The 61,921-nt window shown below is 42.8% G+C and overlaps 2 protein-coding genes and 1 pseudogene across 4 annotated transcripts; all 3 read right to left on the bottom strand.

Moving 5' to 3' along the window:
* Positions 1 to 7,686: 7,686 nt before the first annotated feature.
* Positions 7,687 to 19,364, bottom strand: LOC105311195 (annotated as a pseudogene).
* Positions 19,365 to 30,268: 10,904 nt separating this feature from the next.
* Positions 30,269 to 36,287, bottom strand: LOC105311198 (putative G antigen family E member 3). 3 transcript variants are annotated; one of them, XM_023526976.1, is made up of 5 exons: positions 36,201 to 36,287; positions 35,595 to 35,697; positions 33,024 to 33,131; positions 31,750 to 31,875; positions 30,274 to 30,593 (listed from the first exon to the last, which is right to left on the bottom strand). In XM_023526976.1, exons 1-5 carry the CDS (start codon positions 36,282 to 36,284, stop codon positions 30,409 to 30,411), a joined length of 606 nt encoding a protein of 201 aa, XP_023382744.1. In that variant the 5' UTR covers positions 36,285 to 36,287; the 3' UTR covers positions 30,274 to 30,408. The 3 variants fall into 3 exon arrangements, with proteins under 3 accessions (XP_023382745.1, XP_023382744.1, XP_023382743.1); XM_023526975.1 differs by having other exon boundaries at positions 30,279 to 30,593; positions 35,595 to 35,703; XM_023526977.1 differs by lacking the exon at positions 33,024 to 33,131 and having other exon boundaries at positions 30,269 to 30,593; positions 35,595 to 35,703.
* A 3,742-nt stretch (positions 36,288 to 40,029) lies between these two features.
* LOC111735478 (putative G antigen family E member 3) lies at positions 40,030 to 48,806 on the bottom strand. The gene is made up of 4 exons (XM_023526980.1): positions 48,709 to 48,806; positions 48,112 to 48,220; positions 45,488 to 45,613; positions 40,030 to 40,077 (listed from the first exon to the last, which is right to left on the bottom strand). Exons 1-4 carry the CDS (start codon positions 48,790 to 48,792, stop codon positions 40,055 to 40,057), a joined length of 342 nt encoding a protein of 113 aa, XP_023382748.1. The 5' UTR covers positions 48,793 to 48,806; the 3' UTR covers positions 40,030 to 40,054.
* Positions 48,807 to 61,921: the final 13,115 nt, after the last annotated feature.

Raw genomic sequence — 61,921 nt, 5'->3', positions numbered from 1 at the left:
GTTTTAATTAATGGCCTTGCTGGGGTGGGGTGAAGTAGTCTAGGTCATAGGTTCTTGTTTTTGTCACTTTGCATATTTCTTGCCAGTCCCTTCTGGCCTGCAAAGTTTTTTCTTGAGAAATCAGCTGACAGTCTCATGGAAGTACCCTTGTAAGTAACTAGCTGCCATTTTCTTGCTGCTTTTAGGATTCTGTCTTTGTCTTTAACTTTTGCCATTTCATTATGCTGGGTCCCTTTGGGTTCATCTTGTGCGGGGCACTCCGCGCTTTCTGGACTTGTATGTCTATTTTCTTCACCAGGTTAGGGAAGTTTTCAGTCATGATTTCCTCAAATAGGTTATCAATCCCTTGCTTTCTCTCTTCTCCTTCTGCTACTCCTATGATGTGAAAATTGTTACACTTGATATTGTCCCAAAGGTCTCTTAAACTATCCTCACTTTTTAATTCTCTTTTCTTTTTCCAGTTTCTATTAGGTGTTTTATCTGCCTTGTCTTTCCAACCGCTGATTCGATCTTCTGCTTCATGCAATCTACAGTTGATTCCTTCTAGTGTATTCTTCATCTCAGTCATTGTATTCTTCTTTTCTGACTGATTTTTTTTAATGATTTCTCTGTTCTTTTATATGCTCATTCTGTTTTTGTTGACGTTCTCACCGAGCTCAACTCTTCTTCCCCTCCGTTCACCAAGTATCCTCATAACCAGCGTCTTTTTTGAAATTTGATTTTATTAGTTTTAAGTGTACAGTACGTCGCTTAGACATTTATATAGTTTATAGAACAATCCCGGTAATTGATATTTCTCTCCTCCGGCTCTCCACCAACCATCACACTGCTAACTGCATTCCCTATGCCACGCTCCCCATTCCCGTGACCATCTATCAACTACTAATTTGTACTTCTTCCACCCTTCACCCCATTCTGCCATCCACGCAACTGCCCTCCCACCTGACTTTCGCGTTCCTTGTTCTCCGGCTAGCAGACAGCAAATCGTGGGACTTCTCAGCCTCCATAATCACATGTGCAAATTCTTATACAGATATCCTATTATATGTACCTATGTGCATCCTATCCTGTCCGTTTCTCTGGAGAACCTTGGCTAATGCTCATCTTGGTACTGAGAGCGCTTGTAGGGGAAACACGTTTTAAGAATGAGTTTTCAGGATTTGGTCTTGTGTTTCTGGAATCGGCTATCTAATCTGATTAGATGTAAAGACAGTAATGAAGGCGGTTGCAGTAGAAAGGGAGGCCTGATAGTCCATATCCTCTTCATAGAGACATGGAAAGTGTCTGCATTGGATACTCCTACTCAACCACGTATAAGAAGCAAACACCTAAGTGACTCTGTATATAATAGTTTTGAACATTTTTGTTAAACTAAAGAAAAACCGACATTGGTTGCTTTCTTCTAATGTCCCCGGACAAAGTGGAAAAAGAAAAGAATGAGTTGTGGGATCTGAATTCCCAACTTGAGAGCAACAATATGACCTGAGATCTTCTACATGTGCCCCAAAGGAGAGCCCAAACTCATGTGTCCACAGGGCTGAAATTGCTGAAAACGAAATGCAGATCCTCATCTTGCAACTGGCTGAATTACAATGCATGTTGAAGTCCTAGCTTTGCAGGGTGTCTACTGTTAAAGTGAGGGTAATTGGTTAGGAAAGGATGGGATCCTCTAAGTTGGGATGGGAATCTGTGGGAAAGTCCCAGATGAAGCTGAGGACACTGAGCCCCTAAAATCTGACAAGACTTCTTTGCCTGTGGAAGATTTTCCCCGCCCCCCCCAGTGGAATTGGCCTTCTCACGTCCAGTGGGAGCTTCCCCAACCACAGTAGGACAGGCCTTTCCAACTCTGTCTGTGGGGATTAACCCTGCATTGCCTTAGGAAAGGGTAATGACCTCTCCTGATGCAGTGGACATGCAACGCAATGCTAACTCTTCTCAGAACTCACCCCTGTCGTTCTTCTTTGCTTCTAGACCTAACAATAGACTCTAGTCCCAGCAGGTCTCTAAAGGTGAGTTACAAAGAGTGACCCATGAGGAGGCATGCTACACTCCTGTGAACGGAAAAGGGGCTACAGGGCAGACATGATAAGCGTAAGAGGCTATGTGGCAAGCCTGACAAGCTCAGTGACCAAAAGTAACCACACAGGATGGTCTGATCATAAATTCTTAACTGGGAAGATCGTGGGAGGTCGTCAAGTCCAAGACCTGAAACTTCTTCAGCCCAAGGATAATCTTTACCTTAAGCGGGTGCCATCCATTGGTCTTGTGTACATAGGATAACGTATCTGTGAAATGTCAGAGAAATTTTCTTTTACAGACCCCTCCCAGGAACAAGGACAGGCACCAGATCCCAAGATCACGAAACTCCTCAGTTATCTTTTTGTCCACATACCATCTCTATTTACTCTTAATGGTAAATGTTAATCGTCCTGTACCAACCGTTGGAAAAGAAGAATTTCTCCAGTTGACTTTCTGTCCGGTCCCAGAGATTTCCCAGCATTGCTTTCTCCCGCCTCCTTCTTTGACCACCGATGAACTTCATGTACGATTCCTTGTGTTTTCACCTTTGCTTCTAAATGAAAGAGAGAGGCGGTGGAGAAAAATCTTGCAAGTGCTGGTGTTTTTTTCTTAAAAGGGCATGAATCGCATCATGAGAAACACACTCAATCTCATGGACTGAGCTAAACTCTATTATCTCCCAAAGGCCTCGTCTCTACATCCCATCACTTTGGGGGTTAAGGTTAGGTCTTCAACACAGAATTTTTTTTTGCAGGGGCACACAATTCAGTTCATAGCAGAGACATAGATGTCAACAGCTTTACATCGACACAATCAAGTATATAAACCCAGTGATCAGTGGATGTGAAAAGCCCATTTGCCCTCCTTCACTCTCACAATGCGTCCCCTTCCCTTGCTTTCCTCTTGCTTCTTGGTCATGTCACCCACTGTTTTGTTTGTTTTTGTTTTCCTGCAATGACGCAGGCACTGGCCTATGTTTCTGTTTAAAGGAATTTGGCAATATGTGTCAGCCTGTAGGAATCCCTGCAAGGCAAATTATCTAAAATGTGGGCACAGATTTATTCACTCACATTTTTAACAAATAACTAATTTTAATAAAATTAACAATGGTTCTAGGACAGATGTAGAGCCAATAACCAAAGAAAAAATTCAAGTGCTTTTCTATTCTAAATAGAGCCTATTTATTACGTCACAAAATTCAGGTGGGTTTCAGGTATGCTATCATATGGTATGGAATGTATGTATATATTTCCTGTGCTTTTGTTCATGTGTCTATTCCTGCAACTCGTCTTAACCTATTAATTGTCAGTTAATTTCTCACTTTTTCCATTAAGGAGGAAGAATACCTTTTGAGACCCTCTCCTCTTTACAAAATGAATAATTGTGACTGCTACTGATATACTTTTCAGGACATTATTGAACCTACTTCTTACCTAATAACAAATTGAAAAAAAACTATTTTCATCCTGGAAACATTTCAGGGAATCAGATAACAACAACAACAAAGAATGTAATGAAGGCGATTTTCCTATTTCTTAAAAAAAAAAGTTTGTCCTAGCTCTACTTTTCATAATCGCAAAACAACGTAGGAGCGGTAGAAGGTATATGAGCTGGAGTATAGGGAAAGTTGAATTTCAAGGAAATAGATGAATTACCCACTGTCAACCCTTAAAACTTCAAAATTCCCTCTAGATACTGTACTGTCACAAGGATGTAAAAATGAAGGGGATTGCAAAACATGTTGAAAGTGGCTGGGTCAAGGATGATTACTCTTTCTTTCTGTTGTCTTTTCTCTGTCTTCCCAAATGACAAAAATCAGAAGAATTTCCTTTCATAGCCTGAGGGAAAAATAATGGAGTGACTCTATGACAGATCTCAGGGGGTTTTGTAAACTCCCAGCCCCACAGGACAGGAGCCAGTAAGCAGCTGGCCCTCACCATGGGGACAACAAGGTAAGGATGCTGGAGGACAAAAGGAGTGGATTTCAAACACTGAAAATACAATGTTAAGCAAAATGAATGAGTAAAATAAAATAGAAAATTTAAAAAAACCGAGCAAAAATTATAGCTCCTGTCCTAAGGAAGGTTACAGCCTGCTGTGTGCCTTTGAGATAGGAGTCAGGGGTTATTCCTGCCTGCTAGCTCAGTTATGAAATATAGCATTTTCACTCTTTGACACTACTCATACTTTTAGGGGGAAAAGTGCGTAAAAACCTCAAGAGTTTCGAAATGATTTTTAGAAAGGCTATCTCATGCAAACGTTTTGAGTTTAATAACACTTTTTGAATTCACAATGCGATATGAATCTCCTACTGTTTACAACGCACCTGTATGGATGAGAAAATCACTGAAATAATTGATCACAAATCATAAGTAATGGTCATCCCTGGGTGAGGCGAATATGGTTTCGAGTACTGTATTATATTTTCTCGGTCCTCCAAATTTTCTCTGGGAAGTTTTGAGTGACTGAAGAATATACTGATAAAAGCCTAAAACTACTAGTTGAAAACCCATGACAAGAACATTCGAAAAAGCAGAAATAGAAGATGCGAAGGACCCAAGGCACAATGTTTTCAGCAGGGACTTTACGTTGGAGTCAGTCACCCCATGGTTACACTAACTCAGGGAGCTACACAAGAAATAAGCTGAGGGTCCCTTTAGAAAGGACTCCTCCAGTGTTTTTCAAACACGAAGGGCGGGGCAAGAGGCTCTTTCATGACTCAACACTGCTGTCTAGAGTCCAAAGAAACTGAGCTCCACCGTTTCGGGAAGTAACTCCCTCTCATTCCCTAGTTTTCCTAAACTACACAGCAGATGGTGTCTCAGGCACCAAAAGTGGTGGCTCAGGAAAAACAAGGACCAGCCAAGACCCCTGCGAACTGGCCGAAGCACGCTGCTGCCTTAGACATGCCCTCTTGCAGGAGCAAAGGCACGGAAATCCCAGTGACAGGACTCGGGGGCCTGTTCAACCAGATCTATGCTCCCACTGGCGGGTTCTGGGTCTCTGTTCCGGAGCCCAGTGAGGTCAGTGCCGGTCTTGGAGCCCGCGTCTGCTAGAAGTTTCTATCCTCACCCTCCTGTAAACGGTCAGTCGAGGGACTAAACAAGTGATGACCAGGTCCTGTTGCCCAATTGCCCCAGCCGCACCTCTGTTTCAAGTATGCGACCTGTATCAATCCTCACGACATCTTCCAATGGCTCACTGCCCCCACCTGTGGATACTCGGGACCAGTGACATAATCATCTTCCTCCTCTCAGCCCTCACTCCTCGGAACATTTCCGGCCAGATCAAGGCCCAAGAGCATGACTTGGTCAACCCTGGAGCTTCTCTGTCTTTAGAGATAGTCTCCTTCTACTCGAGCGAACATCTCCATACCCAAGGACATGGGACTTGGCATCAGAGAACCCCGAGCTCCTGTTCGAAGTCCCTTTCTGGCATTCCTCCATGTCATCACTGTAATCTCCGGCCCGGGTCGACCAGCCTCCTCCCTCTAAGGCCTCTGAGAAGATGGACATCAACCGACTAGCGCCTATGGTGGGAGCATGTAGGACACAGGCAGGAGGTAGGTGATGAAGGGTCAAGTAGGCACGTCTCAGAACAAAGATGGAGAAGGGGAGGAGTCCTTGTTGTAAAAACAATTGCATGACTAACCCTTCCCTCCATGAATACCTGTAACCTTTGCATTATGTTTTCTAAACAGCTTGGTGAGGGAGCACCGATCAGGCCCAACAAGTAAAGGGCAAGGCACAGGTCCGTACTACTTGGCACCTTGGGGGGCCCTGGCCCCTTGAGTCTGTTTCCATCGAGGAGAGCCCAAGGTATAGGACCAAAAACAACAACTGGACGGTTGTAACAGGCGTACCTATTGTGGAGCTATGTGACTTAGAAACCATGTACATACTCATTGTCTCACTTGGTGCTTGCAAATCACCAAGGAGAGACAGCAGTGATCTGAGGTCCATGAGTATGTCAAATGGAAACCAGGGCCTCGTCTCAGGAAGCCACCTGGGCTCCTATATCTCAACCGAGGGATCGAAAGGGGTCAATGTGCAGGAAGGTCTTGGCTCGCCTCTTGTCACAGTCATGCTCTGCCTGATCCCCTCTACCCGTCTTTGGCTGTCTCACACCTAGTCCTCCCCTCACTTACCACCAAACAGGGGTTAAGGAGCTTTGGAAAGACACGGATTCCCTGACAAAACCCTTGAGTTCTGATGGTGCGGGGTGGTGAACACGTAACAACGGTAGAATTCTCTTGTGGGTTGGAGCCCGATCCTTCGCCCGGCAGAAATCTCTTGTGAGCTGGGAACTGCTCCTTCACCCGAGAGCATACCCCGTCGTCAAATCATGTTGGCCTGGTACCTGTGGTCCTCCTGTAAGATCTCTGCAGACTCGGACTTATGTCTCTCCCTGAACATCCAACAAGCCATCTGGACCCGGGGCCCTGCATCCCTTGTGTTGTCATCTGAACACCAGATGGATATACCCTCTCTGCCGGGGCAGAACCAGAAGCCCCTTTCCACTGCTCTGTGCCCCAGGCCCTCATTCCTCATGTGACGGAACCGCAAGGACAGCCTCATCATCATCAGATATGTGTCCTCAAGGCCTCATCGGGGCTTAGGCTCACAGATGCTTCCAGTCTATCCACGCTCGGCACTTAGACAACGCAAAGCTCTTTTACCTTCTCACAGCTTCCTGGACGTCTAAAGTCCTAAACCAAGAAATGCCTTTGAAAGAGCCATTTTGTCTAAGTCTCGAGGTCCTTCCAATGCCCATGTCTCCAGCACCTGCCATCACTCCAAACCGAGTACCTGGTATATACTGTCCTCATCACAGGACTGCTGTCCGCTCCCCTCGCAGAACTCCTTTTCATTCTGATGCCCCCTTTACTAAAACTCCCTAAACCCTCTGCCAGGACATTCCTGTCTTCTGACTCAAGTCAACTGGACTTGCCTCTGATACCACCTATTGAGGACTTTTACATGGAAGATATCGTGTGGCCCAACCCAGAACTCCGTGGGTCACAGAGGTAAGAATGGGCATGGGGTGAGACGGTGGATGGGGGTCTTCCTGCAAGCCCACTGCTGTTGGATACCCTCAGTCTTCCTTCCTCAACTTAAAGCTTCTCCTGCGAGCCTCATCCTAAGTCTCCATGATGCTGTCATCCATTCAGCAGTCCTCGGGATCCCTAGGGATTTCTGGTACCTGCTTCCTGTGGTTTTCTCTCTCGTTAGGGGGGACAGTCAAGTAACCTACCCTGGAAGCACACAGCCCTCTGCTTCTCCTACCCTGTCTCTTGATTATTTTCAATCTCAGCTTCTTGAAAGTATAGGCTCCACTAGCATTCTCTTTTGGCTAAAAATATGTAGAATATTGCCTGACACCTAGTAAATGATCCATGAAAGCGAAATGCCGTTTGTCCTGCTCAACACACGCCAAATGACTGGACTGAAGTAAGGCCTTTGTGTTTCAAAATGGAGAAGCCCTGCTTTACTGACCTTCTCCCCTGGGATTGGGTGACGAGACTGGCAAGATGTGGACCCCTCCCACACTCTGATGGGATCATGAGTTCAGAATCGAAAAAAACAAACATACCTGTTTCAAGTTACTTCTGTCTGCAGGACACTCGAAGATTTTTGTTGTAATACCGCTCTGAGGACCACCAGAAAGCACACTGACAGAATGTAGAATTTATTTTCCTTTCAGAAGAACTGCATGGTCACATTCTGGGTATAATTCATGGGATTCTGTGGGGGAGGGGAGAAGGGGGATAGGGAGAGGAAGATTCAATCATTCTTCTCTCCTGAAATGAAAAGGCATTATGTCCAAATCACGACTCTTAATAACTCAATGATGTTCTGGTTCTCATGCAGGAGGCACGAAACTGCTGAGCACGTTCACCAAACCGGGGATACCGCGCAACAAGGACTGGCCCCTGGAGCCCAACACCAGGGTACACAGCACCATACCGCATGGGGCCCCATCCTTCAGGACCTCCTACTGTGGACACGGACTCTGCTTCCAACTGTCCCTGGATAGCAGGACTCGCTTCCATTTCCCCCACCTGGATCATCTGCATGCCAGGCCTATGGCAGGGCCACCCAAAGTGACTTGACATGTTCTCTGGAGCCCTCCCCCACGCCCCGTTCTAAATATGCTCCTCTTGATAAACTCGGATCTGCTGCTCAGATCTGACAAAGAACAAACCAAAATGGTTGAACAAACCTGAATTCTAAGTTAGTTGCCTCTAACACGTATATTTATTTGGTATCCACGACGAGGTAACCCGTCAGAAACTCCTTTAAGGGAAACTACTACTCAATGTCATGGAGCAGGGAAACATTTATCGGCATTTAGCTCAAATTCATACCGGCTTACACGAAGAACACAACGGTGAACCACCACGTTCCAATTCCACATGCCTCAGCATACTTTCTTTAGCCTCAGATTCTTGAAACTAGATCTCAGATTAGCAGCCGTGCATTCCAGCAGAGCTAGCGCTGCTTCTTGGAGGCGGTGGGGAAAATGGCACAAAAGCACATGGACCTCCCCAAGGCATTCACATGGCAGACGCTTTATATCTTCCGACCACAGTGCTGGGAGGAAAGACAGAGATCCAGAGTGTGAAAGTGACAAAATGCAACATAGGAGACATAATATAGGAGCTAAGGACCCCTGGGGTGCAGTATCCCTGGCCTTAGAATGCCCCACAGCGATCCAATGCCAGGCAGGAAAGATTAGGAACTCCCTGGGATCAGATCTATGCTCATGCTGATAGGACTTTTGGTCATAAACTCGTCGAGTTACTCCTCCAACTACTGCTTACTGTTTGGTCCCCAAAAGGAATCCACACCCAGGATCTGGCAAGACCAGCGTCCATGTTGAAGCCGTGCGGATCTCAGTGACGTGGGGTGACAGTGTCAGTTTTCTTTTAACCACTGTTTGAGGAGCCTCTGAACCATTCTTTTGCTTTCCTGCTGCCTCTCTAGCTGGAACTTCTCCTCTGCATCAGGCTGCTAGAGCTCCCCTTCTTGTAGAAGGCTAGGCCCATTGGTGCCCAAGCTGAGGGTCAAGCCACTGAGGCCCTGTACAAGGTTTCCCAAGAGGAAGGATGTGGGGCCCCGTTCCTCTCCGCAGGCATCCCACAAACATTCGGCCTATGGCTCTGGCAGTAACGGCATTCCTATATGAATCTATTCTGATCTCCGTCAGCGAAGAAGTGATTCTGGCTTCCCTTTGAACCTGATAAGGTACCACGAGATCGAGGTGCCTACTTCTCATGTGTTCCAGAAAGGTTTTCTTCTTGTCTGGGAAAGGGATGCTGACCTTTCCCACTGCCTCTCTTGCAGGGTTTTCCCACCTATGTACCTCTGTCGGAGCAGCTCCTTTGGAGGGGCTGGGTAGCTGGTGCCAGGACTGGGGTTCATGTCGCTGAGGCCCAGCATCAGCAGTTCTGAGAAGGATGAGTGGTTGCTGCGACTTCCCGGGAAGTCTCTTCAGACGTCATCGGGGAAGATTCAGAAATCGACATTGAGCTATGTTTCTGGAGTGGATCCATGGAGACATAGTCCACGCTCCAAGCTCCAAGGCAGCCCTTGGGTCCAGACACAAGGTGAAGATGAAGATTCTCAAAGCTCCAGGCAGCAGCCAGGGACATGTGCAGCCGGAAGACCAAGACTGCAAAGAATGGTGATAAAGGAAGAAGGAAAATCCAGGATTATTCATCTTACTTAATTTTTCGGTCCCTGTTTCCTGTCTGTAAAATGGGGATAGTAATGAGCCCTATGTCCTAGGACTATTATTCCTCGTTACATGAGGAAATACGTCTCTAGAGCTCTGAATACTCATGGCGCCCAATGATGCTTTTAGGAATGAGGCCCATTATTGCATCCATATGTCATGGGCCACAGTCAACCATGTTTAATGCCCTGCTGACTTTTTACGAACCATTCTCAAGCCTAACTGTAAGAACAATCAATATGTGACGAACATGTGTTCTCCTCGTAAACATTCCTGTACTTTCAAAAAGGAGACCTTTATTAAATTCCAAGCATGTGCACCATGGTGACACACCCTTTTAAATTTCCACTTTCATCCTCACTGGCTTTGCAGATTGTCAAACGGTTGCTCAAGACTATGAAAATCAAAATTCCGAGGAAGTATAAAGAAAATTTTATTTTACTAAAAATCAGAACAGAAATTAATGAAATTTCTAAACAAAAAAAAAATAGAGAAACTCAATTAGACCAAAAGTGGTTCTTTGGAATGATCAATAGTATGGATAAACCTCAAGTAAATCGAGAGACAGAAAGAGAGAGGCAGAGAGCGGGAGGGAGGGCAGCTGGGAAGCGGACGGAGGAAGAGATGGAGGGAGCGAGGTGGGTGGAACAAGTTACCTGAAACAGGAATGGAAAGGGTGATTTTATTATAGACACAGCAGATATGAAAGGGGCAATATGGCAATACTACATTCAACTCTACATGTACAGATGGATCTTGAGATAATCATGCTAAGCAAAATAAGTCACACAGAAAACGCTGAACCATATGATTTCACTCATATGTGGGATATAAAACTGAAAGCAACAAAGATGACATGAAAGGGGTCAAATATTTTGTGACGGAAGGACGTCCCACTTTGGGTGGTGAACACACAGTGCAATATATATATGCATGACATACCGTTGAATGATACACTTGAAACTTATTTGATTTTATTAATGTCACCCCAGTAATTTTTAAGAAAAAGAGATTAATTAATCAATAAATAACTGAAACGACTTGGAAGAAATGGATTGGTTACTCAATAACCATAAACTACTAACACTCACGCATGTGAAATAGTGTGCATAGTCCAATATCTGTTATAGACATCAAATCAGTAGTTAAAAACCCAAACCTTTGGTGAAAAAAATCCCAGATGGAAAATACCAGAACAAACGATTCATAAGTTTTAAGTCGCGCGTCATTCTGAATAGTTTGATGAACTCTCTCGCCATCCCACAATGCCCCAGTACATGAATCATCCCTTTGTCCAGCGTATCCACTACCCACCTGTTAGTCACTTGGTAGCCGTGTACGTTATAAGATTGACTGTTGAGGTTCTGCGGTGCTTGTGTTCAAGGAAACATTATTTTACTTAATAACGGCCCCAAAGCGCAAGAGCAGTGATGCCGGCAATCCACATATGCCAAACAGAAGCCTTAAAGTGTGTGTATGTATAGGAATACACATAGGACATATACGGTTCGCTGCTATCCATGGTTATGGGTACCCCCTGGGAGTCTCGGAATGTATCCCCTGTGGATACGTGGGATACATTCCCACCGTAACTCAAAGAATATAGTGAAAAAATGGTTAAAGAAATTAAAATGCTACATTAGAAAATACCCATTAAATGCAAAAGAAAGCTGTAATGGGGGACCCAAAGAACAAAAAGACATGAGACACAGGAAAAAAAGAAGTACGATGGCAGATGTAAGTCTACCTTTATCGATAAGAACACTAAATATGAACAGATTAAACAATCCAAAGACAGACATTCACGGATGGTTTTAAAAAGTAAAAGAAGATGCAACTGTATGCCGTCTACGGGAAACACAGTCTAGGGTCAAAAGATACAGATGGACTCACAGTGAAAGTAGGGGAGAAGATACATCATCAAACCAGCAATCACAAGAAAGCTGGAGTGGGTATCCAATCATCAAGCACTCACTTTTAATGTTATACGTGCATTTACCACACGACCCAGCAATTCTACTCGTACAGAATTCTTTCCACGAGAAGTGAAAACATGTCTATACAAAGACCTGTACTCAAACATCCATGTCAACTTTATTCATAATCGCCAAACCTAGAAACAATCCAAGTGATCAACCCCTGGAATATGGATGAAAGGAAAACAAACAGGTACACCCACACAAAGGAGTACTGCACAGTACTAAAAACGAACTACCGATGCACATAACAGCATGGATGCATCTCAAGTATGCTAAATTAAAGAAGCCGGACCCAAAAGGCTACACGTTACATGCTTTCATGTAAAGGGCATTCTGGAAAAGCCACAACTATAGGCACAGAAGTACATCCGTGGTTGCCAGGCTATGGGAGAGGAAGAAGGATTCCGATGGCAAATGGCACAAGGGAACATGATCAATTGATGGAAATTTTCCATATTTTCATTGTGGTGGCGGTTACACGATTGTATACAGTTCTCAAAACTCTACAAACAGCACACTTGAAATGTAAATTTGATCTTAGTACCTCTGACTATTGTTTTCTTTAAAGGAAAAGGATCTGATAAGGCAAGTATTTAAATTTTGATGACTGTATGCCGTTTCGACCATGAGCTAATTAAAATAAAGGTCTTATTTCAGAACCCATCACAGACCTGGCCCTCTTCCGGTATTCCGCATGCCAACAGAAGGCACCACCGTGCTCATTACCAAACGCAGAAACGGTCTTAACCATTTACATCTTCCTTGCCTTCATCTTAAGTCCAAATCCTTGCTGAGTTCCGTCCATCTTCCTTCTCACATATCTGTCTAATGCTGCCACTTTTTCCCCGTGTCCGCAGCGTAGCTCAAAGCGTTACGGCCTTACAAGTTCCACACGCTGCCCCACCGTGCCATGGGAGCCAAGAGACAGGGAAGGCCTAAGAAGTCTTAATGTAGACACTCCTCTCCATAGAATGAGGTCTTTATTAGGGACCCGCAAGTTGCTGTTTGGTTTGTTTTGGGCCTGTGTCATCCATCTGTGGCATTTTCACAACACTCGCAGACACAGCTAACCTTCCATCCCGACCTCTCTGCTTCCCCCACAGCTCCTCTCTACTGTACCGCAGATCTGTCTTCTGCTTTAAATGCGCTGATCCGATTTTCACCTGGCAAGGATATCAAAACAGATTTTTATTCTGAGTCATCAAGATGCCACGACAATGAATCTTCCCAAAAATCTCTTTAAAAATTATAATAGGAGCACTGCGTAATAATGAAGATATGGCACATGAAACAGTGCATAAAATGTTATTTCAAAACCATCTAGAGGTCCGCACTTAGAGAAAATGACCTAACGTGGTGCCTGCCTTCTGGGCATCTTTTCTCTGCCTTTTTCTAAAATTATGAGATGGGAGGGGAGAGGTAATGCCTTTATACTAGTGTATCTGCTGCTTTGTGTGCTTAATTTATACCATCGGCTACTTTCCACAATGATAATCATGATGAGATTGTTGGTACTGACATCGAGAGCAGCAAACACATGTACAGACTTTGTAATGGACCAGAAACCGTTCTTTGTGATGCGTGTATGCTGACTCGTCACCTCCACCTTATTTCATGCACTTAGGACACCTCATGTTCCATCCGTACACATGTCCGATGTAATCTGATGAATACCGCTGCACGTGTTCGCCTGCCTTTTGATCCAGAGAACGCCTGACCCTGAGGTGCGTTCCAGAGTTTAGAGTCAGATCCCACGCCTCTTCCTGTTCCTCTCTGGTGTGGGTACAAATCTGACTCTGCCCTTGCTGGCTAGGTCACTTTGGACAAACGACTTCACCTCTTAAACTCCACCTCAGTTACCTCATCTGTAAAAAGGGATGATAACATTCCCTCACCGTGGTGCTGTGCAGACTCACTGACTTCTGAAATTATACATGAAGAGAGAGAGAGAGAGAGAGGGATAGAGCGCACAGTAGTAAGCCACCAGAAGTGTGGGCTTTTATTCTCATGTCTCTTCACTTCTGCTTTCTCCTTGTACCCATTATCTCTCTCTCCCGCTGGCTCCCCCACATCTCTCTCCCCGCCTCCCACACATTCACTGCCCCCACTTCCACTCCACTCGCTCTTCCCTTTGCCTCTTTTCTCAGACTCGCTATCCAAAACACTGTTTACCATCTCTTCATGATTAAGCTCAGAAAATATTAATACGGCAGCCTTTAAATAATGAACACAAAATTAAGAAAAAGCTACACAATAAAACAAGCAATGTGAGAACGACACAAGAATGAAAAGATCCAATCAAAATTTTACTATTAACAGTTTCATGTCTTTACCAGATTTACGTGTTACTTTGAGGTAGGTGAAATGGACACGATAGAAACGATGGCAGTAAGAGAAACATACGGTGAGGCCTTTGGCCTTTAAATTTCAGTTTTGAAAAGGTTTATTTTTATCATTTATATACTCATTTTCTAGCGTGATCCAGGGACCCCTTACGTTTCCAAGCATTATAGGAACCATATGAACAGGTCACTAGGGTTCTAATTTCCTAGAGAAGTTTCCACTCCGAGTCGCCATTGTGCGCATGAAGTTGAAACTCAGGCACCGCATTCAGGATTCCCAGTAACCCTATAAGTGCAGTGGAATCCTCATTATGCTAATACAAACACATCCTCCCCCACGCCCCCTGAGCTCAGGTCTTGAGTCCCTGAAGAGCTGAACTGATAGTGCAAAGTCCATCCAGTGAGTCGAAGGTCCCCTTGACACCGTCTCTCCGGAACATGGTCCGGGAAATGAGGAAACAGCAACAATATTAACAGCAGTAACCACGGCAGCTAGAATTGATGGGGAAGAATAGCAGGGTGAGAGAGGACAAGTACAGAACTGGCCACATGACAAGAGCAGGGTATACAGACATTCTTTCAAGTGCATACAAAAGATTCACCATGGTAGACCGAATCCGGGGCCATAAAACAAATCTGACCAAATGTAAAAGAGTTGAAATCATATGAAGAATGTTGTCCGACCAAAGAAGAAAAACCACCAACATATAAAAAAATGTTAAGAAGAAAATCTCTGACCACAAGGGAATGAAACCACACACTTCCAAATAATCCATGGGGCAAACGACAATACTCAGGGGAAATACGGAAATACTTTGAAGTGGATGAAACTGAAAATACGACATATCGAAATGTGCAGGATGTAGTGAAAGCAGTACTAGGCGGTAAATGTACAGTCACAAATGTTTGTATCGAAAGGAAATAAAGGACCTAGATCAATAACAAAAGCTTCCTCCTTAGGAACCTAGAAAAAGAATAGCAAAATAAACTCAAAGCAAGCAGCATAGGGGAAATCAAGTTGGCATCAGAAATGAGAAAACGGAATGCAGACGATCAATGAAACCAAAAGCCGGATCTTTGAAAAGGACAACAAAGTTCACAGTATTCTATCTGAAATGACCAATATATATATATGACCTATATATGTGTATGTGTGTGTGTGTGTGTGTGTGTGTGTGGAAAGACGACTTACCAATATCAGAAATAAAATATGTTACAGATTGCATGGAAATGAAAAGGAATCTATGAATAATTCTACACACTGCATTATGGCCACTGTGATAAAATAGAACAACTGCTCGAAAGACACAAACTACCTAAGCTAACCCCCAAATACACAGAGAATCTGAATGGTTGTATATCTAAAACATCGAATCTGTCATCGAAAACCTTTCAGAAAAGAAAGCTCCAGGTCCCAATGATTTCCCTGGAAAAACCCTCAAAGCTGTTACGAAGTTAACAGCAATTCTACACAGTCTCTTCAGAAAATAGAAGAGAGGCAGTACTTCCTGAATCCCTCTATCAGAAGCTTACACTCTGATAAAAAGTCAGACAACAAAAGTATTAGCACATCAAATTCAATAACATGTAAAAACTCACAGTCTGTGACCAAGTGGCATTTATCACAGAAATACAAACCTGGTGAAGCACTGAAAACTCAATCAATCAATCCACCATATCAGCGTACCAAAGAAACAGAACCACATGATCGGGTCAACTGACACAGAAAAGAATTTGACAAAATTCAACATCCATTCATGATAAAAAGATTCAGTTGTAGAAAGGCGTTTTCTTAATCTGATACAGAGCATCTATAAACATGCCCACGCCTTCCCTCCTATTTAGAGGAGAAAGACTAAATGCTTTCTGCTTAAGATCAGGAACGAGCCCAGGATATCAGCTCTTGGCCCTGTCGTGAGACATTGTACTGGAAGTCCTAGTCACTCCAATAAGGCGTGAAAAAGAAATAAATGGCTTACAGATTGAGAAAGAAGCACTAAAACGGCTCCGATTCACGGATGACGCAGTTATCTTCACAGAAAATTCTCATGAAATCTACCTTTAAAATTCCTAGGCCTATTAGGTGCATTCAGCAATGTTGCCACATGCAATTCCAACGCAACATATAGAGCACATTTCAATCCAAGTACCGGCAACGAACAATTACAAAACTAACAAACAAATAAAAAAAGCCACATGCACAAATCTTTTACAACAGAGTCCCAAGAAAACCTCTCAAAACATATGCGGGAACCGTATTCTGAAAACTCCAGAAAGCTGGGGAAAGAAATAAATGAAGACCTAAAGAAACAGAGACACATACTGTGTTCTCGGGCTGACAAATTCCATTAGATGAAGATGTTGATATTCCCCAAATGGATGAACCGATTTTACGCAATTCCAGTCAAAAATCTCAGTAGGAGTTTTTGTAGTAGAGTCTAACTGATTAGAAATTTATGTGGAAAGGCAAAGAAACTAAAAGAGCCAAATTATGTTGAGAAAGAAGAATAAAGTTAAAGGAGTAACACCGATTTTAAGATGTGCTATGCCGCTAGAGCCGAGACATGGAAACAACCTATGTGTGCGTCGAGGGATGGATGGATAGAGAAAATGCATTAGTGCACATACACGCGCACACTCACTCACATTTGTTATTCAGACATAAAAAGGAAATCTCGCCTTTTGAGACTCCATGCTTGGACCTCGAGGGCATTATGCTGACCGTAATATGTCAGACAGGGCAAGGTAAAAACTCTATGTTCTCCCATACCTGGAAACAAAAGAAGCCAGTCAGAGAAACAGAGATTCCAATGGTGGTTGCCAAGGGTTGGAGGAAATGTTGGCCGAAGCATACAAACTTCCAGCTATAAGAGGAAGAAGTTAAGGGGATCTAATGTACAGCATGGTAACTATAATGAGCAACACTGTACTGCGTACTGAGAGTTGTTAAGAGAGTATGTCTTGGACGTTATCCTCACACACGCAAAATGGTAATTATGTGAGGGGATGGAGATGTTCCCTAACATTATTGTGGTAGTCACTTCACAGTACATACATGTATCAAAACATCAGGCTGTATACCTTAAACATAACTATGTTACATGTTAGGAATATCTCAAAACTGAAAACAATAAAATGAAACCATCAAGTGGGAGCCCCTTCAAGCTATCTTCTGTGTCCTTCTGACAACTCCCCATCATTTTTGAACTGAGTCTTATTATTCACACCACAAATTGAGCCAGATTCTTGTATCCTTGCCCTCCCCGAGTCCTGGAATGAATCATTTAGTGGAGAGTGGTATTTAAAATACAGGATCCGGGGGCTAGGTGTGCTTATTGCTACTGGGATGTTGTTGTAACCAAAACTGCTCGAATACGACATGCACGCATTCCAACACACGCACGTGTAAACATGTACATCTACATCTTTACACATGTACGTAGACTGAAAACCATGAGTTCACACGGAGGCCTCCAGTTCCAGTATAACAGCTCAGAGTTTGTAACAGTTTTCCTCGTTTTTGATTTGAAACTCTCCTTTCTCAAAGTGACAGTCGTGTCTCCCATTATCCTTATGCATTACTGAACTGATGAGTCCCAATGCATGTAAGCCATTCCTTTCTCACACAGAGGCCCTCCTCCTGTGCTGTGCTGAAGCATCCCCCATGACCTCCACAACTTACTCAGCATTGAATCCCTGAGCCAGTTAGCCCTCCCCCTCCATCCACCCCCAGGCACATCCTCCTCAATGCTTTGGGCCCTGTCACCCACTGCAACCTGTCCCTATATAAGGATGTCCTCCTCACTGCTTCTGGGCTCTGACTCCCGAAGCTGGGATGCCCCTAGAAGCATAAGCTTGCCTTGCTCTGCCGCACCTGATACCATAGCTTTACGACAGAACTGCTCTGGGGCAAAAGAGAAAGGAAGTGAAATACAGGCCAGGAAGAAGTAAAGGTGAATATATCTAATACAATCACTTAATTAAGGCGAATCAGGACAAATCCAGGCAACATTATGAAGCCCGTGTGTTTTTTCTCACCGTTCTCCAGCTTCCCCCTCCTACCTCCCTCCTCAGCTCCAACTGCTCTCTCATTCCTAACATCCTGCCCTCCATCGAGAGTAGGAACGTTATCATGAAAAGGAATCCACAGACACTGCTGGTGGGACTGCAATTGATACAGGCACTATGGAAAACAGTATGGACGTTCCTCAAAAAACTAAGAATTGATCTACCATACGATCCAGCAATCCCTCTACTGGGTATTTACCCCCAAAGACTTGAAAGCTCATATCCGAAAAGATATTTGTACACTGATGATCACAGCAGCATTATTCACAGTAGCCAGGACATGGAAACAACTAAAGTGTCCTACGATAGATGATTCGATAAGGAATCTGTGGTACATATATACAATGGAATATTACTCAGCCATAGGAAGAGATGAAATACTGCCATTTGCAACATGGATGGACCTCGAGATAATCATGCTTAGCGAAATAAGCCAGACGCAAAAAGTTGATAATCACATGATATCACTTATATGTGGGATACAAACCTCAAAGCAACAAATGAGCAGGACAGACAAACAGAGACTCATGGACATGGACTATAGACTAGTGGGTAACAGAGGGGAGGGGGAGGGGGGAGGTAGACAGGGTCAAAAATTAGGTGACAGACAGAAACGTAACTATGGGAGGTGAACACAGTGTAAATATATATATATATATACATATATATATGTATATATATATATATAAACACATATATATATATATGTATGTATGTAGGTATATATGCCTTACTGTTAAAGTGTACAGATGAAACTTATTGGATTTTATTAACCGATGTCCCATAAAAAAATTTAAAAATGAAAGAAAAAGAAATGTTTACGTGGGCATGACTGCCGTATAATCATTTATATCGGCTTGTTAACTGACCTTCGGCGTGGATGGTGTCCTCTATGCAGCTCTGACACTGGAGCTCTCTGTTTCTCATGACAGAGTCCAAGATTGCACCCTCTTTTACCAATGTCAACTGTAAGTGGGAGAGCCGGCTCAGACCACTTCGCAGAACCTTAGGTCCTTCGTCTGGAAAATGAGGGTGACCTCCCCTCCCTCACAAGTGGGAGCAGAAATAGAGATGGCAACACCAGACACCTTTCATGAGCGCTATGTGCCAACCCCAGTGATGAGGGCTTTACCAGCATCCCAGGGCTCCTTGATATCCAGGAACACACCAGGTGGATGTTCCCCTCAGCACTCTCGCACTTGTCGTTCCTTCTGCCCGGCATGCTCTTCCCTCAGGTAATCTACCACTTGCTCCCTCATTTCCTCACTTGTCAGCTTTTCAGGAACACCTTCATTACCTTGAATATGTTAGTAACATCCTCCCCTCATACTCTTTCCCCTAGCCTGCCCTTATCTTTCTCCATAGCACTTGCCACTCACAGATACGTTCTATGTGTACTGACCAGCTCCATGGAATCAGAGACTCTGCCAGTGTTGTTCTCTGTTGTACTGCCCAACTCCTAGAAGAGTGCTCAGGGACACAGCAGGTGCTCAGAAATTTCTTGTGGAAGAGGACTGGGACCCAAGCCCTTTACACACATTTATAAGATATATGGTACCCTCCAATATGGGCACTGGCATCATTTTATTCATTCTGATGCATATCGAGGCTCCAAGAGACAACTGACTTGCCCAAGGACACACAACCAGGACCTGGGGCTCCACGTTTTAGAATCTTATCTGCCGGGATCGAAAACCCTCAGTTCCTGGACAGAGTCCTCACAACCAAAACGGTAAGAGATTTTGCCAGAGACACAGACCCCAAACAAATCAGATACCCAGGGACACCAAAAACAGCTCACTGAACACAACCTAAAACAGATTCCAAAAATCTCCGCAGAGAGAGCTCACAACTTGAGTCACAGACCCCGAATCAGAGCAGAGATCCTGCACACTGCGACAACCTCCCTCACACAAGTGGACCAAAGTCCTCTCTCGGGAGATAAATGAAAACTGCTGATACCTCACATCCTAGAGACAGACCCCGGAAGCATGCAGACACCTCCCAACGGAGTACCCAGAACCCCAAAACAGAAAGACAGAAGTTCAAATAACTCAGAAACCCCGCATTACCTTAAGATAAAGTCCCCATACAAATCAGAGGACCGACAACCTGGATACAAAACCCCAACCAGCTCGGATACTTTCTACATTAAGATTAAGCCTCCTTCCCCCCACCCCACCCCCAACCCCCACACCCAAGAAACTCGGAGACTATCCAACCCCCACACCCAAGAAACTCGGAGACTATCCAGGACCCGAAATCACAAACTGCTGGGATTTCATAGCCTGGGGTGCGGACCTGGACACGGAGATCTCACACACAGGGACACAATCCCCAAAGCTCACACAAACCGTAAGAGACCTTACACCAGGTGCACAAAATCCACTCAGACAAAATATCCCACTCACTCTCAAGTCCCCAAAAGACTCAGAGACATCAAAGGTACCCAAACAGCAGCTGTGATGCCAGCCCTCGCGATACACATCCCGAAGAGGCCGGACGCCTTACTTCTTAGGCAGGGACACCAAACCAGCTCAAACCCAACCCCCAGCCCCGCCGCCCTCTGCACCTTAACTGCGCGCATCGGTCGGATGGACGGTGCCCTGCCCAACGCGCCTCGCTAGGCTGGGGACTGAGTTCGGGCTGAAGCAGACAGCGCCCTCACCCGCGAATCCAGCGTCGGACTCTGGCTACCAGGCAGCGATTGCGCTGAACCTCGCCACCCACTGGGGCGGCATCCTCAGCCCTGACCCGACAGTCAGTCGGTGGGTAATCCAACCCGTAGAAAAATTTTACGCTCTCAAAACATGCGCGCGCGCACACGGACACGCACGGACGCACGAACACAGCCTCGCCCTCAGCTCCAGCTCACAATCGTCGCGCCGTCCCACACAGATGGCCAATGGGCCTGGGCCGGGGAAGAGCGAGGCCACCACTTGGGGTCCAGTCGGAGGCACTCTGCACCCAGGAAGCGCTTAATCCCTCATTCTCGCCGTGGCCGTCCCAACTGGGTGAGACCATGTAGATACGGAGGGGTGGAGTGATGTTCATCTCTCTAAGTAAGTGAACATCAGGGCCGCAGCCCCAGACCCGGTGTCCACTCGGGCTCCAATGCGACAGGAGAATTGAGAGCTCCGAGTACGGATGGATACGGGGGAATTGTATGCATACCCTCAGTGTCGTGACAAACGCAGTGGATTATTTTCAAATGGATTCCCCCCTCCAGTGGTACTTCCCGGAGCGGACGGTCCTACTCTGAGCGCCTCAGTGGTACTTCAGGTCCGCGTTGTTGCTTCTCGCGCGCCCCTTGGTGGTGCGAACCTGGAACAGCTTGTCCTCAGAGAGAGCGGTGGACCATTCTAGGCCGGTCCTCAAAAGATGGGAGGGCAAAGTCAGCATGAAAATCCCAAGTTCACTGCAGTCTTGGATTCTTAAAAATGTCTCCTAAACTGAAATTTACCTCCCTGCGGTGGCCACTATGATAACAGGGAGTGTTGCAAGCGTTTTCTATGGGCTGAGCGTTGTGCTGGCTTGTGTCTTCCTGGGTAATGCAGAATAGGTCTAGTGGGAACAAACAGCCACACTCTGCCAAAGGGCAGGAGGGCTAGAGCTTCGGACTGGGGTCAGAAGGACTGGTGTGGGGCAGGTCTCAGTCTTTGACCATCAGTAGTAGGTGAGAGAGACAGCAGGATCTTTGGTTATGTTAGGGAAGGGGCCATCCCCCAGGGGCCTCAAGGACACTGAGTAGGTGAGATGAAGACCATAGGCTTTGTCACAATCCTGTCACCCCTGAACATGTTCCCTAGCAGAATCCTCGACCTGACAAGCTGTGCCTTTCGCCACAACCTTGCATTCATTTATTCATTCTTTCATTCTTTTGTTTCCCAGAGAAGAGTTCCAGGCTTCATAAAGAGTAGAAACATTTATTTGAGCAAAAAGATCGGCCACCTGCGAGACTGCAGATCCAGGTAGCACCCACACTGTACTCCAGAGAGAACAAAGAAAGGCTGGGTATATAAGGGCAATAAGCACAAAGTGTAATTCTTTCATGGAAATGAAGAATTGCTGGCTAGGTGAGCAGGGATGCGTTAGTTCTAACGTGCAAACGAGGGAGGCAGAAACCACAGGAAGGAGGTAAATTTAATACGTGTCCATACAGCAGTTGTTGTTCCCGATTATCCATGACTCAGGCTTGAGCTGCGTTTAGCATCATTGTAACAACTCAATAGCAGCTCTGAGAACAGAGGCACAGGATGTGCAAAGGCCCCACTTACCTAACAGCCTCTGACTCCATTTTTAAGTAACTCACTCAAGCAGTGGTTGTTGCAAGTTATTTTCTTCCATTATTGCGTTCGGTTCGCCAGACTATGTGTCGGCCTCTATAAAGGGAGTTGGGAATACAACCGTGTGGGAAGATTAAAAAAAATTGCCCTCATGGAGCTTATATTCTATTGAGATCATACAGCACAAAAAATGTAAGTAATTTGTAAGTGTTAGAAATTGCTGTGATTAAATTAAATTGGAATAATGAAATAACGTGAGGAGCATTTCTAGAAACAGTGGTAGAAGAAAGTCTAAGATGGTGACATTTGAGCTGAAACCTAGAAGACATGAACATCTGGGAGAAAGTCACCCCAGACAGAGGAAGAGCCAGTGGAAAAGTGCCAGAGGAACTCAGGCTAGCACGTATGAGGAGCAGTGTGGCGGGTGGCGTGTCTGGCAACGCATGATCACGAGAGAGGTACGATGTGAGGTGGTCAGAGAAGAAGTGGGGAGCAAGACATGTAGGGCCTTCCGACCATTTGGGCTGGGGTGGGGGCTTTGACTTACTCCGAGTGAGCCATCAGAGGGCTTTTAGCAGAGAAGACCCTTTAGGAGGCCAGAGCCCAGGTCGCAAAATGTAAGCGGAGTTGTTCGCATTTTGCCCCAAGGAAGAACCCCTTGCCCAGACCATTTCAACAGAGCATGGCTTCCCTGGACAATCCTGTGCACTCAGGGGGAACTCCCACAACTGCTTCCCACACAGATACACATAAAAGGATGATACCCTCAGGAGAGGTGAGGCAAGGGCCCTCAAGGCAGGAGTGAGGTCATACCGAGGCCAGTGTGTGAGAGGGACCAAGTAACAGGCACAGAGAAGACAGAGAGAGAGGGCATTAGAGAGTCAGGCACAGAGCGACTATTTCTGGCAGGACAGTGTCCCCACTCGATTGGCTCCTAACTCTGGGACCCCAGCCCTGCTACTGGATGATGTGCCTGACGCTTCACGGGACAGGACGCCCCTCCCTGGGGAGGGCGTCTAGGAGATGACTAGGCTGCCCGGGGCCTGGACCTCAGCTACGCTGTCTTGACACTCAGCAGGCTCCTCTGCTCATTTGGACAAGGGCATGTTCCGGTTAAAAGGAAGATCGTGCTGTACACAGGGTCCCACATACTTCCTCAGGTCCTTGACTGCCCTCTTGCTGATCTCAGTGCCAAAACAATGCTTTAAAGGGGGAACAGGAGGCAGGGTTCTCTACATTTGCAGTGGCGCCTTGTGCAAACTCATGAATCTGAAGTATTTCCCCACCTGCATGAAGGTTCACTTCTCGATCTTTCACCACCTACTCCACAGGTGGTGTGAGGATTGCATCCTATACATCAAGTCCCAAGCATGTCCTGTGAGCGAGAGACATACATCTTGGCAGTGAGTCAGTTGCAGGGTCCTGGGGGCCTTAGGTAAAGCTCGCCCCTCCCCCTTCCTTGTGACGCCGCCCCCCCTCCACTACCTGCCCTGGGCTGTGCTAAGCCTTCCCCTGCCTCCTCAAAGGGGTCAAGATGTTTCCAGTACTTTCTTCCTCAGGACCTGAGGTCTTCCATTCTCACTGAGCCCCATGAGTTTCATCTGCAAATTGTGACCTCTTCTTAGGGATTTAGGAGGATTTTCTGAGTTAATATGTGGACATAAGATTGTTATCGTGCCGCATTCACAGGTGGGGTTGATTTCATCACATACTGTTCTTATCAGTATTCTTAGCATGGACTCCTTCAAGCTGCCCAGGACTGAGTACTTGTCCTCCCTGAGGACGGGGATCCTAAGATTTCATCTCTGAGGCTCAGGGCAGGGATGGGAGAAATCCCAGGAGAGGAGAAACCACACACATGGTGAGAGCACTGAGCGAGGAAGATCCAACCTGCCTGCCTCCCTCTCAGGAACGTCCTGGAATACGTGAACAGCTCAGAGACCCAAACCTCTGGACCAAAAGGGCTCCTCCATATAGTTGAGAGACCGCCTGCCCTGGGACAGAAATCCACAAAAGTTTCCGAGTCCTTTCCCGTAGACGTCAACCGCAAACACCAAACACAGCTGAGGACTAGGACCCAGACCAGCTCAGATAATTCCTACATATAGGTCACAGTTGCCCTTCACTCAGAGGCCTCACACACCTCCCTGACTAACGGCTATGAATCTTCAGCTCTCGGCTGATGGGTGGGCAGTGACAGAGTGTTTCTGTTGCGTCCACCCTGTGTGAGAAAGGCGTGGGGTATAGCAGTCTCCTCAGTCGGCAGTAAACGCCATGTCCGTGTGAGGAAGGAATGTTCAGTCCAAAGATGGAGGGACTTCTGAGTTCAAGGGTTCCTTACAGTGACCTCTCATGTTGGGGTCCTGGGAATGGCCATTTTATGAACGAGCATGCACATCTCTGTCGATTTTGGCATCCTGCCCCACAGGCACTTTGGTTAAACACCAGATCCACAGGATTTGGGCCGTGGAACCTGTCATCTCTGCCATCTCTCATCACACACTGTCTGGTCCTGGATTGTGAAGAGCCGAAACATCTGTGCCTATGGCAACACCCATTAAAACCCTCTGAACATCCCCATCCTTTCTGCAAACTCCCTCTCCTGCTGGAAGCTGCCAAACCTGTCTCTCTCCAAATATATCCACTTTCCTCTATGGGCACCAGGCCACCCCTTCCTCCCGAGGGCCCCATGAGACCCCTCCTCCAGCCCTATTCATGACACCGAAGTTACACCCATTTGCTTCCTCTCTCCCAGCACCCAGCCGGGCCTCAGAGGATCTCCTCAGATCCCTCCCTGCTCCCTGCAGGCTCAGAATATTGTGCAGGACAGACCTCGACCCTGCCACACCGCGGGGTTCTGTCATAATGTCCTTGCTCGGGAAGAACTGAAAATTTCCAGCATCTAGGTGTGACTCCAAACCCAAACTGTAGAGTCCAGGGTGGTTCCCCCAGCGCTGGGGGAAAGGTGGATCTGAGAGGTGGATCAGAGGTCGGACTACCGTCAGGAGAAGGAAAGACACAGTGCAGGGCTGTGTCTGTGAGCACAGGGAATGGACCCCTTGAGTAACAGGGGAGCTCAAACAGGAGGACTGCCCCAGCTGCCTCTTTCATGGGCTTTGTCATCTGGCCGGGTTGTGCCCTCCCCTAGCTGGACCCCCTGAGCCAGATACCTGCCTTTGCTGGGGCTAGGGGTCCTCTTCGATGACAGGATCTCCTTCCAGGAGCACCTTAAAGAATAAGTGAGATGGCATCTCAAAAGTGTCTAGGACACTGCTGATCGGATCAAGGAGTCCCTAAAACTCAGAGCCCCGTGCACCGAGCGCCAGATGGCTATGAGCTCGTGATAGCACTAAGCCCGCCTGTGACTGATAAGGGTCCTCAGCCGTGTAATGGGACAAGAGACCACATTGTGCAGACTGGAATCCCCGATCCCCCAGTTCTCAGTGATGAGCCCCACCCACCGAATATAGCACCTCCTGGTGTGTGCATAGGGTCCTGGGTCTGGGAATGCCTCCCTGGCTCCTTCAAGAGCGACAGATGTGTTCCAGTGGGGCCTGGACTCCTCCTCCTCCTCTTCCTCTTCCTCTTCCCACACGTAATCCATTATCCCTTCCTGAGCTCCGAGTTTGTTCAAAACTTAGGTGATGGGCATAGCCGAAATGGGACCAAAGCATTCCTGGGGAAGTCTGAGAAAGGGTGTCGCCCAGGCCCGGACTGGGGGCTGTGGCACTAGGACTGTGTCATCCCTACTTCTGTCAAAGGCTGGGGCTCATCGGATTTAATTCTGTATACACTCTGGTCCTCATTATATGTGACGATTACATCAGGTCATAAAGGTACGCAACCTACCTCAGGGAAGTGGTCAACAGATTGACATTATGCACCACATGATGTGAGTTTTTCTTCTTCCTGTTATTATTAAAGAACTCGAGAAAGGGAATTATTGTCATAAGTACACAACTCAGGGATTTGTCACCCCACACACGACCAGGTAGCACAGATCAAATCATCCAGGTATGTTAACGTAGCCATGACTTTTAACTACTCTGTCCTACTAAGAGATGAACTTCAGCAGAGAAATGGGAGTGGGTTGCTTTCAGATTGACAGCATCACGGCGAGTATCTTGCAGTGGAGATGGGCAGCTCACAAAGGCTTCAGCGGTGGTGTCCTGGAGCTTCCCCTTCTGTCGCTGTCCTGTAAGTAAGGTCCGATACTAAAAAGGGGGATACAATCCAGAAAGAGCTGAATGCGGGAAAGCCTAGTCTACAATCCTCCTGCCTTGCAAAGACTTCCGTTCCAGAAAGTAGAATAAGAAGTTTTTAAATACGCAACCTAGCTCAGGGAAGTGGTCAACAGATTGACAGTATGCACCCCATGACGTGAGTTTTTCTTCTTCCTGTTATTATTAAAGAACTCGAGAAAGGGAATTATTGTCATAAGTACACAACTCAGGGATTTGTCACCCCACACACGTGACCAAGTTTCTCCTCTGACCCCAGCCCCAGACGATGAGGTTTGTTTCAGTGTATGAACTTAACTATATCATTCATCATTTTAACAGATGAATGGAGGAACAACGCCGTGTGATCATCTGAATAAATGCACAAGGTTTTGAAGTAAAACATACATTCAAGACATATATTCTTCAGGAGCTATGATTGGAAAGGGACTTTCCATTACTTCACAGTAAACTTGGTGAAATGTTAACAATTTTCAATTTCCTATCAGAAGTAAGACAAGGATGGTCACCTCTTACCAGTTTTCTTAACACTGTACTGGAAGCTCTGTCCAGTGTTGAAAACTTGGAAAACGAAAGAGGGCATAAAGATTGCAAAAACAAAACAAAACAAAACTGCTAGTAGTAAAAAGTGATAGGATTGTCCATGTTGAAAATCAGAAAAGGATCTAGACACCAATCTCCTTCTGGAATTAATAAGCAGATTTAGCAAGACTCCTGGAGAGGATATCAATGTACAAACACATCTGGATATACCAGTTTGATCAGAAGAGACAATGTCAGAAAATGAGATGCTTTTCAATAGGATCGAACACTTGGGCATAAATTTAACAAGGAGTGGAATGACACTTTGAAGAAAGCCATAAAACTTCATTGAGAGAGTGTTAACAAACATCCCACAGAACAATTTGGCGGTTTCAACTCTTCTTCCTTTACTCTCCTGGAAGACAAAAATAGGTGGTAAAACGATTTTATGTCGATTCCATTAAACGTATACAAAAAACATGACCGTTTTCTTCCAGGGATGTATTTTGCCAGCATTTTTAAAAACACACCTCTCTTTCTGTTGATACAAGAAAACAAAAAGACTATTCCCATTCAGAACTCATGAGATGGAGTGAACCTGTTAAGTGGAAGCTTTAAATTGAAGCAAAATTCGTGAACGCTTTTACTAATTGCTAAGTAACATGCAAAACACCTAAAAAAAAAAAACAAATAGAATTGACTCTTCGATTTAATTTAAACTCTTTGACTTGAAATAATCTTCTGAATAGAAGATAGCTAAGAGAGAAAAGTGGCATTTGGTACTGCTTACGTGAAGTAAATATAAAGGTCAGTGATACATGTTTTTTCTCTATGGTGCAGAAATGCAAAAATGATCCTCTTGGCTAGTTTAGTACTTATGTGGTTGTCAAAGTAGGGTAACCATGTGTCCCTAACTTCACCTGTGGTCCCAGTGTAATTACAATTAATGCCTTTCACACATTCAAAAGTGTTTCAGTTTGTATAGAAAATGATACTGTCACAGTAGTTTTAAAACTTCAGCATCGTTTTTGACATCAAGATGTGAAGCACATATGTGATATGCCTTACAGTATGGAAAGAGAAAGAAGAAGAAATGAATGAAGAGAGGGAGGGAGAAGGGAAGAGAGAACAAGTGAAGAGAATGAAACTCAGAAAATTCAAACATCTGTTTTCTAAAATGCTTTTGAAAATTTTATTGAGCAATAACTAATAAATATAATTGTCTATACTTAAAGCATAAAATACGGTGATTTCGTGGCTGTAGAATGAGGAATGATTGCCAAGACAAAGATAAAGAATTAACAGTTCAATCAGAGTTCAATCAGCACAGAGTTATGATGGGAATGCTTAAGGTCTACTTTCATCAACTTTCAAGTACACATTACCAGGACATTAACTAACATAAGAGCTTTAGAGAGACAACTCTGAAAAATTATCGAACTTTTCCTATTTTATCTGTGATGTTTCCATATTCTGATCCTGCTAGGATTTATTAAATAATATATGCTTTCCTAGTATAGCAACCATTTCATCCATACTTTGAAACTACTACTTTCAAATTCAAGAATGTATTCACATTCAGTCATATAAATTATGAGGTTAGTGTCTTACTCCAATTCCGTACTGTGTATACTTCTTCTTCCACATTCTCCAGCATATGTAAGTAATGAATACACTCCCCCAAAAAAATTGTTTTCAGTGTCTTTGTGTCCGATACCTAATTTCTTTGCAAATACTTTTCAAAAGGGCCATCTTTCAGATTTCTTAGTTGAATTGTGTTTCCATTTCCTAAGGGTCTCTGCTTTTATTATGTACCACGTATCATATGCTCTTGGTATATTCTGTTGTTCTTTTTTCTTAACTTTAATATCTGATGCTCATGCATTTTATTACCTCTCTTATAAAATATCATTTAAAAGATTATCATATTCCTATGAAAACATTTTAGCCATGTTTAATAGGCTCCTGGAAGAAGTCAGAAAGTTCTCTTAATGTAAGTAGTCTAATGGTTTCAGCTTTGTAGATTACAAAGGTATAGAAGACTAATGCAAGGTCATTTCTCCCCTAAGCATAAAGTGCTGCTTTGAAATTCAGAAGCTCTTGTAATGACCGGTCAACCCTCACTCTCGGTCTTTGGCAGTGTCGGTTCCAGGATTTCAGATCTTGGATCAGGCCCTTAGAAAAACGTTATCAACTTGAGTGGCAAACCGACTTAAGGGGATTACTCAGGAATGAGTAAGGTTATAGTCTTTGACCTTCAAACCTTATCAATTGATGTTTCAACTAGTAACAGATACTAACTGCATTTGATATGACTGGAACTGATTCTGCCATAGTGTCCATATGAGTATTAGGAACAGTAACTCGCTAAGACTGCCCGGGGTGACAGGGAGCATGATTAGTGGAAGTATGTTACTCACAGCCACCTTGAGCATCTGTGACTGCCTGAACACTCTCTCTACTTGATCAGACACAGAAAAGAGAAAGTAGACTATTTTGGACATCTCACGATTCACTCGGTTCAGGTTTCAATGGGGAAAGGACCGAAATGTAGTTATTTTCTAAAGCCACAGGAAGTCAGATTTTGACAAAACCTAAGAACAGATATCCCATTCCGTATATAGTAAAGAAACACCAAGTGGACTGCTGACTCATTACTTTAGTAGCAATGAAAATCTCAATTCAGATGGTGAAATTTGACAGAAGAAAATATTTCATGATGAAAAAAAAGTCATGAAATACAGAATATCTTTGTGTGCACTGTATTCTATCCGAGAGAACCAAAGTAGAAAATCCAACATGGAAATATTTTTTAATATCTGTGATTTGATTTCAGTACTTATAACATTAAAGTTAAGTTTAAAAGTTAAAGGGTTCTCCCAGGAGATCACATAAAGAACATTAAAGCTGGAACTAGCATGTCCTTCACTGCCTCAGCATAGTCACACACATCAATAATTTTTTCAAGTGCATTTTTTGTTTAAGGTAGGAATTATTTAAAATTTGAAAATTACTTGCTCTTGGTTAAAGCACGTATACTCAAAAGAAAGGAAGCTTTTGCATACCTTATACTTCAATGAGATTTTGACCCAACCTGTTTCTCACACGCATAGACGAGTCAGCCAGCCAGTCAGACATTTCAGCTCCGAACTACCATTCCAAAATCTTTAAATGTGTGTTCTATTAAAGTTACAGTATGTTCTCTCTATATCGTTCAGGATAGTCTTGAGGGAAACAGAAACCCCGGAAATTGTATTCTTATGCGTGACATACCAGCTTCTGCCATATAAATGGATTCTGCCTTTGGTAAGATAGCCTCCTTGACATCCAGTCCATGTCTGCTCTCATCCCCAATATTCAGCTGAGCCAGGTCCTGGAGATCAGATTCCGTATCAGGCCCTGGTAATAAACATTATCAATTGGAACGGAAAACATCCTGAAGTTGATTACTCAGAAATTATTCATGTTGTTCTCTTTCAACCTCAAATGTTATCTATAGATTTTTGAAGGCAGAAACTTATACTATGCCACTTTTGATATGGTTAGAGGAGATAACCTCATAGTGTCCATATTTTCATTAGGTACTCTAACGCATTAACACTGACACTGGGGACCATGAGTGTGCTAAGCTGGGGTATCTAACTCACACCCGCCATGATATCAGTGACGGCCTGCTTCCTCTCAATTCCATCAGACCTAGAAACTGGGAACTAGACAATCCTTGCCATTTTATAATTCATGAATTTGTGCCTCTATTCGGAAAAAGATTTAAAAATCAGTTGTTTTCTCAGAGCCAGAAGAATCCAGAATTTGGCAGGATCTAAGAACAACTATCCAGGTCCCTATACAAGAAAAGGAACCTCTAGTGGAGAGTTTACTCATTTGCTTAAGTTGAAACCCAACCTTAAAATTTGACTCAAGGTGGTATCTTATAAGGGATAAGTCCTGGAAAACGAAATATCTATGTATTCTATGTATTACAGACAACTGAACATGAGAACACAAAAGTCAGCCTTGAAAATGATTTTTGTATATCTGATTTGATACACTATTCATATAAGAATAATCACCACTTTAGAATGTAAGGGGATCTCCCAGAATCACAGAAATTATGTTAAAGCCTACTCTTGATCCTACATCAGTGCCTCACCTTATTTTATACACTGATTATTATTTCAAATACTTGAAGTATTCTTGAAAGCAGGAATGATGAAAAAGGCCAAAAATTATTAGCTGCTGATTCAAGTAGAAATACTTCAATATAAGAAAATGTTCTCCTAAAAAGGCCAAAAATTATTAGCTGCTGATTCAAGTAGAAATACTTCAATATAAGAAAATGTTCTCCTACTTTATAATTCAGTAAGGCTTTAACATAATTTGTTTCTCTGATAAACTATAAGTTAGGCATTCAGTCTTTGGGTTTTGGACTACCTTTCAAAGAATCTTTATATGTGATCTCTTATTTAAAAAGAAGTAATGCTATCGCTACATTATTAATGATGTAATGGTAAAAGACGGAAAAAAATGTACGTTGCACTCTTATTAGACGACATACCTACTTCTGCCACTTCAATGGGCTTTCGAATTGGTAAAATCTCACCCTGGATATCAGGACCCTTTCTGCCTTCCCCTTCAGTCTTTGGTAGAGCCAGTTCCTGGAGATCAGCTTCCACGTCAGGCCCTTAATAAAAAGGTTATCAATGTGAGTGGCAAACCATCATAAGTGGGTTACTCAGTAATTAATAAGGTTTCAGTCTTTCACCTTCAAACATTGTCAGTTAATGTTTCAAGGCAGAAACGATTACTATGCCGCATTCTATATAGCTGGAGGTGATTCTGCCATAATGTCTACATGTGTATTAGCAACAGTAACTCCCTAAGAGTGCCACGGGTGACAGGGAGCACGCTTATTGTAGGTATGTTACTCACAGCCGCCTGAGCATCGGTGACTGCATGCACATTCTCAACTTAATTAGACACAGAAAAGAGAAACTAGACTATTTCTGGCCATTTCCTGACTCACTCAGTTCACGTTTCAATGGGGAAACGACCAAGTGTAATTATTTTCTAAAGCCAGAAGTCAGATTTTGACAAAAGTTAAGAACAGATATCCATGTATAAAAAGAAACACCAAGTGGAGTCCTGACTCGTTATTTTAGTAGCAATAAAATTTCAAATCAGATGGTGAAATCTGACGGAATATTTTACCTTAGTAGCAATGAAAATCTCAATTCAGATGGTGAAATTTGACAGAAGAAAACATTTCATGATGAAAAAAAGTCACGATAAACGTCATGAAAAACAGAATATCTTTGTACACTCTGTATTCTGTCCAAGAGAACCAGAAGTGGAAAATACCTGTACTGAAATATTTTTTTTAAATCTCTGATGTGATTTCACTATTTACAAGAGTAAAGATAAGTTTAGAAGTTAAGGGATTCTCCCAGCAGATCACTTAAAGAATATTCAAGCTGGTACTAACACCTACTTCAGTGCCTCAGCTAGTCACACACACCGATAATTATTTCAAGTGCTTACTGTATTGTTTATAGTAGGAATTATTTAAAATTTGAAAATTACTTCCTCTTGGTTAAAGTCCATATACTCATAAGTAAAGAAACTTTTGCATACTTTATAATTCAATGAGGCTTTGACCCAACCTGTTTCTCCACACATAGACTACAAGTCAGCCATTTAAGCTCTCAACTTCCATTCCAAAATCTTTAAATGTGTGTTCTATTAAAGTTACAGTATGTTATCTCTATATCGTTCAGGATAGACTTGGGGAAAACAGTAACGCCATAAATTGTATTCTTATGTGTGACATACCAGCTTCTGCTTTTGGTAAGTCAGCGTTCTTGACATCCGGTCTCTGTCTGCCCTTATCCACAATGTTTATCTGAGCCAGGTCCTGGAGATCTGCTTCTGTGCCAGGCCCTTAAAAAAATGGCGATCACGAACTGGACCCCTACATATGGTGTCTACAAAACACTCACTTCAGATGAAAAGACAGACACTGACTAAAAGGAAGGGGATGGAAAATGGTATTGCCTTGATAGACCTAGAAGTTACTGCGCTGAATGAAATAAGTCAGATAGAGAAAGAGAAATATCACATGATTTCATGTACATGTGGAATATAAAGAACAAAATAAACCACAATAACGACAATGGAAATAAACTCAAAGATACAGAGAATATTTTGAGGACTACTGGACGGAAGGGGAAGGCAAATAAGGGCAAAGGGATTAAGAAGAACAAGTAGATAGTTACAAAATTGACATGGAAATATAAAGTGTAGCATAAGGAAAATGGTTAACAGTGTTGTAATAAATATGTAAAGGGGAAGAGGGGTTCTACATTTAGTAGGGTGATCACTTTGTGAATTATATAGATCGCTAGTCACTATGCTGTACAACAGAAACCAATATATTATTGTATGCCAAATATAACTGAAATAAAAACTCATTGAATTGTACAACATAAATACGAGTAACTAATTGTCTATTATACTTCTATAAATCTGGAAAAAAATAATGTCATCATTTTTATTATTCTTGGACTAACTGCAGTGTTTGTGTTTCAGCTGGCTGGGACCGAAGATTAGAGAGGTGTGTCAGGTGGAAGCATGTCAGATCGTTTCCTTGAGAATGCACATGAGTAAAGTTTTTGACAGAGATAACTGAACCCAAATATGATATAATAAAATGATGCTTTTGGAAAAAAAACAAAAGTGGATTATTTTGAGCTGTAGAGAGGGGATATATATAAGAAAAACATAAACTTCATTCCGTTGTTATACAGTATAAAAGCCTGTAGTCTAGTGTGATAAAAAGTGTAACTCAAAGCCGAACTTCACATCTTTGTTTTCCTGTAGTGTGAAAACATATATCAAATGATGATGTTAATGTAAAGAACACTCCTACAGTTCCTGTATATCACTATAGTCTAAAGAGTAGAGCATCAGCTCTATCGAAGGAACCTGAGGTCTACACCATAGATAGTCTTGTAATTATAAATAAAATTTAATTTACTGAAGGATTTACTGAGAGCATCCGTTGCCCTATAACAAAGCTGACAGTGGTAGCATCAATCCCTTACTACAATAACACGAAAATTATTATATGCGAATTACTATTTCCACTTAGGTGTAAAGGCCCTACTTGTAACTTTCCATAAACGAGGCCAATTCAGAAGAAAGTGGTAAGAATAATAGCAAATTAGTAGTGATAAACAGCAAAATGTCTGTCTTTCAGTGAGAATAAAGGAAGGAGGGTGGAAAGAAATGAGTAAACTCTTGTTATTCACATTGGAGAAACTTCTCCCTGGCAAACTGCTAAAATGATCTCTGGCCTGAATTATGTAAAATTCACTACCAGCGATTGATGAAAATACTAGATGGTTAGAAAAATAAGTTCAGCTTTATAATCATTGAAAAATACTTTGGATTTTCCTAAACCTAAAATTATTTCTACTCTTATAAAGGTCACTTTAAAAATCACAATCCACTTGGAGGGTACTAGAAGAATTGGGGGGACCAAATCATGTCTGAATTTATATGTCTAATCACTATGCTGATATAAAATATTATTAAATGTCAACTGTAATTGAAAAATAAAAAAAATAACATACTTTCTAATTACCTATGAGGCAGTATTCTGAATTATCCAACTTTTACCAAATTTACCATATCAAAATACCAAAGGAAACAGTGACCACCATTCACTGAACCCCTTGCCAGGGTCTCTATCCTGGTCCACTGGACTCTATCTATTCCTGGGCCAGTAATGAAATACTTTACTGTAGAGACACACTTGCGAATGTAGCATTTTAGGAAAAAACATTCACTATTTCGTATACATAACACAGATGCTACGAAGAACACTAACCTCGAAATGAAGTATGAACTAGGTCTCGATGAGTCCAAGGCTCGGCCACAGCTTTCTCCATTATAAAATGGGACTATCATCATACGCAAATAGGCTTTATTCTAGGCGTTACGAGATGCGCAGACCTGGCAATCTGCCCACGCTTTAAAAAATTACTCATGTTGTTGATGCAATGAATTAGGGGTTACACAACCACATTCTAAGAAGAACAAATAGAACTAGCGAACTAATGGACATTTTTTGAAGTGAAAATGACATGTAGTTTCCACTGATTTAGCAAGGGAACTCCTTTGGAGCACACGAGATAAAATTTGGATGGGGAAAACTCATTATAGTTAAGGGATTCAACAAGCTGGAAACCTTATTCTGCCAATTTTTTCAGCCCATTTTCAGAAAATGTTTCAGATATTTTTCTATGTTTTCTTTGCAACAACAGTCATGTTATGCCACAATTCTTGAGCTACAAGTACACCCCCTTTCTCCCACAGGCATTCTTCTTTCTTCTCCCTCACCTTCAATCTCAGGTGGGCCTTCATCTTCTTTCTCTTGATCAGGTGTAATTTCGTGACTCTCAGTTGGCAGCTCCTTTTGCTCAGGTTTTTCATCACTGGGTTCCTGGGCCTACGGGTGTATATGTGTGGGTGCAAAAGAAAAAGTTTTCTTATTAATGCATGCCAGTGATAAAAATATACAGAATACACAGATAGGTAGATGATAGATAGATAGATTAATAAGTATATAGACATTTAGGAAAACATGATTCTAGATCATTGTCCTTAACGGATCTACTCTTCCCAGAGTGTGGCTAGTCCAAGAGGAGTAGCGCACAAGGCCTTCGGAAGCTATTTTAAACTCCGATGGGATGCATGTATGCAGTCTGTTGTTAATAGCAATGAGAAAGAAGTCATAGGCGGTATTTCCACTGGCAAGACCACAATGTAATCCTCCAGGATGAAAGTTCCTTACGAAAGTTTCTTTCCTAAGGACTCCCCCAGGATCAAAGTTTCCTTCCATTACTGAACACGGAAACTCCTCTCACTGTACCTAATTTCGTTGAAAAGGACTTTCAGAAAAATAAAATTTCTGGTAAGAGGAACATGAAATAGTAAAGCACTCACGACCACAGGTCCAACTGGCTCGGAAGGCTCTTGCTCTTCTGGTATTGTTTTCCACAGGGATGTCCATCTTACACGCTTCTTCATATTTCACACTGAAAGGAGAACATTGTGATTTGGATAATGTATTTAAAGGGATAGTTATATATGACCACTTCCACAGCCAAAAATGATTTGTAATTAAAAAAAAAAGAAAGAAAATACTTGCAAAAATGGTCTCAAGTTATGTATAACTATACATACTTCCAATTACACTCATTAGGGCTGTTTCCAAAGCCATTTATGTCATGTCCTAGTTGGCAGAGAAATCGACTCAAGGTACACAGCAAGGCAGAAGACTTTTGTGATGAACTTTGATTTTACAACTGGAGTCCCCATAATGAACACGTTTACAAAAATGACACTAGAAATTAAAAACCTGAGTGACTAATGTTTTTGTCACACTCCCGATGACAAGTCCTATTTCGTCCCCGACATAACGTTTTCTGGGCAAATAAAGGCTGTCTTTCTGCACTCGGACTACAGGCACAGGTGACTAGCTGCCATGCAGACTATGGGCCCACTTCACCCTGGCACTCCGTTTGGTGCACGTAAACACTCGGGAACAATGGTATGGTCCTACCGCGTTCGAGTTTTTAGGCCCTGCCATCACTGCCCACCCCGCCCTGAGCCCAAGGCCCATCCGTGGGCTCCTGACCGCTTCTGTGCTCTCTGGGCAGTTCCAGGTGCCCCTAGGACCCAGAAACCTGAGATAATGTCCCCAATTCTCTCCCCATCTTCACCTGAACCCTCCACTCTGCGGCCCACTGTCCTCCCTTGTCCTGGTCCCGCCAGGCCTACCACGGCCTTGGCGGCCGAGACCCTGACAGGAGAAAGTCAATGACCTCGAGCCCTGACCCGACTGAAGCCCGCCGACTCTCCCCTCACTCTCTTCACGCTTACTCTCTTCACGCTTAGACTCGGGGCACCTACCAGCTGAGTCTCCGCCAACCAGAACGAACCAAGCAGGAAGGAACACGCAGGAAGGAACACGACCGCCTCTGGCCCCTCTGTGCTGTCAGCACGCGCACAGCAACAGTCAAGGGCTGCAATGGGCGTGCGCAACAATGGGCGTGCGCAGCAATGGGCTTGCGCAGCAATGGGCATTCGCAGCAATGGGCATGCGCACTGACTTCGGTGCCTGGGGTGAGAATTCAGGTTTTCCTGCCAAGGTCCTAGCATTGAAACCAAGATGTCTACTGTAGACGAAAAAGGGGCCTTGAAGTTCCATTTTCCTCCCCCAACCTTCCAGAAAGTTCATGAACATACAACTCTAGATTACCTTTAGCGGAGAATGTATACATATAAGGCTTTTAATACCTCTGTTTACACGAGCTTTGATTAATTGCTTCTTTCTCTCATTCTGGGTTTTGTGTCATGAGTACAAGGCATTTGCTCATGTAATTTAAACTGGTTCACCCCTATTTCCTTTATTTCTTTTTTTGCTTGCCTTTTTGTACATTTCAATACAAGACTGCTGCCTGAATTCTCTGAATCCACCTCTGGTCATTCAGTCAGTGCATGTTTCAGAGCTTCCCTTAGATAATGATCCTATAATCTAGCCTCAATCCACTCTCGCACTGGGTATGACAGTGGTGACTGTGCTCATCATGTACTGTAATTCTCCAATATCAGCCAAGCAACTTGACAAGCAAAGATGACAGTACTGTCTAACACTGTCATGGAGAGCCTTGCCTGGACGGAGCCTCTAGAGTGTCTTGGAGGAGGAACGCCAGGGGAGTTGTTAATTTAGATTTTGATGTCTCGGGTAAAGCAGGTCTTTCAGAGTTGGGGCAGGATGTGAGTCGTGATATCATGATTCAGGCTTGTGGACACTGCAAGCAAAGTTATTAAGACAGAGTATTCAAAGAGTATCGAGGTCAAAAAATGTCATTTGACACTTTTTAATGAAGACTCGACGTGTCTCTTCAGTAGCTGCTGTAATAAAGGATGAAGTTATTTGCAGCTCTTATCTTTTTAGGCAGGAGACTCCTATAGTAGTAAAAGTATGTTGATGAAGCCAGTGGAATATAAACTCTTGTTAATGTAGACAGTAGCAGTGTGCACATACCTGTTTCAATAATTTTACATAATTTGTGTGGGATATGGCATATGTAAGGGAAAGACAAGAAGAAGACCCACATCAGAAAGTTACTTTTTAAAGAAATTTAAGATATACTGTTGCAAAGACTACTATGTATCGCATCCATTATGCTTCTTCCTCTTCCCACACGCGATCCATTATCCCTTCCTGAGCTCCGAGTTTATTCAAAACTTAGGCGATGGGCACAGCCAAAATACATCCAAAGCATTCTTGGGAAAGCCTGAGAAAGGGTATCGCCCTAGACCAGGATAGGGGGCAGGGGCACAAGGACTGTGTCACGCCTACTTCTGTCAGAGGCAGGGGCCCATTGTATTTAATCCTGTGTACACTCTGGTCCTCATTACATGTGACGAATACATGATGTCTTAAAGGTATGCAACCTAGCTCAGGGATGTGGTCAACAGATTGACAGTATGCACCCCATGACGTGAGTTATTCTTCTTCCTGTTATTATTAAAGAACTTAAGAAAGGGAGTTATGTTCATGAGTACACAGCTCAGGTTTTGTCACCCCACACACGATCAGGTAGCACAGATCAAATCATCCAAGTATGTTAACGTAGCCATGACTTTTAACTACTCTGTCCTAGTAAGAGATGAATGTTAATATAGAAACGGGTGTGGGTTGCTTTCACAGTGATAGCATCATGGCGGGTATCTTGCAGTGGAGATGGGCAGCTCACAACGGCTTAAGCGGTGGTGTCCTGGAGCTTCCCCTTCTGTAGCTGTCCTGCAAGTAAGGTCCAATACTAAAAAGGGGGATGCAATCCAGAAAGAGCTGAATGCGGGAAAGCCTAGTCTACAATCCTCCCTGCCTTGCAAAGTCTTCTTTTCCGGCCACTAGAAGAAGTTTTTAAATACAAATTCCTTATATGAATCTAGTGTAACCTAGGAAGCAATGTCCAAGAAAGAGAGTACGTGAAATAAAAGTACAGGCCAATGTCCCTCGTGAGGTCATACACAAACAGCCTAAACGAACGGTTAAGACGTCGATTATTCAGAAGGATAATATATCGTGACCAATTTTCCCCTCTGACACAAGCCCCAGACGATGAGGTTTAAATATACGAACTTACCTATATCATTCATCACTTTAACAGATTAATGGAGCAGCAGCACCTCATGATTATCAGAATAAATGTACAGGCGTTTGAAGTTCAACATACATTCAAGACATATATTCTTCACAAACTAGGATTCCAAAGGGACTTCCCGTTACTTCACAGTAAACATGGTGAAACGTTAACAATTTTCAATTTCCTATCAGAAGTAAGGCAAGGATGGTCCCCTCTTACCAGTTTTCTTAACACTGTACCAGGAAGCTCTGTCCAATGTTGAAAACAGGGAAAGGAAAAAGGGCATAATATTTAAGACTGCAAAAATAAAACAAAACCGCTAGCAGTAAAAAGTGATAGGATTGTCCATGTAGAAAATTCAAAGAGGATCTAGGCATCAATCACCTTTTGGAATTAATAAGCAGATTTAGCAAGACTGCTGGAGAGAATATCAATGTACGAACACATCTGGATATACCAGCATGATCAGAGGAGAAAATGTTCGAAAATGAAATGCCTTTCAATAGGATCAAACACTTGGCCATAAATTTAACAAAGGATTGGCAAGAAAATTTGCACAAAGGCATAAAACTTTATTGACAGACTGTTAACAGTCAAACAACCCACAGAATAGTTTGCGCGATTTCAACTCATCTTCTTTTAGTCCTGCATTTGCTCTTCTCCTGCAAGATAAACATAACAGGTGGTAAAAACACAGCAGAATTTGATTTTGATTCCATTAAAGGCAAACAAAAAACATGACCGTTTTGGTTTTATAAGACAGACTTCCAGGGATGTATTTTACCAGTACTTTTTCAAACACACCGCTCTTTCTCTTGGTATAAGAAAACGAAAAGACTATTCCCATTTAGAACTCAAGAGATGGAGTGAACCTGTTATGTGGAAGCTTGAAATTGAAGCAAAAGTCATGAACGCTTTTACTGAACAGCCAAAGCGACATCTCAAACACCGAAAAAATAAAAGGAATTGACAAGAAAGAGTCATTTAAACGCTTTGACTTCAAATAATGTTCTGAATAGAAGATAGCAAAGATAGAAAAGTGGCATTTGGTGCTGCTTAAGTCAAGGAAATATTACGGCCAGTGGTATATGTTTTTTTTCTATGATGCAGAAATGCAAAAATGATCCCCTGGTCTAGTTTAGTACTTATAAGATTGTCAAAGTAGGGTAACCATGTGTCCCCAACTTCACCTGTGTTCCCAGTGTAATCATGACTAATGCCTTTCCCGTACTCAAAAGTGTTTCAGTTTGAACAATAAATTGTACACTGACACTTGTTTTCAGTCTTTGCCATTGTTTTTCACATCAAGATGCAGAACACATATATGACATGACTTACAGCATGGGGGAAAAAAAGAAGAAATGAATGAAGAGAGTGTGGAAGAAGGGAACAGAGAGCGAGGGAAGAGAACAAGACCCAGAAAAGTCAAACAACTGTTTTCTAAAGTAAGTGCTTTTGAATCTCTTTATTGAGCAATAATTAATAAATAGGATTGTCTATATTTAAAGCATAAAACATGGTGATTTGATGTCTGTATACTGAGGAATGATTGCGAAGACAAAGATAAGGAGTTAACAGTTCCATCGGCACACAGTTAACATTTATATTTCTTGGCGAGAATGCTTAAGATCTATTCTGATCAACATTGAAGTACGCACTACCATAAGGTTAACTAACATAAGAGCTGTAGAGAGAACTCTGACAAATTTCTGAAGTTCTCCCATTTTATCTGTGATGTTTAGATATTCTGATACTACTGGGATCTATTAAATAATACATGCTTTCCTAGTTTAGCAACCATTTCATCCATACTTTGAAAGTACTAGTTTCAAATTGAAGAATGTATTCACGTTCAATCACATAAATCATGGGGCTAGAGTCTTATTCAAATTCCCTATTGTGTATACTTGTTCTTCTTCCACGTTCTCCAGCATATGTAATTAATGGATACACTCCAAAAAAATTGTTTCAGTGTCCTTGGGTCCGATACCTAATTTCTTTGCAAATACTTTTCAAAAGGGCCGTCTTTCAGACTTCTTAGTTGAATTCTGTTTCCATTTCCTCAGGGTCTCTGCTTTTATTCCATACCTCGAATTACATCCTCTTGGTTTATTCTGTTGTTCTTCTTTCTTAACTTTGATATCTGATGCTCATGCAATTTATTACCTCTCTAATTAATATGCTTTCAAAGGCTATCACATTCCTATGAATACATTTTTGCCACGTTTAATAGGCTCCTGGAAGAAGTCGGAAAGCTCTCTTAATGTAAGTAGTCTAATGAATGGGTCCAGCTATGTAGAATACAAAGGCTTAGAAGACTAATGCAAGGTCATTTCTCCCCTAAGCCTAAAGTGCTGCTTTGAAACTCAGAAGCTCTTGTAATGAATGGTCAGCAATTTTGAAAACACATACACTGCATTCTTAATGCGAAACATACCCGCTTCTAGCATGTGAATAGATTCTAGTTTGGGAAAAATCTTCCCCTTGACATCAGGAACCTCTCTGCCCTCACCCTCACTCTTTGGCAGTGTCAGTTCCTGGAGATATGTCGCCAGCTCAGGGCTTTAATAAAACATTATCAATTTGAGTGGAAAACCTACTTAAGTGGCTTACTCAGGAATGAGTACGGTTATAGTCTTTGACCTTGAAACCTTATCAATTGATGTTTCCAGTCAGAAACGGATACTACGCCACATTTGATGTTGCTGGAGGTGATTCTGCCATAGTGTCCACATGTGTGTTAGGAACAGTAACTCACTAAGACTGCCAGGGGTGACGGGGAGCATGCTTTAGTGGGGGTATCTTACTCACAGCCGCCTTGAGCATCCGTGACTGTAGGCGCACTCTCTCTACTAGAAACTAGACTCTTTTAGGCCGTTTCATGATTCACTCAGGTTAGATTTCAATGGGGAATGGTCCAAAATGTAATCATTTTCTAAAGCCATAAGGAGTCAGATTTTGACGAAAGCTAAGAACAGATATCCCGTTCCGTATATAGAAAAGAAACCCCAAGTGGAGAGCTGATCATCACCTTAGTAGCAATGAAAATCTCACTACAGATGGTGAAATATGATAGAAAATATTTCATGATGAAAAAAAGGTCACAAAATACAGAATATCTTTGTACGCTCTGTATTCTATCCAAGACAACCAGAAATGGAAAAACCAGCACTGAAATATATTTTAATATCTCTGATTTGATTTCACTGTTTATAAGCGTAAAGGTACGTTTAGAAATTAAGGGGTTCTTCCGGCGGATCACTTGAAGAATATTAAAGCTGGACCTGGCAAGTACTTCAGTGCCTCACCATAGTCACACACACCAAAAATTCTTTCAAGAGCTTTCTGTATTGTTTAAAGCAGGAATTATTTAAAATTTGGAAATTCTTTGCTCTCGGTTAAAATACATATACTCAAATTAAGGAAACGTTTGCATACTTTATAATTCAATGAGGCTTTGACCCAACCTGTTTCTCCAACGCATAGACTACAAGTCAGCCAGCCAGTCAGATATTTAAGCTCTGAACTACCACTCCATATCTTTAAATGTGTGTTCTATTAAAGTTACAGTATGTTCTCTCTATGTCCTTCAGGATAGACTTGTGGAACACAGAAACCCCATGATCTGTATTCTTATGGGTGACATACCAGCGTCTACCATATAAATGGATTCTGCTTTCTGGAAGACAGCCTCCTTGACATCTGGTCCATGTCTGCCCTCATCTCCAATGTTCATCTGAGACAGGTCCTGGAGATCAGGTTCGACATCAGGTAAAAAAAAAAAAAAAAAAAAAAAAAACACTTTAACAGTTGGGACAGAAAACATCCTGAAGTTGATTACTCAGAAATTACTCAGATTGTAGCCTTTCAATTTCATTGTTATTCAATGATTTTTAAAGGCAGAAAATTATACGATGCCACTTTTGACACGGTTAGAGTTGATAACCTCATAGTGTCCATATTTTCCTTAGGGACACTAATGCATTAAGACTGACACTGGAGACCATGGGCGTGTTTAGCTGGGGTATCTAACTCACAGCCGCCATGACGTCAGGTATGGCCTGCGTTCTCTCGACTTGATCAGACCTAGAAACTGGGATCTAGGCAGTCCTTGCCATTTTAAAATTCAGGAATGTGCGCCTCTATTAAGAAAAGTATTAGAAATGCAGTTATTTTCCCAGAGCCACAAGGATCCTGAATGTGGCAGGCTCTGAGAACAAGTATCCAGGTCCCTATACAAGAAAAGGAACGTGTAGTGGAGAGTTTACTCATTTGCCTAAGTGGAAACGCAACCTTAAAATTTGACTCGAGGTGGCATGTTATAAGAAATAAGTCCTGGAAAACGAAATATCTTTTCTATTCCACGTATTACAGACAACTGATCACGAGAACACAAAAATCAGCCTTCAAAATGATTTTTATATATTTCAGTGGATACACACTGTTTTTCTAAGAGTAAACATCGCTTTAGAACGTAAGGGGTTCTCCCAGGATCACACGAATTATGATAAAGCTTGCTCTTGATCCTATATCATTGCCTCAGCTTATGTCATACAAACTTATTATTATTTCAATACTTTTTGAATTCTTGAAAGCAGGAATGATGAAAAATGGCAGAAAATTATTAGCTGCTGGTTCAAGGACAAATACTTAAATGTAAGAAATCGTTCTCCTACTTTATGATTCAATAAGGCTTCGACATAATTTGTTTCTATCTCAGATAAACTATAAGTTAGGCATTCGGTCTTTGGGGTTTAGACTAACTTTCAAAGGATCTTTATATGTGAACTCTGTTATTAAAGTGACAGTAACGTTATCCCTACATTATCAATAATGTAATGGCGAAAGACTGAAAATACATACATTGTACACTTATTAGATGACATACCTACTTCAGCCACTTCATTGGGCTTTAGAATTGGTAAAATCTCACCCTGGACATCAGGAAACTTTCTGCCCTCACCCTCAGCCTTTGGCAGAGCTAGTTCCTGGAGATCAGCTTCTGGGTCAGGCCCTTAAAATGTGAGTGGCAAACCAACATAAGTGGGTTACTCAGGAATTACTAAGGTTAGAGTCTTTGACCTCCAACCTTATCGATTGATGTTTCAAGTCAGAAACTGATACTATGCCACATTTGATATGTCCGGAGATGATTCTGCGATAATGTGCACATGTGTATTTGACACAGTTACTCACTAAGACTGCCAGGGGTGACAGGGAGCGTGCTTATTGGAGGTATGTTACTGATAGCCACCAGTGCATGCACACTCTACTTGATCAGACATCAAAATGAGAAACAAGACTAAAACTGGCCACTCAGTTCAGGTTTCAATGGGGGAAAAGACCAAAATGTAATTATTTTCTAAATCAGAAGTCAGTTTTTGACAAAAGTTAAGAACAGATATCCAGGTCTCCATGTATAAAAAGAAACATCAACTGGAGTGCTGACACTTTACTTTAGTAGCAATGAAAATCTTAAATTAGATGTTGAAATCCGATGGAAGATAATATTTTATGAAAAAAAAGTCAAGCAAAACAGAATATCTTTGTACGCTCTGTATTCTATCCAAGACAACCAGAAATGGAAAAACCAGCACTGAAATATTTTTAACATCTCTGATTTGATTTCACTATTTATAAGAGTAAAGGTAAGTTTAGAAGTTAAGAGGTTCTCCCAGTGGATCACTTGAAGAATATTAAAGCTGGACCTGGCAAGTACTTCAGTGCCTCACCATAGTCACACACCCCGAAAATTATTTCAAGAGCTTTCTGTATTGTTTAAAGCAGGAATTATTTAAAATTTGAAAATTATTTGCTCTTGGTTGAAGTACATGTACTCCAAAGTTAGGAAGCGTTTGCATACTTTAGAATTTAATGAGGCTTTGACCCAACCCGTTTCCCCAACACAAAGACTACAAGTCAGCCAGCCAGTCAGATATTTAAGCTCTGAACTACCACTCCAAAATCTTTAAATGTGTGTTCTGTTAAAGTTACAGTATGTTCTCTCTGTCGTTCAGGATAGACTTGTGGAACACAGAAACCCCATGATCTGTATTCTTATGGGTGACATACCAGCTTCTGCCATGTACATGGATTCTGCTTTCTGGAAGACAGCCTCCTTGACATCCGGGCCGTGTCTGCCCTCATCACCAATGTTCAGCTGAGCCACCTGCTGGACAACCACTTCTGGGTCACGTCCTTAAAAAAAAAAAATAGCGATCGTAAACTGGAATCCTGCACATGCTGCCTACAAGACACTCACTTCTGTTGAAAATACAGACACTGACTAAAAGGGAGGTGATGGAAAATGTTATTGCCTTGATAGACCCACAGGGTATTGTGCTGAGTGAAATGTCAATAAAGAGAAATATCACATGATTTCACATACATGTGGAATCTAAAGAACAAAATAAACAACGACAACAACAAAAGTGGAAATAAACTCATAGATACAGAGAATATTTTCAAGGCTACTAGACGGGAGGAGGGTAGTAGGGGATGGTGAATAAGGGCAAAGCGATTAAGAAGTACAAATGGATAGTTACAAAATAGACATGGTGATATAAAGTTTGGCATAAGGAAAATAGTTAATACTGTTGTAATAAATATGCAAGGGGGAAGAGGGGTACTAGATGTAGTGGATGAACACCGTGAGTTATATAGATCTCTAATCATATGCTGTACAACTGAAACTAATATATTATTGTACGCCAACTATAAGTGAAAGAAAACTCCTTGAATTGTACAATATAAATACGAGCAACTAATTGTCTATCGTATTTCTATAAATCTGGAAGAAAAAAAGATAATGCCGTTGTCTATATTCTCTGGACTCACTACAGTGTTTGCGTTTAGCGGGCAAGGACTGAAGATTAAACTGAGGTGTGTCAGGTGGAAGGATGTCATATCATTTCCTTGAGAATAGGGACAGGTAATGTTTTGGACAGAGATAATTAAATCCAAATATGATATGACTATAAAAATGTTGTTTTTATCCAAAAAAAATAAAAAATAAAAAAAAAAGGTGATTGCTTTAAGCCGTAGACAAGGAATGTATGTAAGGAAAAGGTAAACTTCATTCTGTCAGTTGTACACTATAAAAGCCTGTAGTCTAGTGTGATAAAAAGTGTAACTGAAAGATGAACTTCATATTTTCATTTTTCTGTAGTGTGAAAAGGTATCTTAAATGATATGTGAAGACAAAGCACACACCTACATTTCCTGTTTATCTCCATACCGTCAAGAGTAGAGCATCAGTTCTATCGAAGAAATCTGAGGTCTACACCATGGAGAGTCTTATAATTACAAATAAAATGTAATTTACTGAAGGATTTACTGAGAGCATCTGTCTGCCTCCATCAAAGTTGACGGGGTGGCATCGAAACCTTACTGCAGTAACCCGAAAATTACTATGTGCAAACACCTATTTCTATTTAGGTGTAAAGGCCCTCCTTGTAACTTTCCATAAACGAGTCCCATTCAGAAGAAAGTGGTAAGAATAATAGCAAATTAGTAGTGATAAACAGCAAAATGTCTGTCTGTCAGTGAGAATAAAGGAAGGAGGATGGAAAGAAATGAATAGACTGTGTTGTTATTCATATTGGGGAAACCTCTCACCAGCAATCTGCTAAGATGATCTCTGGCCTGAATTGCGTAAATAATTCACTACTGGCGATTGACGAAAATACTAGATAGTTAGAAGAAATTACTTCATAATCATTGTAAAATATTTTGTATTTTCCTAATCATAAAAGTATTTCAACTCCTATTAAGGTCACTTTAAAAATCACACTCCTCCTGGAGGGTACTAGAAGAATCAGGGGATTCACTTCCGAATTTATATGTCTCACCACTATGTTGTACATCTGATAACTAACATCAAATATGATTGAATGTCAACTGTAATTGAAAACGAAAAAGGAACATACTTTCTCATTACCTATGAGCCAGTATTCTGAATTACCCAGCTTTTACCAAACTTTCCATATCAAAATACCAATCAGAGGAAACAGTGGCCTTCATTGACCGAGTCCATTTCCAGGATCTCTATCCTGTTCCACTGAACTGCATCTATTCCTGGGCCAGTCCTGAGATACTTTACTGTACAGACAAACTTGAGAATGTAGCATTTTAGGAAAAACCATTCCCTATTTCATATGTGGGCCGACACAGATGGTAGGAAGAACACTAACTTCGAAATGAAGTATGAACTACGTCTCAATGAGTCCACGGCTCGCTCACAGCATTCTCTTATAAAATTGGGCTACCATCCTACGCAAATAGGCTTTGTTCTCAGCATTATAAGATGTGCGGACCTGGCACTCTGCCTACGCTCTTAAAAATCACTCACACTTTTGATGCAATGACTGAGGGGGCCAATCAAACACGTTCTAAGAAGAACGAATCGAACTAGCAAACTAATGGACATTTTTGTAGTTCAAATGACGCACAGTTTCCTCTGTTTTAGCAAAGGCTGTCTTTTGGAGCAAACGACATAAACATTGGAAGGGGAAGTCATTTCAGTTAAGGGGTTCAAGAAGCTGGAAACCCTATTCTGTCCACATTTTCAGCCTGTTTTCAGAAAATGTTTCAGATACTTTTCTGTTTTCTTTCCAACAGTCATGGTATGCTACATTTCGTGAGTCACAAACACACCCCTCTGTGTCCCACAGGAATAGTTCTTCCCTCTCCCTCACCTTCCACGTCAGGTGGCCTTTCATCTTCTCTCTCTTTATCAGGTGTAATATCGTGACTCTGAGTCGATAGCTCCTTTTGCTCAGGTTTTTCATCGCTGGGTTCCTGGGCCTATGGGTGGATGCGTGTGGGTGCAAAAGAAAACTTTCCTTGTTAATGCAGACCAGTGATATAAATATACAAAATACACAGATAGGTAGATGACAGATAGATAGATAGATTAATATGTATAAAGACATGTAGACAAACATGATTCTAGATCATTGTCCCTAATGGATTTACTCTTCCCAGAGTGTGGCTAGTCCAAGAGGAGTTGCCCACAAGGCCTTCGGAAGCTATTTTAAACTCTGACGGGATGTATGTACGCAGTCTGTTGTTAATAACAACGAGAAGGAAGTCATATGGTGTATTGCCACTGGCAACACCACAATATAATCATCCAGGTTGAAAATTTCTTTCCTAAGGACTCCCCCGGGATCAAAGTTTCCTTCCCTTTCTGAACACAGAAATTCCTCTCACTTGTACCTAAGTTCGTTGAACAGAACTTTCAGAAAAATAAAATTTCTGGTAAGAGAAACATGAAATATTAAAGCACTCACAACCACAGGTCCTACTGGCTCGGAAGGCTCTTGCTCTTCTGGTATTATATTCCACAGGGATCTTGATCTCACACACCTACTCATATTTCTCACTGAAAAGAGCACATTGTCATTTGGAAAATATATTTAAGAGATTGCTATATTTGACAACTTCCACAGCCCAAAATGACTTGTAAGTAAAGAATAAGAAATGGACAATACCTGCAAAAAATGGTCTCAGGTGATATATAACTAGGTACACGTGCTTTCCAACTACACAAATTAAGGCTGTTTCCAAAGCCATTTCTGTCATGGCCAAGTTGGCAGAGAAATCACCTCAAGGTACACAGCAAGACAGAGGACTTTTATGATGAAGTGTGATTTTAAAACTGGATTCCCCATCATGAGCTCGTTTACAAAAATGTAACTAGAAATTTAAAATTCGAGTGACTGATATTTTTGTCACACTCCCACTGACGAATCCAATTTCGCCCCGGAAATAACGTTTTCTGGGCAAAGAAAGGCTCGGTCTGTCCGCACTGCCTGTGGTTGTTTTGGGACTACAGGCACAGGTGACTAGCTGCCATGCAGACCTACGGGCCGCTTCAACCCTCTCACTCCGCTTGGTGCACGTCAACGCTCGGGGACAAAGGTAAGGTCCCACAGTGGTCGGGTTTCTAGGCCCTTCCGTTACTGCCCACTCCGCCCCGAGTCTAGGGCCCCACTGAAGACTCCCGATTGCTTCTGTGTTCTCTGGGCTGTTCCAGGTGCCCCTAGGACCCAGATACCTGAGATAAAGTCCCGAACTCTCTCCCCGTCGTCACCTGACTCCTCCACTCCGCGACCCACCGTCCTCCTTTGCCCTGGTCCCGCCGGGCCTACAAGGGCCATGGCAGCCGCAATCCTGACAGCAGACAGTCGACGACCTTGACGACCTTCCTCCTCGGAAGCCACGGAAAGCAGCCCCGACCCGACTGAAGTCCGCCGGCTCTCCCCTCACTCACCTCACGCTTAGACTATCGGCAGGACTGACCTGTGCACCTACCAGCTGAGTCTCCGCCAACCAGAACGAATCAAGCGAGAAGGAACACGACCGCCTCTGGCACCCCTGTGCTGGTAGCACGCAGACAGGAAAGCGCATGCTCAGCAACGGTCAAGGGCTGCAATGCACTTGCGCAGCAATGGGCATGCGCACTGACTTTGGTGCCTACGGTGAGGATTCAGGTTTTCCTGCCAAAGCCCCAGAGCGTTGAAACCAAACTGCCTACCATAGACGAAAGAGGGGCCTTAAATTCCATTTTTTCCTCCGCGTACCCACCCACCCATCCATCTTCCCTATGCTTCCAGAAATTTTGTGGACATACAGCCCCAGGTTCCCCTTAGTGGAAAATGTGTCTCGAAAATTTAGCCGAGAAAGAAAAAGATGTTAAGGATTTTAATCCCTTTTTTTTACACGCGCTTTGATTAGTCGCTTCCTTCTCCGCTTCAGGGTTTCGTGTCATGCGTACAAGAATTCTGCCCACGTCCATAGATTAAAGTGCTTCACCTCTGTTTCTTTTACGTGTTTGCTTGCCTTACTGCACATTTCAATCCCGGGACTGCTAACAGATTTCTCTGAATCCACCTGTGGTCATTCAGTCACTGCATGGTTCAGAAATACCCTTAGATAATGAACCTAGAATCTAGGCTCAGTCCATTGTCTCATTGGGTACAGCAGCGGTGATTATGCTCATCATATACTGTACTTCCCAAATATTATCCAAACGAGTTGAGAAGCAAAGATGACGGACAGCATTGCCGTCATCTCCATGATGGTACTGTCATGGAGAGCGTTGCCTGGACAGAGCCTAAGCAGTGTCTCGAGACACGCCAGGGGAGATATTTATTCAGATTTTGAAATCTTGGGTAAAGCAGGTCTTTCCGAGTGTGGGCAGGGTGTGAGTCATGATATCACGGTTCGGGCTTGTGGACACTGCAAGGCAAAGTTATTAAGACAGAGTGTTCAAAGGGAATGGGGGTCGAAAAATGTCATTTGACACTTTTTGATGAAGACTCAACGTGTCCTTTCAGTAGATACTGTAATAAAGAATGACGTTATTTGTAGCTTTTATCATCTTAGGCACGAGACCCTGTAGTGGTAAAGGGGTATTGATGAAGCCGGTGGAATATAAACTGTTGTTAACGTAGACAGTAGCTGTGTGCAGGTTTCAGTTTCAATAATTTTACATAACGTATCCGATGTGTGTGGGAAGTGGCATATGTAAGGGAAACAGAGAAAGAGGACCCAAATCAGAAAGTTGCTTTTTTTCTTTTTAAAGGAAGATAAGACATAGTGTTGCACGGACTACTATGTATCCCATCCATTAGGCTTCATTTAAGAAAATTCCTTGGGTGGGATACTGGAGGTTTCTCAATCTCTCTCTCTCTCTCTCTCTCTCTCTCTCTCTCTCTCTCTCTCTCTCTCTCTCATTCTCTCTCTCTGTCTCTCTCTCTATCTCTCTTTGTCTGTCTCTCTCACACTCCCTTCCTCTATTTTTACTTCTACTCTCCCTCAGATCTTCCCTAAAAGGCAACTTGAGTACAAATTGTGGTTCTTTAACAACAAATTTTGCGAGTTCAAATAGTCATAATTCTGCTGCTTTTATTTAGCTTGTGTTTTAGGTTTTGATCTTTCTCATGAAGAAGAGCATCATTACTAAATTTTACTTACTCCATTTCTCTTAACACCCCTTTGTCACGTAGTGCATTCAAGAAGTGCTCAAAGAACGGGAGATAGTGATTTCTAGGTTTAGAGTTTCTGTGAGAACCTAACCTCCTAACGGTCTAGTTCAGGCCATCAGATGACTAGACAGCTGTGGGTCGTGAGGACCTGGTCTTTGATCATTCCTGAACTGTTCCCCTCCACTTCAAAGGGCGGACTTCATTCTGATGCCGATATTTAGCTTTCTCCCACCATTCCTGTAGGAAATAACCACTGGCCCACTTGATATGGGGCCATAATGGGATTTGGATGGAAGCAAGTTGTGAAGTAGCTCTGGTGATGCACAGAAAGCAGCAAAGGTATGAAAGGCACTGTCGAGACAAGAATTGCCTGATACCTGGCTCGGCAACTCTCTCTGGGCTGCTGAGCAAGGAGTTAAAAATGGGAAGGCCAGAAGCTTCTCTACCTGTTGGAGGGCTGCAATGTAGCACATTGACCATAGCCTCCTTTCTCTCAAGCAGGAGAAATCTGAAGAAATATTTAAATGCTTATTTCATTAATAGTTTCGAGTATACAGAACATTGGTTAGGCATTTATACAGTATCTAAACGACCGCCCTGATTGCCCTTTCTCTCCTCTGGCTCTATACCTCGCCATTACTTCCACAGGACCAAAGGCAATTGGGCATGTGGTGAGTTCTACAGATTCGGGGCAGCTTCCGTTTTCAGAGGATAATAAACAGTTGGTCTCTCAGCTCAGAGTGCTTGTTGGTTCAGGTCAAATTCTTTCTTACTTATCATGTGAAATGCAGCTCTAACACCTGCCCCATAAGATGGGAGCACAGTGAGAGATGGAGTACTTTTGCTACAGCACAGCAATGCATGACCTTCAGCTGTGCCCCAGCCCCATCTTCACTGAGCCCCAGGCATCTCATCTACAAATGATGACTTCCTCTTAGGGATTCAGGAAGATTTCTTGAGTTAATATGTAGCCATAAGACTGTCACTGAGCCCCATTCAAAGTTGAGGCGGATGTCATCAGATACTGTTCTTATCAGTATTCTTAGTTTGGGCTCCTTTGAGCTGTGCAGGACTGAGGACTTGTCTTCCCTGAGGATGCGGATGCTAAGATTTCATCTCCGAGGCACCAAGGCATTGATTGGAGGATACCCACAAACGTTTCAGAAACCTTCCCCGTAGACATCAACTGCAACCACCAATCATAGCCAAGGACAAGGACCCAACCAGCTAAGAGAATTCCTACTTTCAGGTCATAGCTCCTCTTCACTCAGAGGCCTCACACACCTCTCCACAGGCTACACCCTGGGACACAGGGCTATGAATTTTCAGCTCTCTGCTGCTGGGTGGGCAGTGACAGAGAGTTTCTGTTGCATCTATCTGTGCGAGAGGGGCCTGAGGAATTGCAGTCTCCTCAGGCTGCAATAAATGCTATGTCTGTGGAAGGAAGGCAGGTTCACTCCAATGATGGGGAGGGGGGTGCCTCTGAGTTTGAGAGTCCTTTAGAGGGACCTCTCTTGTCGGGGTCCAGGGAATGGCCATTTTATGAACAACCATGCTGATGTCGATTCTTGCATCCCGCCCCGTAGGCATTTATGATAAACCCCAGATCCATAGGAGTCGGGCCCTGGAACCTGTCATCTCTGCCATCTCTCAGCCCACACTGTCTGGTCCTGGATTCTGAAGAGCCGAAAGAGCTCTGCCATCAGAGTACTTATGGCAACACCCATTAAATCCCTCTGAACATCCTCATCCTTTCCGCAAACTCCCTCTCCTGCTGGATGCTGCCACACTCTCTCTCCCCAAATCTACCCACTAACCCCTCTGGGCACCAGACCACTCCTTTCGTCCCAGGGGCCCATGAGACCCCCTCCCCCAGCTCTATTCCCCACACTGCAGTTACACCCTATTACTCCCACTGGCTTCTTCTCTCCCAGCCCTCAGTCTGGCCTAAGAAGATCCCCTCATGTCCCTCCCCCGCTCCCTGTAGGCTCACAATATTGTACAGGGCAGTCCTTGCTCCTGCCTTAACACAAGGTTCTGTCATAAAATCCCTCTTCGGGAAGCACTGAAAATTTCCAGCATGCAGGTATAGCTTCAAAACCAAACGGGGAGTCCATGGTGGTAAACCCCTCCCCGCACTGGGTGAAGGGGTTTTCTCAGAAGTGGATCAGACGTCAGACTACCGTCAGGAAGTGTAAAGACACGGTGCAGGGCTGTGTCTGTGAGCACAGGGAAGAGACTCCTTGAGTAACAGAGGAGCTCAACAGGAGGAGTGCCTCAGCTGCCTTTCACATGGGCTTTTTCATCTGGCCAGGTTGTGCTCTGCCCTAGCTGGACCACCCGAGAAGGTTACCTGCCTTCGCTGGGGCTGAGGGTACTCATTGTCCAGGAGCACAGTAAGGATTAAGTGAGATGTCATGTAAAAAGTGTCTAGGAACCTGCCCATCGAAACAAGGATTCCCTAAAGCTCAGAACCCCATGCAGCGAGTGCCAGGTGACTCCTAGCTGGTGATGGCACTAAGCTCACCACTCACTGGTAATCGTCCTCAGCCTTGTGATGGAAAAGCAGACCACATTGCGGAGACTGGGATCCCTGGTCCCCCAGTTCTCAGTGAAGAGCCCCGCCCACTGACAACAGCAGCTGCTGGTGTGTGCATAGGGACCTGGCTCTGGGGATGTCTCCATGACCCCTGCAAGAGCCACAGCTGTGTTCCTGTGGGTTGAATGCCAAGCAGGCTTGGACTCCTCCTCTTCCTCATCCCACAAGCTATCCACTTTTCCTTCGTGAGCTCCGAGTTTATTCAAAACTGAGGCCACGGGCATAGCCGAAATGGGACCAAAGCATTCCTGGGAAAGCCTGAGAAAGGGTTTCGCCCAAGGCTCAGACTTGGGTCTGAGGCACCAGGACTGTGTCATACCTGCTGCTATCAAAGGCTGGCACTCATCAGATTTAATTGTGTACACTCTGGTCTTCGTCATATGTGACGAGTACATTTGATTATAAAGGTATGCAACCTAGCGCAGGGAAGTGCCCAACAGATTGACAGTACACACCCTATGATGTGAGTTATTCTTCTTCCTGTTATTATTAAAGAACTCAAGAAAGGGAGCTATTGTCATAAGTACACAGCTCAGGTTTTCGTCACCCCACACACGACCATGTAGCACAGATCGCAATTACCCAAGCAAGATAACGTAGCCATGATTTTTAACTTGCTCTGTCCTAATAGGAGACAAACGTCAGCAGAGAAACAGGAGCGGGTTGCATTCCGAGTGACAGCATCGGGGCACGTATCTTGCAGTGAAGACTGGCACCTCACAAAGGCTGAAGCGGTGGGGTCCTGGAGCTTCCCTTTCTGTAGCTCCCCTGTAATTAGGGTCCAATACTAAAAAGAGGGATGCAATCCAGAAAGAGCCGAACACGGGAAAGACTAGTCTACATCCTCCCAGCCTTGCAAAGGTTTCCGTTCTGGAGACGAGAAGAAGAGGTTTTAACATACCAATTCCTTGTTATGAATCTAGTATAACCTAGGAACCAATGTCCAAGAAAGAGGGTATGTGAAAGAAAAGTATAGTCTAATGTCCCTCGTGAGATCATACACAAACAATCTAAACAAATTGTTAGGACGTCGATAATTCAGAAAGATAATGCATCGTGACCAATTTTCCCCTCGAATCTCTGGCCAAGAAGGTGACGTTTGTTTAAATATACAAACTTACCTATGTCATTCACTACGTTAACACATTAATGGAAGAAGAACACCCTGTGATCATCTGAATAAATGCACACGCATTTGAAGGTCAACGTACATTCAAGATATACATTCTTCACAAACTACGATTCGAAAGGGACTTCCTATTACTTCACAGTAAACATGGTGAAACATTAAAAAGTTTCTGTTTCCTATCAGGAATAAGACACGGATGGTCCCCTCTTACTGGTTCTCTTAACATTGTACTGGGCGGTTCTGTCTAATGTTGAAAACGGAAAAGGAAAAGAGGGTATAATATTTAAGACTGCAAAAAAAAAATACTGCTACTAGTAAAAATGACAGGATTGTGCATGTTGAAAATTAAAACTGATCTAGATATCAATCCCCTTTTGGAATTTATAAGCAGATTTAGCAAGATTGCTGGAGACAATATCAACGGACAAACACATGTGACTATAGAAAATGTCAGAAAATGAAACACTTACCAATAGGATCAAACGCTTGGGCATAAATTTAACAAGGATTGGCAAGACACTTTGCAGAATGCTGTAAAACTTTATTGAGGGAATGTTAACAGTCAAATATACCACGCAACAGTTTGCACAGTTTCAACTCCTCTTCCTTTAGTCCTGTGATTGCACTTCCCCTGCAATATCAACATAAGAGGTAGTAAATACACAGCAGAATTTGATTTTGATTCCATTAAGGCATATGAAAAACATGACAGTTTTGGTTTTAGAAGACAGACTTCCAGGGATGTATTTTACTAGTATTTTTTTTAAACACACCCCTCTTTCTGTTGGTACAGGAAAACGAAGAGACTATTCCCGTTCCGAACTCATAGACGAAGTGAACCTATTAAGTGGAAGCTTTAAATTGCAGCAGAACTTGTGAACGCTTCTACCAAATAGCCAAAGCAACACCCCATATACTTAAAAAACAAAAGGAATTGACAAGAAAGAATCATTTAAATGCTTTGACTTGAAATAAACTTCTGAATAGAAAATAGCTAAAACAGAAAAGTGGCATTTGGTGCTGCTTAAGTGCAGTAAATAGAAAGGCCAGTGCTACAATTTTTTTTTTTTGGTATGGTGCAGAAATGCAAAAATGTTCCTCTGGGTTAGTTTAGTCCTTATGTGATTGTCAAAGTAGGGTAACCATGTGTCCCCAACTTCACCTGTGTTCCCAGTGCAATTATGATTAATGCCTTTCACATACTCGAAAGTGTTTCAGTGTGTACAATAAATTATACGGTCACACTAGTGTTAAGTCTTCGCTATCATTTTGACATCAAGATGTGAAGCACATATATGACATCGCTTACAGCATGGGATTAAAAAAAAGAAGAAATGAATGAAGAGAGGGTGGAAGAAGGGAAGAGAGAGCGAGGGAAGAGAACGAGACCCAGAAAATTCAAACATCTGTTTCCTAAAAGAAGTGCTTTGGAAACTCTTTATTGAGTAATAATTAATAAGTAAAATTGTCTATATTTAAAGCATAAAACATGGTGACTTGATGTCTCTATACTGAGGAATGATTGCGAAGTGAAAGATAAGGAATTAACAGTTCCATCGGCACATAGTTAACATTTATATTTCGTAGCGAGAATGCTTAAGATCTATTCTCATCACCTTTCAAGTACACACTACCATGACATTTACTAACATAAGAGCTTTAGAGGGAACTCTGACAAATTTCCAAAGGCCTTCCATTTTATCTGTGATGTTCAGATATTGATACTACTGGGATGTATTAAATAATACATGCTTTCCAAGCATAGCAACCATTTCATCCATACTTTGGAAGTACTAGTTTCGAATTCAAGAACGTATGCACGTTCAATCATAAATTTTGAGGTTAGCGTCTTATTCAAATTCCCTATTGTGTATACTTGCTCTTCTTCTACGTCCTCCACATGTGTAACTAATGGATACCCTCCAAAAAAATTGTTTGCAGTGTCCTTGGGTCCAATACCTAAATTCTTTGCACATACTTTTCAAAAGGTCCATTTTTCAGATTTCTTAGTTGAACTGTGTTTCTATTTCCTCACGGTTTCTGCTTTTATTACGTACCTCGTATCATATTCTCTTGGTTTATTCTGTTGTTCTTTATTCTTAACTTTGATATCCGACGCTCATGCAATTTATTACCTCTTATAAAATATGCTTTAAAAGCCTATCATATTCCTGTGAATACATTTTAGCCGCATTTAATAGGCTCCTGGAAGAAGTCGGAAAGCTCTCATAATGTAAATAGTCTAATTAATGGGTCCAGCTGTGTAGAGTACAAAGGCTTAGAAGACTAATGCAAGGTCATTTCTCCCCTAAGCATAAAGTGCTGCTTTGAAATTCAAAAGCTCTCGTAATGAATGGTCAGCAATTTTGGAAACATATTCTTAACGCAAAACATACCCGCTTCTAGCATGTGAATAGATTCTAGTTTGGGAAAAATCTCCTCATTGACATCAGGACCCTCTCTGCCCTCACCCTCATTCTTTGGCAGAGTCAGTTCCTGGAGATCAGCTGCTGCGTCAGATCTTTAAAAAAACAGGTTATCGATTTGTGTGGCAAACCTACTTAAGTGGGTTACTCAGGAATGAGTGAGGTTACAGTCTTTGACCTTCGAACCTTATCCATTGATGTTTCTAGTCAGAAACGGATACTCGACAGTTGGCCAAGGAGAGAAAAATGGTGTAGATGATAGGGCCTCTGTTCATCCCTCTGGGGACCGAATCTAACTTGTGACGGAAACAAGGAGCAGCAGCAAAAAAAAAAAAAAAAGAAAAAGAAAAATCACCTGGGATCTAGATGAACAAGCCAATCAACTCGGGATAAATCCAAGAAAGCACTCTGCAATGGCAGAAGGTAGGACGGGGCGAAGACGCGTGGCGACCCGGTCCTGAGTGGCTGAGTGAGATGGAGGCTGCGGTAGCGGCAGCGGCAGAAGCCTCTTAAGGGGGCCGTGTCCGCGAGCGGATTTTCACGGTGACGGACCTGCTCGCTCTGAGCACCAGTGCCCCATCGGCTGTGCACCGGGGATACAAGGGACTTACAGGGAGATGTTGTCGGACCGAGGGTCGAGGCGAGGCTCGATCGGTACAGAAGTGCCAGTGGTACCCACTGTTCTCTGCTGAGCCCTCCCCGCTCCCGGTGTGCCAGACACAGTGCCACCGTAGCTGTGAGGTCATCAAAGTGGATAACAGAGGTCGCTCCACCCAGAGGAGTCCCTGAAACCCCGCCTCCCCCAACCCGGGCCCCACCGAAGCCACATCCAGGTATATCCTCAGCGAGTCTGATGGGCCTTGCTGAGCAGCGCCTAGACTCACACTGGTGGCAGCTGGCCTCGGTTTCTGGTGTGGCCTTTTGAGGCAACTATAAGCACAGCATCTGTGGATTGCTTGCTGAATCTTAACAGGTGGCCCTGGAGGGGTAGAGGCTTGGGCTAAATTTGGCCTGCAGCTGAAACCCCTCTCAGGACTGTGCCACTGGACACTTACTTCATAAATCTACATTCATAAGACCGGGGGACTTAGGAGCTTCGCTTAGTACATAGAAACACACAGAAAAGCAGCCAAAATGGGAAGACAAAGAAGCAGAAACCATATGACAGAACAGAACGGAGATCCAGATATGGAGTCAAGTAATCTAACAGATGCAGAGTTCAAAACACTGGTTATAAAGATGCTCAATGAACTTTTGGGAGATGTGGAGAACTCCAACAAAGAGATAAAAATAGAGATGGAGATTGTAAGAGGGAACCAGTCTGAAATGGAGAACACATTATCTGAGATGAGAAGTATATTAAATGGAATAAACAAAGGAATAAACAAAATGGATAAAGAAGAGGATCACATGCCCTATCTAGAGGACAGGAAAGCCAATCAGGACACTCAAACAGAATGGCAAGAAAAAAGAGGCCATCCTTAAAGACGATTTAAGGAGGGTATGGGACACTACGAAGGCTCCAAATGGTCGTCTGATCGGTGTAAGTGAAGAGAATCAAGATGTTGAACAGCTGTTTGAAGAAATAATGATGGAAAACTTCCCTAACCTGGTGAAGGAAATGGACATACAACCCCGGGAAGCTCAGAGGATTCCGAAAATCAAGGATCCGAAGAGGCCCACACCAAGACACGTCATAATTAAAATGCCAAAGATTAAATACAAAGAAAATTGTAAAAAGCAGCAAGAGAAAAAACAATTACATATACAGGAACATCCATACGACTGGCAGCTGATTTCTCAAGAGAGATTATGCAGGACAGAAGGGCTTGGCAAAAAATAGTCGAAAGAATGAAGACCCAGGATCTACAACCAAGAATAATTTATCCAGCAAAGCTATCATTTAGAGTTGAAGGACAGATAAAGAGCTTCCCAGACAAAAATAAACTCAAGGAATTTATCGCCACCAAGCCGGAATTTTCAGGCAATGTTGGAGGGACTTCTTTCAGAAGAAAAAACATGTATCAAAAACAGGAATAAAGAATGGTAACAACTACATTCCTATCAATAAATACCTTAAATGGAAAAGAATTAAGTGCGCCAACCAAGGGATGGGGTGGCTAAAAGGATGAGAAAACAAGACCCCCACATATGAAAAGGAAGGGAATGGAAAAAGATATTGCTGTGATGAACCTAGAAGGTATTTAAGTCAGACCGAGAAATATAAACGCTATATGATTTCACTTATATGCAGAAGTTAAGGAATAAAAAGAACAAACTAATCAAAAACAGACTCTCAAATATAGTGGACAATTTGGTGATGGACAGAGGAGAGGCGGGTTTGGGGGGCTGGGAGAACAGGATGAAGGGTTAAAGAAGTACAAATTAGTAGCTGACGGATGGTCATGGGGATGGGAAGCAAGGCATAAGGAATGCAATTAGCATTGATACAATGGCTAGGTGGAGGGTCAGGGGAGGGAAGGAGCAATTGGGGGGATCATTTTACTAACTATATAGATGTCTAACCAATGTACTGTATGCTTGAAACTAATTTTTAAAAAAAAGAAAAAGAAAAAGAAACGGATCTCCACCACATTCGATATGGCCATAGGTGATTCTGCCATAGTGTCCACATGTGTATTAGAACAGTAACTCAATAAAATTGCCAGGGGCGACAGGGGGCATGCTTAGTGGAGGTATTTTACTCACAGCCACCTTGGGCATCAGTGACTGCATGCACACTCTCTTTACTTGATCAGACACAGAAAAGAGAAACTAGACTATTTCTGGCCATGTCATGATTCACTCAGTACAGGTTTCAAGGGGGGAAAGGACCAAAATGTAATTATTTTATAAATCCACGAGAAGTCAGATTTTGACAAAAGCCAAGAACAGATATCCCGTTCCGTATATAGAAAAGAAACACCAAGTGGAGTGTTGATTCATTACTTTGGTAGCAATGAAACTCTCATTTCAGATGGTGAAATTTGACAGAAGATAATATTTCATGATGCATAAATTATCATGAAATACAGAATATCATTATATTCCCTGTATTCTATCCAAGAGAACCAGAAATAGAAAATTCAGCACGGAAATACTTTTTAATATCTCTGATGTGATTTCACTATTTATAAGAGTAAAGGTAAGTTTAGAAGTTAAGGAGTTCTTCCAGGGGATCACGTAAAGAATTTTAAAGCTGGAAATAGCAAGTACTTCAGTGCCTCAGCGTAGTCACACACAGAGATAATTATTTCAAGGGCTTTCTGTATTGTTTAAAGCAGGAACTATTTAAATTTGAAAACTACTTGCTCTGGTTAAATACATATACTCGAACGTAAGGAAACTTTTGCCTACTTTATAATTCAATGAGGCCTTGACGCAACATGTTTCTCCAATGCATAGACAAGTCAGCCAGCCAGTCAGACATTTATGCTACTAACTACTTCTCCAAAATCTTTAAATGTGTGTTCTATTAAAGTCACAGTATGTTTTCCCCATGTCGTTCAGCACAGACTCGTGGAAAACAGAAACCCCATGCACTGAATTCTTATTGGTGACATACCAGCATCTGCCGAATAAATGGATTCTGCTTTTGGTAAGACAACCTCCTTGACATCCGGTCCGTGACTGCCCTCATCCCCAATGTTCAGCTGAGCCAGGTCCTGGAGATCAGGTTGGGCATCAGTTCCTGATAAAAAAACGTTATCAGTTGGGACAGAAATCATCCTGAAGTTGACTGCAAAGAAATTACACAGGTTGTAGCCTTTCTATTTCAAATTACTTCCACAGATTTTTAAAGACAGAAACTCATACTATGCCACTTTTGACATGGTTGGAGGTGATAACCTCATAGTGTCCATATTTTCCATAGGGACACTAATGCATTAAGACTGACACTGGGGACCTAGAGGATGCTTAGCTGGGGTATCTAACTCACACCCGCCATGACATCAGAGACGGCCTGCATTCTCTCAACTTGATCAGACCTAGAAACTGGGAACTAGACAATCCTTGCCATTTTACAATTCAGGAATTTGAGCATCTATTCAGAAAAAGATTTGAAACGCAGTGATTTTCTCAGAGCCAGAACAATCCAGAACTTGGCAGGCTCTAAGAACAAGTATTCAGGTCCCTACACAAGCAAAGGAATCTCTAGTGGAGAGTTTACTCATTTTCTTAAGTTGAAATGCAACCTTAACATTTGACTCAAGGTGGTATGATATAAGAAATCAGCTGGAAAATGAAATATCTTTGTATTCTACGTATTACAGACAACTGATCACAGGAACACAAAAATCAGCCTTGAAAGTGATTTTTATGTACCTGAGTTGATACACTGTTCTTCCAAGAGTAAAC

Source organism: Pteropus vampyrus, unplaced genomic scaffold (assembly GCF_000151845.1).
Source record: "Pteropus vampyrus isolate Shadow unplaced genomic scaffold, Pvam_2.0 Scaffold1000001795, whole genome shotgun sequence".
In the NCBI taxonomy this organism is placed as follows: domain Eukaryota; kingdom Metazoa; phylum Chordata; class Mammalia; order Chiroptera; family Pteropodidae; genus Pteropus; species Pteropus vampyrus.
Note: the sequence above shows the minus strand (reverse complement) of the source record. Positions and strands in the feature narration are given on the sequence as shown.

Bases quoted from the DNA above. Each gene is read 5' to 3' on its own strand.
- LOC111735478 (XM_023526980.1), bottom strand. From the start codon at position 48,792: ATGAGTAGGTGTGTGAGATCAAGATCCCTGTGGAATATAATACCAGAA. The intron at 45,614-48,111 runs GTGAGGGAGAGG...TTTTTTTTTAAG, and splicing joins AAGGCCACCTGACGTGGAAG to GACGTGACCCAGAAGTGGTT. The intron at 40,078-45,487 runs GTATGTCACCCA...TTTATCTTGCAG, and splicing joins CATGTACATGGCAGAAGCTG to GAGAAGAGCAAATGCAGGAC.
- LOC105311198 (XM_023526975.1), bottom strand. From the start codon at position 36,284: ATGAAGAAGCGTGTAAGATGGACATCCCTGTGGAAAACAATACCAGAA. The intron at 33,132-35,594 runs GTGAGGGAGAAG...CATTTTTTTAAG, and splicing joins AGGCCCACCTGAGATTGAAG to GGCCTGGCACAGAAGCAGAT. The intron at 31,876-33,023 runs GTATGTCACACA...CTTTTTATTAAG, and splicing joins CTTACCAAAAGCAGAAGCTG to GGCCTGACGTGGAAGCTGAT.